The 60,948-nt window shown below is 40.9% G+C and overlaps 3 protein-coding genes across 3 annotated transcripts in view; 2 read left to right on the top strand and 1 right to left on the bottom strand.

The window, feature by feature from the left end:
* The first annotated feature begins 1,780 nt into the window (after nt 1-1,780).
* On the top strand, nt 1,781-4,459 carry egr2b (early growth response 2b). Its single transcript, XM_003454061.5, has 2 exons — nt 1,781-2,177; nt 2,517-4,459. The coding sequence occupies exons 1-2, from the start codon at nt 2,012-2,014 to the stop codon at nt 3,689-3,691; spliced, it is 1,341 nt and encodes a 446-aa protein (XP_003454109.1). The 5' UTR covers nt 1,781-2,011; the 3' UTR covers nt 3,692-4,459.
* A 10,267-nt stretch (nt 4,460-14,726) lies between these two features.
* On the bottom strand, nt 14,727-18,886 carry adoa (2-aminoethanethiol (cysteamine) dioxygenase a). The gene is made up of 2 exons (XM_003454039.5): nt 18,207-18,886; nt 14,727-16,133 (listed from the first exon to the last, which is right to left on the bottom strand). Exons 1-2 carry the CDS (start codon nt 18,531-18,533, stop codon nt 15,678-15,680), a joined length of 783 nt encoding a protein of 260 aa, XP_003454087.1. The 5' UTR covers nt 18,534-18,886; the 3' UTR covers nt 14,727-15,677.
* Nucleotides 18,887-48,489: 29,603 nt separating this feature from the next.
* Nucleotides 48,490-60,948, top strand: part of bms1 (BMS1 ribosome biogenesis factor) — a 15,095-nt gene continuing 2,636 nt past the window's right edge. Inside the window, exons 1-20 of the mRNA XM_005471232.3 lie at nt 48,490-48,629; nt 49,711-49,935; nt 50,027-50,217; nt 50,700-50,779; nt 51,882-52,070; nt 52,357-52,499; nt 54,512-54,633; nt 54,727-54,920; nt 55,032-55,174; nt 55,428-55,927; nt 56,038-56,139; nt 57,419-57,573; nt 57,661-57,742; nt 57,912-57,991; nt 58,161-58,343; nt 58,422-58,610; nt 59,321-59,501; nt 60,123-60,181; nt 60,313-60,435; nt 60,744-60,891. Of these exons, the coding sequence (XP_005471289.1) occupies nt 49,763-49,935; nt 50,027-50,217; nt 50,700-50,779; nt 51,882-52,070; nt 52,357-52,499; nt 54,512-54,633; nt 54,727-54,920; nt 55,032-55,174; nt 55,428-55,927; nt 56,038-56,139; nt 57,419-57,573; nt 57,661-57,742; nt 57,912-57,991; nt 58,161-58,343; nt 58,422-58,610; nt 59,321-59,501; nt 60,123-60,181; nt 60,313-60,435; nt 60,744-60,891 (3,037 nt within the window). The 5' untranslated portion in view covers nt 48,490-48,629; nt 49,711-49,762. The remainder of the gene's footprint in view (nt 48,630-49,710; nt 49,936-50,026; nt 50,218-50,699; nt 50,780-51,881; nt 52,071-52,356; nt 52,500-54,511; nt 54,634-54,726; nt 54,921-55,031; nt 55,175-55,427; nt 55,928-56,037; nt 56,140-57,418; nt 57,574-57,660; nt 57,743-57,911; nt 57,992-58,160; nt 58,344-58,421; nt 58,611-59,320; nt 59,502-60,122; nt 60,182-60,312; nt 60,436-60,743; nt 60,892-60,948) is intronic.

Genomic DNA, 60,948 nt, shown 5'->3' with positions numbered 1-60,948 from the left:
TCCAGTTACTTTGCCCATGGCTTTGTGGCACTCTGCACATGTGTGTGCGCATGGACAATATATTCATTTGTAACTCCCAGTGTAATTGGTTGCTGCTACTACTGTAGTAGCAGCAACAGTGTTGATGACGGTGGCATTAGTATGTCAAGTAAGTCGGGTGAGATAATTAATTATCACTGACTCCATCAGTTTATACTTTTAAAATATAGCCCTACTGCACCAGTGGGCCAGCTCCTGTGTGTGTGTGTGTGTGTGTGTGTGTGAATAAAGCATAAAGGCCTTGCAGTGCCCTCTAACTCTGACACTCTGACACTTTTATTCTTATTTAGAAAAGAGAGATTCTTTTTCTCCCTCATTAGCTTGTCTGTACCGGTTCCCTGGTTAAATTCCCTCTCCTAACATACATGAGATTTGTTGTTTTGACTACCTGTTGGAATGATATCATAGTGGTTTTAATCATTATCGTGACTGTACATCACTGTTTATCCAATATTAGCAGTGTGATATGGATCAATGATCTGGTAAGCTAGTCATCAGCCACATTGTTGGTTTTCACTGTTAGTTCCAGCAGGGTCAGTTCAAGGTTTCTTTGAGATGATCACAGAATATTTTCAAACGTCTCACAGCCTGAGGTCACTGCCAGGCCTATATTTGGATCACACCAAGACAGTAGTGACTGTGCAATGTAGCTGTACAATGCAACACACAATGGAAAGTTTATTCCACTAAAGGTGCCCGATATTTTCTGCGTTCTGTCTGTCAACTTTCTCCACCCACGAAGGGACTTTACAAGATCAGAACAGGTCTGTGAATTCTGTGTGCGTGTGTGTGCGAGAGAGGGGAAGATCGAGAGAAGGCACACTTCCTAAAGAGGCCACAGGAGGGCATGCAGTTTTCACGAGTACTGATAAACACACTCAGTGTCGTCCCAGTTGTGTAAACTACATTTTGGCCCTATTGCTATTTTCACTGAAAAATGGCGCTATGCTGATAAAAATGCAAGAGTATGTATGTGTACTACTGTAAGCTCGTGGGTCCGTGTGTGTGTGGTTATTTCACAAAACCTATAACCGCTGCCTCTATAAATATTGACTTCCTTTCCTAAGTTCTATAAATATCTTGAAATTACTATAGTTAACTCCTCGGTGAACTAAATCGAGTCTTTCCTAGAGCATAGTCAAATGAGAGCGTCAGAAATTTCCGTGCCCATGCAGCCCGTCTACCAAAGAAGTAAATTCCACCCCTCTGTCCGTCTCATTTGTTTGCGGTTATGCCTCTCAGTGTCTTTCTCCCTCTTTCACTCTCATAATGCTCAGCTCGGTAAAACTCGTCACTTTCCGATGATCGTTTTCCGGAATCTAACCCAAATATGGAACATGGAGGGTGGGCCCGTTCGTGCCGGATTCAACCTTATATGGGTTACGCTGCTGAAACCGGAATTCCTCTTTTGATCGCAGAGCGCTATTAAACCGCATATGCGCGAGAATAAACGTATAAACGATGATAAAACAGGTGCATTAGTGAGGGCTGCATGCGCTTTGTATTGTGTGCTTTTGCTGTGAGGTTCTGCGCAGGTTTGTTGCAATTTTACAGCAGGTGGAAAAAGTCAGTCTTATCTATCCTGGAGCAACGGGCTCTCCATTGACAAGAGATTCCCTTTGAAAGCGTCATGGAGCCTCCCGGCCAATCAGCTTCTTCTTTCTTGTTCGACTACCCCGCCCACTTCCATATTTGGTTAATGACGTTTTGAAAAGGTTCCCCATATATACATACTAGTGTCAGGGCCCCCGTTCCCGTTACTTTACACCGTTTTAACTCGATCATCAGAGCATATGAAGCGCACCAGAACACGGAGCTCATCCTTTAACACACGCTGACTGACAGAGACATGCAGTGGTGACCCCCTGCGTGGCTGGGTTACATATCCCCTATTTGTGATAAGCTTTGAGGTAAAGAACAGAAAGAACAGGACAGAGGGCAAGGAGACGCGCTAACTTCTATCCTCTCTACAATGACGGCTAAAACTCTGGAGAAAGTGCCGGTGAATCTCGGAGGGTTCGCGCATGCCGAGAGCGTGTACTCCATGGATGACATTGCTACCAGTTTGCCGACCTCTGTGGCGATCTTCCCCAACAACGACTTGGGAGCGCATTACGACCAGATTAATGTGGCAGCAGGTAAGAAAACAGTGTGTGTGTGTGTGTGTGTGTGTGTGTGTGTGTGTGTGTGTGCGTGTGTGAAACATTTTATATATCCAACATTCAAAAACAAAACAATAAAAAATGTTGTTGTTTTTTTTTTTTTTCAACATTTCGCAAATGACTGCAGGAAAGAATAACACGGACACATTTCTTTTAAATTTTGGAGTGCTATACTTAAAAAGTTTGGGATGATAGGAGCGCAGTCCGTGCGTAACGGAACACAGATGCACCTGCTTTCTGTCACTTAAAGCCCACTTTCCGGTCTAGTGTGAAGAGGTTAATGAATCATGCTTTCTGATTTGTTTCCCCCCGCAGATGGCTTGATGGGCGCAGACATGAGTGCAGAAAAACGCTCGCTAGACCTCTCTTCATATTCCAGCAGCTTCTCGCAGCCTGCAGCCCATCGCAACCAGACCTTCACCTACATGGGAAAGTTCTCCATCGACTCTCAATATCCAGGTAACTGGAACCCCGAGGGAGTCATCAACATCGTCTCGGGGATCTTCAACGTGGCCCAGCCACCTCCTCCTCCTCCTCCTCCCTGCTCTTCAGCGTCCTCCTCCCCGGCTTCTTCAGGATCTCCCAATCACTTCTCCAGTGGTAATTTGAGTTGTACCATGGCGGCTCAGAGCCAGGCAGAGCTAGAGCACCACCACCACTTGTACTCACCCCCGCCTCCTTACTCCACCTCCGGCTGTGGGGAGGTATACCAGGACCCCTCTGCATTTTTGTCCACCTCTACCTGCCCCATTGCCTCTTACCCTCCACCCTCCTACTCATCACCCAAGCAGCCCGGAAGCTCAGACGCACCAGGGCTTTTCCCTATCATCCCCGACTACTCGGGCTTCTTCCAGCCGGCTTGCCAGCGGGACATGCACACGGCAGGCATCCAGGATCGAAAACCGTTTGGCTCTTGTCCTCTTGATACCTTCCGTGTCCCCCCACCTCTGACCCCCCTGAACACTATCAGGAACTTTACTCTGGGGGCTCCGGGTAGTGGTGCCTCCGAGGGAGGGGCGCCGCGGCTCCCCTCTGCGTACAGCCCACAGAACCTGCCTCTGCGGCCAATCCTGCGACCCAGAAAGTACCCGAACAGACCCAGCAAGACGCCAATCCACGAGCGGCCGTACCCCTGTCCGGCGGAGGGCTGCGACCGGCGCTTCTCGCGATCGGATGAACTGACCAGACACATCCGCATCCACACTGGACACAAGCCCTTCCAGTGTCGGATCTGCATGCGTAACTTCAGCCGCAGCGACCACCTCACCACTCACATCCGTACGCACACGGGAGAGAAGCCGTTTGCCTGCGACTTCTGCGGCCGCAAGTTTGCTCGGAGCGACGAGAGAAAGAGACATACTAAAATTCACCTGAGACAGAAAGAGAGGAAGTCCTCCACTGTCTCCTCTTCCTCCTCTTCCTCATCCAGCAGCTCCGGACTGGAGCGGTTATCAGGCGGCATCAGCGCAGCCAACGGGATCTGTTCGTAGGTTTCCGTGGAAAGCTTTGCTGTCACCGAGGCAGTGTGACACACACTAAAACCTAAAAAAGAGAAGGGTACCATCAGAACAGTTCTTCAGCTATTGTGAACTAAAGACCGCGGTCCAATCACCAGGATGGGAATAAACAAGAACTTTTGTGCAGTGGTGCGCAGATACGCACATTCTCCCATTCCTGCCGCAGAACTGAGTGAAAGACTGACACGAATGCACTTTGACTGCACAGTCTATTGAAAATACAAATAAAAAAGCCAATACAATTCATACAAAATTAATAGATCATTTGTAATGTGAAGGGGACTTTATAAAATAAAATCTAGCCAACACTTAACTAAGAGCCCAGCTTTTGTGCGAGAATGTGAAATAACTGCAATAACGTTTCAAAGAAATTAAACAATTTTAAGTTATTAAATTGACAATGAATTCATCTTAACATGTTTGTGGAACTCTTAATTTTCCCTTTAGTGCCTTGCTGTGTGTCTTTTTGTACACATACTGATTCAAGGACGCTTCTATCGCAATGTATATTTGTCCTTTCATATGTAAAGTTGGAAGACATTCTATTTTTGTACGCATTTTGTCTGGTGTAACTCCATTTGTTCTGCAGTTGTGGTTAATGTTTAAACCATGTTGGAGTGTAAATGTTTGACTCATAGCGACTTGACCATTTTTGTTTGATTTGATTTTTTGTTGTTGTCGCTGTTGTTGTTGTGATGTGTGTTTTGAGACTTATTAAATGGATCAGAATGATAAACACAACCGGTAGAGTCCGATTGGTTCATTGCTCTAATCTACAGCATCCGAAAGCTGCGTTTGAGACCTACAGGGTCACTGCGCTGAAATTAGTGAACGGTATACTTTTTATTTGCATTCTAAAAAGATCTGTTGACGCTGGAAATTTCAACGGGTAAATCCCACGTTGCGTCACCAATGGCGTCTCTGACTCAGACTTTTGCCCACTCAGTTTTTATTTAGGTGTCACATCAGGTTACAAACAGGCTATCATATGCAAATGATTTGTTTTACGCTCGCCGACAGCAGCAGAAGAAGTCCGTGCTTTGACGCAGCGAAGGTGGAATAAAGCATTTACACAAACTTTAGAAGTTTAGGCAAAACATGCGAAGCGCACAGCTATTCAACATCTACATCTCACACCACTTTAAACGCGATGAAGTTTGTTACTTCAAAAATGAACTAGATCTAAGATGATAATATATGTTTATGAGAGGCAACAACAAAGACGAACGATACTTCACACAATTTATGAAATGAAATCATTTTACAAGTGCTGCAACAAAGACATTTTGATCCTAAAGTTTACTTCTCTGGGGTTATTTGTTAGTTGAATAGTTAAAGAACCATTTTTGGAATCACGGAGACATACCAATCAACTTCACGTCGATTGATCAGTGTGGAATTCCTATTCACAAGCCTTTTCAGATAAAATAGTAATAACCATAATAAAAGCTCTGGTATATAAAGTGTATTGTGTTTAATTTGCTCCTTCAAACTGTTAGTTTCACAAACTTTAATAAATGATTTTTTTAATGTCTCTACTATTTATCTTTAAATGTTTATTTTTCCGTGTGTGTGCGTGTTTTTTTTATTATTATTATCTGTTGTGAATCAGAAGCAAACGCCTCTCAGCAATGGGAAAACGGCGGTCACCTGTTTCCTTTCCATTTACCAAATGTCTGTATATGAATAAACACCCGGATGTGGTTCTTTTCACTTGTGGTGGAGCCGAATTATTTATGGCTGTTTTACTTGTGGCATTTTAGTGTCTATTACACATCAGAAATAGTATGTAGCGACGTAGAGAACTAAAAGCGTCATTGACTGAAAACAAAGCCGAATTTTGGTCGTATTAAGGAAAAACTGCTGTTTGCTGTGCCTTTGAGAAGTAGTGAGAGAAGACACAATTTTATTCTGGTTTCTCGTTCCTCTCAGATAGCATATAGACAAGATTTCTCTCAAAGTAAATGGATTTCCTTGGCAATAAAGAATCTTCTATTAATGAAAATACACGATTTCATGAAAACCGTGAAATCCTTCTAAAAAGTCATTGTGATGTTACACATGTTCAGATATTGGTTACAATTTTGCACTGTTTTCTCAAAACTACAATTTTAAGACTATATTCACGAAATAATTTTGTACACACTCCATAAAAATACTGTTTGCAAATTACAAAAATGCAACTACTCCTGCCTGTCTGCCTTGAAATTCCAGAAAAATATGAAGTAAAAGCAGAAAAACAGAGGGCAGCTGCACACTGTCCTTTGTACCTGTTTCTGTGTAAAGCTGAACGTAAGTTAACCTGAGAGTGGGTTGTCCTCTTTGTCCTGCTTCTATATTATTCTTTCTTTGTTTTCAGTTTGTGACGCTCGACTGGCAAAAAGTGATTTCGATATTTCTTACTGTTCTATATTTGTTTTTCTATTTCTTTTTTTCCTTTTTTGATAAATAGAGTGTAGTCAACAGGAATTGAGATAAAGACGAAATAAAGAAATGACCTGTTTTTGAAAGTGTCCCTGTGACTCTGACTTCTTGTACCTGAGTCCGTTCCGGCCGCTTAAACTATCCGGATAAAACTGTGATGTTATATTTGTTGCTGTTTCTGCTGCACTCTTCGTTAGATCTCTCTCGAAAAAGACACTTTTAATGACACTTTTTACGCAGATCAATAAAGGATATAAAGAGACTTTACTAAAACCTGATTGCAGCTTCTACTTTGACAGTAAACTTGTATGTGGCATATCAGATATCTGAAATATGTTTGACAGATTATAGACCAGCAAGTCATTTACAACACTTTGATACGGACACTCACTTTCTCGCATACAGACATACCGACGCACAGCCTTGCAAATAGTACATGCTTTAGCTGTCTGTCTGTAGGGGGCAGTGTCAGAAATATGTGGACCAACCGGTTTTCTATGGCGTTAATTTTGTGCCACTATTCTGAGCGCACGTAAAAAAAATTTGAGCGCACTTAAAAAAAGTTTGCAGGTGCAAGTGTCGCATTTTGAGGAGAAATTTATTTTGCTAAATTTTCAAAAGCTAAATTTGAGTGAACGAAACTCATTGCTGCATGCAAAAAATGTATTTCAGTGTTTGCTATTATCCACACACACACACACAATAGCAGCCCCTCTCGCTCACTTTTTGCATTTGCGCTTGCTCGCAATGTGTTGCTCGCGCTCTCAACATTTCTGCCCGTGCGCGCTCAACTCTTTCTGTACACCGTTATATTTGTGCCACAAAACCAGCCAATCACAGACTTGGATGCAAAAAAATCTGATTGGCTGTTTTCGTCTCCAATCAGCTCGAAATGACGAAATGCAATATCCCAGAATCCATTTCGTCCAAAACTCAAACGAGGCAGTGGTGGAGGAACACAGAGTGGCGGAGTTTGAAATATTACTCTGACTGGGTCACAAAATAAACTTTTAAGATATTTTCATGCGAGAATGTTGCTGTGTAAACTTCAAATGTCTGCTCGATTCATCAAGACATCACATATTTCCATAAGTGCTCTAATGTTTTCGGAGATGCCTGTTACCCACCAGCTGACCAGGTGGTCACTCGGGTTACACAGAATATATGAGGCTGAACTGACAAAAAAAAAAAAAATCGGCTGACTACACCACCAGGTATTATAGGAAAAACCATAAAGCCTTTGAACTGAAACAAACGCTGTTGTGACAGTGACGTACACTGTCTTGTTGGTATATATGTATGATTTGTATGACCTTCATGTTTCCCTCTCATCACATATCCAAACTGATATCATGACCAGCAGCTTTTACAGCTGTGGCTCCAGCAAACATCAGCTGATACTAGAAAGTAATATTAAATTAATTCTAACAACAGCTGATCAAGCTTAAACGTGCTGCTGTTGTTTAGCGCGACATCCGCTGGTTTCCTCTTTCTGGCGCAAAGTGGGCGATAAACAATCAAGAGAGACGATCAGCTGATCATTGATCAGTTTCATAACTGAAGTAGCAACAGGAGAGGGAGGGGGGAGAGAATGAGAGAAGAACAGGCAGCTGCAGCGTAAAGACAGAATAACTCCAGCTTTGTGTCTTTTTCATTCTAGCTGAAGTCCGGGACAAATCGCGTTCCTTCTCCCCTCAATACAGATGTATTGTAATTGGTCCAGCCCAGAGTTGATCATCACCAATTGGCTAATCCACCTTTCATTGTTTATACCGTTACAAAAACAAACTTAAAAATGAAAAATCACCATCGGCCCACCGGGCAATGCCCAGTATGCCCAATGGCCAGTACAGCTATGCGGTCAGCTGGTGGGTAACAGGCATCTCCGAAAACATTAGAGCACTTATGGAAATATGTGATGTCTTGATGAATCGAGCAGACATTTGAAGTTTACACAGCAACATTCTCGCATGAAAATATCTTAAAAGTTTATTTTGTGACCCAGAAAGAGTAATATTTCAAACTCCGCCACTCTGTGTTCCTCCACCACTGCCTCGTTTGAGTTTTGGACGAAATGGATTCTGGGATATTGCATTTCGTCATTTCGAGCTGATTGGAGACGAAAACAGCCAATCAGATTTTTTTGCATCCAAGTCTGTGATTGGCTGGTTTTGTGGCACACATATAACGGTGTACAGAAAGAGTTGAGCGCGCACGGGCAGAAATGTTGAGAGCGCAAGCAACACATTGCGAGCAAGCGCAAATGCAAAAAGTGAGCGAGAGGGGCTGCTTTTGTGTGTGTGTGTGTGTGTGTGTGTGTGGATAATAGCAAACACTGAAATACATTTTTTTCACGCAGCAATGAGTTTCGTTTACTCAAATTTAGCTTTTGTTCGCTCGAAATAAATTTCTCCTCAAAATGCAACACTTGCACCTGCAAACTTTTTTTTACGTGCGCTCAGAATAGTGGCACAAAAATAACGCCATAGTTTTCGGGCTACTGTTTGTGCTATTCTTGGACCTTACTGCGTTTTTGATCGTTTGTTTTTCATCCTTTTCTCTTTTGTGGTGGATGTTTCTGTTCAACCAGTCAACATTTAACTGTTGTTTATTTATCTGTTGCATGTCTGCATGCAAACACATCTGCACGGGTTGCATACCCACAATCCTTTGCTATATGTTGCCAAATGCATGAATGAAAGCTAACAGTACTATGATTATTTTTGAGATTCACTCTTAGAGGAGAAACCCAGAAGCCTCGAGCTAAAAACCGAAGTCTGCAAAAGCTGAGCGAGCCAAAAGTAATATTTCAAGTCTTGATTTCTTCTACTTAGAAATGTAAGGAAAAGAATAATTATGGGTTTATTTATATTAAATTCAGTTTGCTGTGTTACGCCTAGATTATGAAATAATGTTAGCCAACATGAAATGCAGATATGCTTCTACATGGGTCAGTATAGTGTGACCAGTAGCTCCCAGTGACTTTTACAAATTCTTTAGCACGGTAATGGTTACATAACTTTAAGCCTTTTATGATCTTTTCCTGTCACATTTCTTGTTTCATGTTCATATCGTTTCAGCATGTTTTCTTATGCTGCAGGAATAGTCCTGTTTGCAAGGGAGCAGATTACCAGCAAAGCTATGTATTCACATTTTATTTTAAAAATAGTAAACTTGTCTTTTAAAGCTTCCTATGGTATTTCCCAATGTACTTTGCTGCTTTTTGTTTGCTGTTCTTATAATTGCAAAAAAAAAAATGGTTTGGTATGATTTTGTTTTTTAATGTATTGTTTTGTTCTGTTTTTGATTGTAGAGTAACTTTTATTGCTTTCTTGAGTACAAAAGTTCAGCTGTGTCAAACTCTGGTTTAGGTCAGGTCAGAGAGGTTACATTGGTAGTTGTGGTGACTCAGTGAGACAATACAGTGTCGTAAATACTTGATACCTGCAATTGGTAAAATCATAAGTAAGTACTACGGCTCATGTTAAAAATATTCTGGTTTTCTATTTGAATATGTAAATTAAAATGTGGCCTATGACTTGTACTTAGGAGGTAATAGGAGAGTGATGAAATGCCTATATTGGTCGCCCAAGTCCTATCTGAAACTTTTAGTTATTAGTTGTATCTAACCTTGTATATATATGTAATGGGTATATAGATCAGAAACAGAAAAAATATGGAGCATCATCTCTTGTTCTGGTCCTTGTGATTGTCTGTGCAACCTGTAGTGTCTCTGTTTCATTTTGTGAAACTGACTCCAGAGAGGTGTCATAAGTTACAACATCTGGTAAAGAAATAAGCCGTGGAGTCATTTTGGTTTAGTTTCCAAATCACTTTTTAACTTTAGAAGCTGCGGTGACGTCTGCTCTTTTTTAAATGCAGGCTCAGAAGGCAGAGCTTGTCACCATCTAATCAAAATGCAGAGCTCTTCATGTTGAAGTATCCTTGAGCAAATAAAGGTGATAGTGACATTTAAGGTCCAGTTTATCATTTCGACACCAACTTGATCATAAGTCAACAATGGATCAGCTGTTAGGGTCATTTCACAACAGCATCTGAACTGAAATGAATTTAAATAGCTGCTATTATGAATAGTTAAAAGAAAATCATCACGTTCTGTGTATTAAATGTCTTAATAGTGCAGCAGGAACAGATAGCAAGATTATTAATTGATATTAGTTCAGACAAAGGCTGATTTCTATTAAAAGGGGGGTGGGCATCTCTCGTGACTGATTGGGCGAGAGGGGAGGAAGGTGGGATAAAGACGCACTGCAGAAGAAATGATTAAATGCAGAGTGGTGTATAAACACACATTAAATGAAAAAACTGAGTGAAGAAGAAACACTCCGTGCATCACGGGAAGCCCAGCAGTTTAGGTCTTTTGCACCATAAATAAGGGAGGCAATCCATGTCACCTGATCCAGCCCTAACTATCAAAAAGGAAAGTTTTAACCCTAATCTTAAAAGTAGAGAGTGTGTCTGTCTGAAAGCTCCTTCCACAGAAGAGGGGCCTGAAAACTGAAGGCCCTGCCTCCCATTCTACTTTTAACTATCGTAAGAACCCCAAGGAAACCAGCAGTCAGAGGGCAAAGTGCTCTATTGGGGTGATAAAGTACTACAAGATTTCAAGATAAGATGGCGCCTGATTATTCAAGACCTTGTATGTGAGTAGGAGGATTTTAAATTTGATTTCGGATTGAATGAGTGAAGCCAGCCTTTTTGATAAAGCACATAGTCATGGCTGGATCAGGTGACCCTGAATGGTCCCTTAATTAAGCTGCAGTGGGTGTAGGCTGCTGGGAGCTCCCCATGATGCATTGGCTGCTTCTTCTTCACTTACCATGTGATTACACGCCACTCTAATCATGAATTATTACTAATCTCTCTTGTACAGTGTGTTTTTTGTCCAGTCTTTCTCCTGTCACCAGGTCGCAGAGGATGGTTGCCTTTCCATGACTTTGCCTCTGTCGGCGGTTTCTTCTTGTTAAAAGTGGGAAGGAAGATTTTTGCTCAAAGGGAGCTGTTTGATTTTGGATTTTCTCTGATGTACTCGTGTCTCAGTCTGTCCATCTTGGTCCCTCTCTGTGAAAATCATCAACTCTGCCACCGTCTCCACACCATACATCATAGCAGGTCTCACTGCTATCTTGTAAATCTTCCCTTTCCCTCTTGCTGCTTTCTTTTGTTACAAATTACCCCTGAAACTAATCTCCACCCACACCACCCTGCCTGCACTCTCCTCTTCAGCTCTCCTGTTCACTGCCCATTGCTTTGGATGGTTGAGCCCAAGTATTTCAGCTCATCTACCTTCACTATCTCTGCTCCATGTCTGCTCACCTTTCCACCTCCTCTTTCTGGGCATGAACTGCTGCTCACTGATCATCGCTCTGCTTCTTAATCTAGCATAAAAAAAGAATCTGTTAATGTAACTTTTAACTGTGACCCTCTGCAGTCAACAGTTCAGCAAACCACTGTACTCAATGTCACTGTATCAGCACATGCAGTAGCTTCCAAACTGGTATTTTACTCTGTGAAATATTTATAAATAACTGATCAAATGAATAAATGAAGTGTAATCTCTATCGACATATGTTTTCATATATTATTCTCTCTTTCCCCTTTTCTTTGTCATTTTGTTGTGTTATTTTCTTCCTTTTCTTTGTTCCTTGTTTGCTCCTGGTGTCTGATTTCATTCATGAAATTCTGTGTTCATATTACTTGTATTAACGGGAGTAACTTAAACCATTCTAATGGCTCTCTTTAGTTTGCTGTTTACCACTCAGTGCTTTCTATTGCATCAGGAACATTACCTCAGAATCACAACCAATTAAAAATATTAATAAAAACATTAAATAAAATATCTATGTAATATTTTTAATAAAAAAATGTTTTAAAAAGTAGATCAAGCACAAAATGTCAATAATTGTCCGCCTCTGTTTACAGGTGCCTAATGGTGCAGCAGATTATGTAAAATTCATTCAAGAAATTTTTACAGGGAACTCTTTACAGGCAGCTACTATTTTATTTATTTTATTTTATTGCTGCCAAAATGGTTTCAGCTTTTTCAGGGCGTATGGCTGATAAGTTGCTGGCCTATCAGAGCCTCTGATAGTGTCTCCAAAAATCACAGCTATGAGTTCAACCATGAAGAAAATGAGATGGAGAAACCCTCAGTAACCATTTTCCCCTGGCAGTTAGTAATCCCCTTTGACATTAAACAAAGTGTTTGTGAGATGTGGAAAAAGCAGCAGGAAGGTAACAAGTGAGACACAGTGTGAATTTTTCACCCACTATTATGACATATATAAATATGATAAAAAATATATATGAATATACAAAAATGTATAAAACCATTATTCTTTTTTATTTTTGTGAAGTGTGCTCCTGTATTTCCATATAAAAGGCTTTGCTTTAAAAACTGCTTATAAAAGTATAATTAATTCAGATTAAACTGAAACACATCATTTGATTCTTCTTCAACAGTGTTCAAAACTTCAACCTAATCCAAGTGTGATGTGAACAACAGTTCGATCTCTTTCCTTATTTGGGTTTTAGATTCAGTCATAACAACATTAGTCATACTTGTTGGCTTCTTTCTGAACACTTCCTTCAATCAACTTTAACCAAAAAAGGAAACAACTGCTCAATAAACAATTTATAAGTCAGAGATGCCAATACAAACTATTCTTTTTCTCTTTTAATCTCTAAAGGCTTCTAAAGTCTGCTCATTGGAGATGCTATATCTGTTTTCTGAAGATATAACTTGACAGTGGCTAGGTGACACTGTTAACTGTTGCCTCACAGTATTTAAAAATGCTGAGATTGCTGTAAAGGTTGTAGAAAGATTAGATGTTAGAGGATTACTTGTAAGGATGAGTAAGGATGTAGGGTGAGTTTTACTGACTTTCTTCGAGTTGTTAAATCCTCTGTTGAATGTGTGTGTGTTTCACTTTCAGTTACTATCAATAAACCAGTTCATCTTTTTATTTATAACATGGATATATCTCCGATCACAGGGGACTTGTGTTAAGATCTAGTGTTACAGTAACCTCTTCTTTAGAAGCTCGTGTCTCCCTTTTATTCCCAGAACCTATTTTTGTTTGTTGTTATATTTTAATATTTATGTTAATAGTAATTAAGGACTTTTTAGTTTACACAGTGTGGACTCAGTGTTTGATTTAAGCACAAGGACACAGAGAAATGGTCTACTGCTTTGTGATCAGTTTACGTCAGTGAAGCTACCGACTATCCCAAAAAATGTGATTGTTTATTAGATACAAAGTAACCTTTAGCCATCACTAGATTGTACCAGGCCCTCCTTTTGGGAACCTAGACACTACATTACTGAGCTCCAGGAGAACGACGAGGAGGAGTACAAGACACTGATCCAAGATTTTGTTGAACGCTGTGAATCCAACTGCTTGCATTTTAACACCAACAAAACCAGAGAGTTAGTGATGGACTTCAGGGGCTGCATAGAGAAGAGGGACACTTTACATCTGGACAGAATGGTGAGGAAGGCAACATAACGCTGAAGAGCCTAACAACAGACCAACGGGCACTAAGCAGTGAGGAGCAGCATCAGTAACAGCCTGCTGTCGGTTTCCTGTTCCACCGACAGAATAAGGAGATCATTCCTCCCACAGGGCACGTGACTTGTTAACTCCAGTGGGTGGGTGGAGAGACTTTAACATTGTCAGCATTTCTCACTGTTCCACAGTGTAATGCACACTGTACACTGTTCACCATGCACCTTCATCAACAGGTTGTCTGCAGTGGACTTTTATCATTTTAACTTTATATTAAAATATAGAAACATTTTATTTATTGGTGTGTATTATTATTATATGTCTATAATATTTGTGGATATTGCTGGAATCTGTGTAGTGCTCTCCGTGTACGGTTGGCTGTCATGAAGAACAAAAAGGGAAACAAAAATAGTGTTTTATCTCCCACTGTTCCCAACGCGCGTCATCTCATTGTTCATTTTTTTCTGTTTTCTCTTATTGTAGGTCTTTAACTTTAACTCAACTAATATTTAAGCACCATTAGGCAATTGTTGTTGTGATTTGGTGCTACATAATCGGAGTATCATGGGAATCATCTTGACAGAGAACAAAAAGGCATCCAAAGAAAAAAATATCCTTTAAAAAGTCTGGAGAAGTATTCCTGAAGACTACTCAAAGAAATGACTGGAAAGCTTTGCTAGAAGAGTTCAGGCCATGATGAAGAATAAAGGTGATTATTTTTGCCTTATACACTGTATTTCTATTTATTTTCCATATGCTTCTACTTTTCCTAGCAAAATACGAAAAATCAGGAGTGGCTTGCGAATATTGCAAAATACTGTGCGAGTTTCTGCAGGCATTCTGGAAAAATACAGTATGTTGATTGGGTCAAAACAGGGTCAAAACAGCCCATCAACAGCAGACAGCATTTTCACTCAGGATCAGCACTGCAGACTACACTCTGACTTTCAGTGGTGCAGGTCACTGACAGGGCCAGGCAGGTTTCTGCACCAACCCTCCTCCCAAAATATACGAACTTTTGTCAGATTTTAAACTCTTATTAATGATAAAAGACATTTTTTTATTTGTGAGCATCTTCATCTGTTTTATTGCTCCACATACATTCATCATCAAAGTAACAGCATCATGGTCATACTGACACAAATGTGTGTGGAGTCAAATGTAGGCCGAAGGAAATTGAAGACATAAGCTCAGGTGACATACATAAGATACACGTCAAAGACTGAAAATGGTTAAAATATTAAAGTTATCCAACACATCTCCCAATTTCAGCACTTTTTAAAGATTCTCTGATTTAAGTGAGCCTTTTTAAAGTGCCACATACTGAAGCATCGAACTTCATTCAGTGAAACAACAGTTTAGTCCAACCTACCACAACATACGTAGCAATCTTTGAAAAACGGCGTTTTTCTTTCCTCTAATAACCGACCAAACCTGTCTAGGAAGCATGTCATGAATAAGTGAAAAGAATAAAAAGAAAGCGTAAATATAATGTGTGCAGTGAGTGGGTACATGGCCTTCTTCATAAGTGTACATTCATTATTCACATATAAGGCAGGCAGGAGTGGTGCTGCAGGCTGTGGCAATGTGGAGGCTCTCTGCAGCAGAGACTAACAACAAGGAGCACAGCAGAGATCCTAATGATACCCCACCATTCACAAAGTTTTGCTGATAACATTCATAAGTCTAAACGGCAACATAATGGTCTGAAGGAAAACACCATATTAGGAATGAGAATTCCCCGGGAAAACACTTCTCCCAATACCACAGGGATATTTGTGGAAGGCTGTTCAGTTGTCCTTATTCCAAGAGGGCTCTAAGTCAGTTTAAGTCTCTGTATGTCTCTGCACTACTATATTGTCCTTAACCAAGAGCAAGGCAGTCAGTCCAGGTAACTTCCAGGTGATTATGACCAAATTTTTGGTTTTCGTTCTGGAAGATGGCAGAACAAACAAATTAAGTCTGTAATACTTTGTAGTGTATTTCCTTTCGAGCACAGGCTTCTATTACACAGAGACTGCAGGGCCTGGGTATGATTCCCCACCACACCAGAAATCCTCCGGCTGAGGGATTTCTAAGAGCCACACCTCCTCTTCCTTCCCCTTCTCTCCCTGCTGTTCCTGGTGACCTTTTGCATCGGTTTCATCTTCTAATGCACTTTGCAGGACTTTGTAATAGTGGCAGTCTCGCCCATCATCTGAATTGTACGGAGGAGCCAGGATATCCAGGAAGGCGGCGGGCCCATCGACTGCGTAGATCTGGTGAAGGTTATCCCGCACAGGAGTGAGGAGACATGGCCCGCTGTTCTCCGAGTACTCAACCACTGAGCGGAGCACGGCACGCCACACGGAGGTCATCTGCAGTGGGGGTACCGGGGGGTCAAATACAGGTGGGACTGTGGTTACAGCCAGGTTTTGCTCCAGCTTGTCAAAGCAGCGGACGTTCACCTTTCCATAGAGAACCTGGACCACAGAGACAGGAAAAAGGTAGCAAGAATGGAAACAGGTTTCTTGCTGACAAAGAGATATGCAAATAGCTTTAGCCAGAAGTTAAGAACATTCAGCTCCTGGATAGCCTTCCTAAAGCCCCGACCTGAACCCTACCGACAATGTGGGGACTATACTTAAAAGCCAGGTCCATGGTGGGAATCCAACCAGTTTAAAATAACTATTCTATATAACTATTATAACTGTTTTGCCACAAGGGTGAACAGAAGCTCATATTTTACAGGTGAGACAGCTAATTGTAATTAATTACATGTATTAGGTCATTTTTACATGTATTCAATTATTTTGATCACTTTGGCTGGAATGGATTATATTGTGCAGCCGTGTTTTTGTATGCATAGAGTCCTTACTGCTTCTACGGGTAACGGGTACAAGGTCAGTAGCAGCCAAGTGCTTCTGCGTGTGCACACCTCTATACATGCAGACATTTTGGCAGTATATTAGTCTGGAGCATTCAGATGTGCATTAATAACACAATCTTCCTAGGAGTGGATGTCCCACTAAATTTACTCCAAGATCAGACGATGCAATGCTCAGAGAAAGTGCAAAAATCCCAAGAGAAACATCTCGGCTTCTACGGGCCTGGGTGAGTATGTTAAATATTACAGTTCATGACAGTACAATTAGAAATAGACTGAACAAGTATTGAGTCATTCTAAGAGTTGCCAGGAGAAAGTCCCGTCTCGCTATTAAGAAAATGTCAGCACATCTAAACAAACCACAGGATGTCTGGAACAATATCCTTTGGACAGATAAGACCAAAATGGAGATGTTTAGCTGTAAGATACACCACCACATTGGAGACAACCAAAGACACCACATCAGCACCTCATACCAACTGTGGTGGAGGGGTGATCACTGGTTTTGCAGGCACAGGAGCTGAACAACTTGCAATTGGCCTTTTTGGTTATAAGCTTTTATAACAAACACTCTCACACTTCTAGTAGAAGACAACCACAAACCCAACCTAAAAACAATCTGTTCATATTGATTATTTAACAAGCAGCAGCTACTTTGGCTGCTCCATTATTCACAAAGAGGGTAACTCCATATATTTGATTTGGTAGATTTGTACAGCAGATGCCAATTTTTGTCTCCTACCAAATACCTCAGAATGTTAAAGTAATACATGTTTATTTTTCTTCTTCCACATGATGTATGTCTGCATATAGTAGATACACAGTATGTGTAAAATAACTTTTATCAAGCTTTAGCTATCGGACTGATCGTTCTTGCTCTCCTTTGGTAAACATAGGACATGGTTGCACCCAGGTCCTCTGCAAAATCAGACATGTTGTGTTTTGTTTTCACTGAACTGTGCATTGTAGCCAGACATCACTACTTTGGCCTAGTCTGTCCAAAGGACAGACATGACTTATCTGTAGTGCCATGTTCTCTGCCAATCGTACAAAACTGACATGAACTGTAGCATTTAACATATTAAATGAGGCCGGTACAATCTCAGATGGAGCTCTTGGGTTTTTCCCACCTTCTCTGAGCTTTGCATGGTCTGACTACGAGGTAAACTTGCTGGAAGATTTCTGCACCGTGTTAGTGCACACCTGAATGCTCCAGACCAGCAGAAGAGCAAACCTTCTGCTTGTACAGAGGTGATCACACTCACCAAATCTGAAGTTTGACCTGGAAGAGCTTTGGCTCCAGATGTATTTCTTTCTGTCAGTAATATACTTCTATTTCTATGTTCCTTGTTACAAATGCTGTGTGACCACACCCACCAGTAACATTTCTTTATAGTAGGCCCACAACTAACTGTATCAGAAAGGCTCCAAAGGGTGTAATGCAACATCCATGTTGGGGAAAAGACATAAATGAATCCATCCATCCAAAACTGATTTTACAAGTATTTCAAGGTGTGGGCTAACCACAGTTATTTAGCCTGCTGACCCTACGTGAGTTCGAGTGCAAAGTTAAAGGTATGTTACGCACACTTCCAGCTAGTTAAGGCTGGTTAGCTGCAACTAGTTAGCTTAAATGAAGTTAGCAGGCTGAAGACAGAGGTGTAAAAACCTTGAGCATCCCGTTCATCCCCGGGTGATCGTGCAGCGGTATGGACGCGCCGCTCCTCAGTAGGAACACCCCCATACTGAACACCTCCGTCTCGCAAATGTGCATGTAGGTGACGGGGGGGCTCTGGAGCCCCGCTGCCCCGGAGCTCGATTTGGTTTTCCGAGGAGCAATTTTCACGTCGGAAGCCCTGACGGCAGTTACTAAGGAGATTAGTTCATTAAGTTTGTCCTCAACGACTTTATTGGCAGACGACTCCAAGCCTCTGAATGTCGTACAGGCTTGTTTTGCTATTTTCTGGATGAGAGGAGTTTTGTTGTCTCGCGGCATTCTGTCCCCAAAATTAAAAAAGCGAAGAACTTAACGTTTATCGGCGTCTCTCTGCCAGGATTTCCACCACCTTTGTTGAAATGCCACATAAATCCTACAGTGTCAGCAGATGTACTGTAGGCTCGGTGAGTCCGCGTTCCCGACAGACAAAAGTGCGACTTTTACCAAACAAACAAACAAACGCACGCAATTCATAGTGAAAATGTCTGATTGGAACCCCAGATTAGAGCCTCCCTCCAGTCATTCTCCGCGGTGTCGCCTCCTCATCCTCGCTCAAAGAGCCTGCGCATGAAGCAACAAGCAGCGTGGGATGTGAAGTTTAACCTGAAAACTTCATCGTGGTCTTCTTCGCGTTAACGCGAGCAATGAATCACTGCGCCATCGGATCTTGTTTAATGCTCACCTTTGTGCAACTGTGGAAGACAAGCGACTGTACAAATTAGCCAGAAACAATAAAGAACAGCTCTGTCTGTCAGTGACACTACATTTCCCAGAGGTCCCGAGGACGCAACCGAGTTTGCAGAGGGGAAGGCCAGACAGGCCACTGAACTCTCTGTGGCCCTCCCCCGCATCACATCCTCCATCTCCGTTTCTTTCCTTGTGCTAAGGCTTTCTTTCCTCTTTAACTTCACACCCACCCACGCCCACACACACACACACACACACACGCCCACGCCACGACCATAAGGATTAAGGATTTTAGACAACAGATGTGTGACGCTTTGCCGTTTTTTGACAAAAAGCACTAACAGTGAAATGCACCTGTAGACGCTTCAAGCAGACAGGATTAGGGTTTCTGCATTTCTGACGCAATATTTTGAGCTGTTTGTGATTCCGTATTATATCCTGTGTTTGTTGTCTGTTTATATTTTGGATCTTCTTATTGGTTTTATAATATTCAGTTTTGGTCCTCTTTGTCGTCCCCCTCTGTCTCCAATGTCAAGTCTCAGTTCCTCATGTGGTCCCTTGGGAAAGTTAATTGTCCCCCGCTTTAGAGAGATAGGTCACTGCAAGTCAGTAGAAAGAGAACTATGAATGAATTGTTTGATCAGGATAAAAATCATGTGACTCATATGTTCAGTTCTTCATAGTCACCAGATCTTAACAGAGGGACTGGAAGACAGTGCTCTGGGCCACCAATCAAAACACCAAGTGAGGGAGTATTTTGAAAGAATGCTGTTTATTGTTAAAATATTCCAGGATCCATGTGGTGAGGTGATGCTCCACACTTGTGTAATGCAGCTTGTCCTTTAGGATTGTGAGCACAACTCCATGCAAAGTAGCAAAATTTACATTATTTACTTATTTATTTATTTTGGGGTTTTTTTGTTTTGCTTTTTTGTTTGTTTTTATGGTGGTGGTGGTGGGGGGGGGTCATATTCAGTGTAAATGTACTTATTATATTTTGCACACTAAGCACATTAGTCAAGACAGGGTAATGTGTGTAAAATAGGCTGGATAAAGTCAATGTAAATTTGAATGGTAAATAATATTTTATATAAAAGGGCAGAAAAGAAAGGCATAGACGGGACAGGATGTCAGTTCTAATACAAAATACAAAAACATAATGATATAAAAATGCAAAAAAAAGTATTCTGCTGATCAATACATCCACTTTCTTAAAGACAAAAACAAATGAATAGGTTGGTTTTGTTGCTTCAAACAAAACCCTCCAGGAACCTTTTGCTTCAAGAAAGAAAACAACAAACCATGGGGCTGTGCAGCCAGCATCATAAACACTTTTACTTCATTTATCGTGTGTACAGTTAAACAGTTGGCACAACTACTCAATTCAATTCGCCTCAAGGCGCTTTACATTGTAAGGTAGACCATACAACTATGTGTGGATTTAGGGCTTTCTGTTTTGTGCATGCATGTGTGTGTGTGTGTGTGTGTGTGTGTGTGTGTGTGTGTGTGTGTGTGTGCGCGTGTGTATTTCTGTGAACTTTTCCTGATGTGTGATGCGTTCTGTGTGACAAGTGAGGGAGGCACAAATAAAGCAATGTCCCCTTGAGAAATAATGAAGTCAGCTCACTGCAGGCACACACACACACACACACACACACACACACACACACACACACACACACACACACACACGCACACTTTGTGTGTTTGTAGAGTTGGCCATTTTGTTGTTGTGGTTTTTCTCTCTAGTATCAGAGGATTACTACAGGAAATAATAAAAGCATAAATTATGACTTAAACTGGAGCGAAGCATTAAAAAAAAGAAAAACCTAGAGAAGCCCAAATCGGAGCTTTGCTGGTAATGTTTTAAAGTCACAGCTAGTGTTAACTAACTAAGTCACAGACGCTTCATGTGTACGATGTGACCCACATGACGGCCTCAACCAGTCAAGAAAAACTTCCTTACCCACGGCACCATTACAGGACTGTTACAGTGCCATGATTAGGCTGCCTTGCTGCTCACAACAACCTGTTGTGAGGCTTTACTCTATTTTTCTTGCAGATGTTTATCATTTCTTCATGTTTTTTATATTGTCTGCTTTCATCATCACCTTTCCTTTTGTGCCATTCTGTATCAGCTGGTTTGTTAGCTAAAGTGTTCAGTGGAATCTGTCAAACTGAAATCTGCTCCAAAAATAGAAGCTTGGATGACAACAAAATGACGTTTCAAATTCTCTTCATAATATTTAGCAGTAAAGGTACGTCTAAGACATGTAGGCTGTTAGGTTTGGTAATCTCAGTCTCTTGTGTCTGTTCTTTGTAGGTGATGTGGTCCTGTCACCTCCAGTTTGCACTGGGAGATTTGCTGATGAGTATGAAGTGGCTGGTATGTGAATCAGCATCTCCACGTTCAAATGAATGGTTTTCAGATAGAAAAGCATAGACTGTTCACTGGATTATGGAGATGAATTGCTGCTTGAAGTCGGAGACCTTTAGTCTCTTGTTCGGAAATGAGGAAAGAATAAAACCGGAGGTTGGCGGACAGATCGGTCAACCTTAATATTGATACTTTCAATAAATGAACAAATATTGCAGCTAGTACTCATCTTACCGTCCAGAATATAAGCTGCATAAAACAATATTGTCTGAGTTATGTGTTGACCGAGGACAAAGCAGCAAAGACCCGTGTTTGTTTGAGATCTTATTTGCATTTGGTGCTGGTACTCACACATAAAGCCAACATTATTCCCTGGCTGTTTAAAATGTGCATGACTGACATTGCAGAGAAGTCAAGTAAGCTTCATCATGCCGTTGCCAGAGTCGCAGCCAAGGACCTGAATGAAGCGAGTGATTCTCTCGCTCTCTGCTTTTTGCATTGCAAAAAATGCATGTTTGAGGATGCATATATAATGTTTATATGTGGACGCTGACATACGTAAGGGTGAAAATCAACAATATACTAAATACACTGAATAAGGTCTTGCAAACACAGCACACACACACGCACTCACACACACACACACACACACACACATTCCTCTGTCCTCTGGAATCAGCATATTGGGACAATGAGACAATGATAACAGCTGCTTATGGATCACTTAGTGGCCTTTGTATTCAGTCAATACACAGCCTGTTCTCTGTCATCAGAGTTGTCATTATTTTGCGATGTGTTCCACTGTGAAGCACACGAGGAGTCTTTCATTTGTTGGCCCCTGTGGCCTCAGTGAATCAGGCCATCATTGAGAAAGAAGTGAACTCTGTTGTTCATAATAAAATGCTAACAACTGGGGCCAAACATGAAAATTCATTAGCTTGCTGGAAAAAATGTCTGCATATCTTACAGAAAAAGACAATGCAATGCTAATGTTTGTTCTTTCCAGCAAAAAGACGTCTCTTTAGACCAAGCTTTTCTGGGGAATTTGTTCATCCATCAGTGAACTGTGAGAGGCAAGAGATGAACATGTTTATTTGATATACTAAACGATGCACAATTGTATTATTCAGGCTTTGGAATTTGGGTTTTATTTGGGCTCAAACCTTTTCACCTTAAGCCTAAAATTGTTCCCTCATACTCTGTTTTCTTCACTGGTCTTTGGAGAGCAGCAAAATATACACTGTCATTTATAGACATAAGTATAGAGTTGTTATTGTTTTTTATTTTTTCCCCATTCTGAATGAATTTCAAACTGAGAGCAGAAATTACAAATACAATTACTACAGCAAGCATAGTTCATGACTTTTAAACAGTCATCTAAAGGGACACATACTTGTTGAATCATGTGCACCAATCAGTCAATAAAATGCTTCATACCTGTTCATGTTTTTAGGTATAAATAGATGCATGCGCCATGAGCAAACAAATGAAAACAAGCAAATCAAACACTTTTGTTTTTATTAAGCGGTTAACATGGAGGAAAAATTTCTGCTGACGTGTTGGTAAGAAATATGAAAAGGTCCTGTTAGAAATAAATACTCAACCTAAACATGTGCTGTGAGTGCACATTGACCGTATGGTAAAACACAAGCTTAAAATGGACTCAGATACAACTGTAAATTGGTATATTGACTGAAATGCAAAGTGTTTAAAGACTGGGGATGGAAATTCAATTCAGTACCACTACTATACTTTACTGGTCCTGTGCTAACTTTAAGGTGGACTGAGACGGTATGCAGGATATTCCACCGTGTGGTGCACTCCAAGAAAATCATACAGTGTTGACTTGCTTGATTTAGGTCCACTTAGATGAAAGAGTCCATGCAAATGATCCTTTGATGAAACATTTCTATCCATAGGACAAGAGGGCTCATTGAACGGTCTAATGAGGATCAAAATGATGGAAATCATGGCTGTGGCCTTTAAAGTCACCACATCTCAACACCTGTGGGAGATTTTAGGCCAGTGTGTTAGCTAGTGCTCTAAGCATCATCATCAAAACAGCAAATGATGGAATATTCTTCATTTATGTTTGTGTTTCATCGCTCCAGAAGAGTTCCAGAGACCTGGAGAAGCAGTGGAGAGTGGAGGCCGAGCTATGGCTTCACAAGACACTGATGATTTTACTTGTAATGTGTTACCCCTGTGTGCATTTATGTCACTACATTTGAAAATTAGAAAAACAGTGAATGGTTGTTGTTGTATTTTTAACATGACAGGTTTGATAATCTCTTCAACAGTCAAACTGTTGTTTGACTGTTTCACAGCAGCAGGTTAATAAAAGTTTTTAATGCTTTTACTGTCTCATCTATCAACCTCTGTCTTTCTCTCACACTCAGTATTCTTTATGTCTCTGATGCTTTGGCTGTAGACCTCGACCAAACAGCAGAGATTTACCTTTCCATGAGTAATGATATGAAAAGGTACTCGCTGAGAGAGACATACACAAAACACACAAGCAGGATAAATGCTTCTGTATCTGTTGTAAATTATTTAGTAATTATTAGTTCAACATTAGGTGAGGGCAGAGGGGAGTCAGGCAGTCACTCTGGCAGGAGCTGTAGTCTATAGTCAGGTAAGCTCATAGTGCGGGCAGCCCACACTAAGCAGAGCTTAGCAGGGCTGAAGCATACTGACTAACATTTTACCAATAAGTGGATCAACCCTTCTAATCCACACATGCAAAGAAATCAAACCACAGATGTTCATAAATTCTGTCTAATAATGAGAAATGACACAGGGAAAATGTATTGAACACACTGACATTTATTTAATACTTTATACAAAAGTGTATGTTGGTGATGACGGTTTCATGACACCTTCTGTATGGAGAAACCAGTCCCATCATTGCTCAGGTGTGACTTTGACCCCTTCACCACACAAACAGTCTATTAATCCTGAAAGCTCCGTGGATCCTTCCCACAGATTCAGCTCAGGTGATTGGCTGGGACGTTCTAGCAGCTTTACTTGATTTCTCTGAAACCAACAGTTTCCATTGGCTGTGTTTGGGATCATTGTCTTGCTGAAACATCCATCCTTGTTTCATCTTCATCATCCTGGTAGATGGCAGCAGATTCTAATCAAGACTGTCTCAGTACATTTTTCCATCCCAGTGCCGTACGCTGAATAAACAGCCCCCCACCATGATGCTCCCACCTCCAAATTTCATTGTTGTGTTGTGTTGGTGAGGCCTTTTGACATCTAAACATGGTGTGTTGTGGCATTCAAAGAGTTCAGTTTTGATCTCATCTGACCAAACTTTCCCAGTATTTCAGCAAACTTTGATGCCCTGGAGTCTTGCATGGTGAGTGTGCACACAGGTCATGGTGACTGAGTGTACTTCTTATTGTTTTCTTTGGAACAATTGTACCTGCTCGGCTCTTGGACAACTCTTCTGATAGTTCTTCTCACTCCTTATCTGAAATCTTGTGGGGAGCTGTGGCTGGTTTAGGGTGAAATGATGTTCTTTCCAATTCTGGAAAGAACATCATAGCACCAAGAGCGCTCACTGGAACCGTCAGAAATTTACTTTAGAAATTCTTCTGTAACCAATGCCATCGGTATGTTCTGGAGCAATACGGCTGTGAAAGTCTTGCAAGAGCTCATTGGTTTTACCCATCATGAGATGTTTTGTGTGACACAATTTTATAGGCCATCACTTTGGACTGAACCAGCTGATATTAATTTGCATTACATGGCAGGGTTGCTTTCTAATTACTGATAGATTTCAGCCAGTGTCATGACTTTGCATGCCTTTTTGCACCTCCCTTTCTTCATGTGTTGAATTATTTCTCCTTGTGTCATTTCTCATTATAACACATGATTTAATTTATGGGCATCTATGGTTTGATTTCTTTGCACGTGTGGATTAGAAGGGAATATATTTACTTGAAAAATTGGTGATGGATTCAATACTTATTTAACCTGCTGTACTTGTATTTAATGTGGTATAGTTAAATAATTACAGATCAGTGAATAAAGATGCATATTTTAATGCAACAAGGGAGTGTAAGTTACCATATATGTATATTACATTGTATAATCAAAACATATATATTATAAGTTTTATAGGTGTAGGAATTAACAAGCATACGCAGGATATTTTCATGTGAATATGATCGCTTTCTTTGCTTCATGTTCACTTCCGATTTCATGCTCAACATTTTTTACTTATATGTCAAAATAAAGATTTGATTCAGAATCATTTTATTCAGGTTTTCCTCAGGTTTTGAATGAGTTCCCTCTCTCACGCTGAGATTTCTGACAATTTAATAAACAGGTTCTATGAGTTCATCCTGTCCTGTATGGTGTTTCCTTATCATAAATAATGTGCCAGGAAACATAGCTGTGCAGGCTCACAGTTGATAAGAGAGTCAGTGATACAGTGGTACGTCCATTATTTCAGCTTTTACATTGAAATGAGAATCCAGTTGTTTTTGGAGCACTGGATTACTGTTCATTGGATGTTAACTTCTTCTCTGACTTTTGAATACTTTTTTGGCTTTTCTCTCTTCTGAGGGGAAAACTAAAGGTCAAGCTATAATCTACTGCATCTCTATCAGTCAGCATTCAGAAGAGCACCGATAAAGTGTAAAACAATGGGGTGGAACCAGCCCATTTATCACTGCCTGGCTGCTTTGATAGAAACTATTACCTTTGTGTATACTGTGGAACTCCAGTGGATTCCTCTGTAATGTGAGGTATTTGTATGTGATGGTGTGTATTCCTCAAAAAAAACAGTACACCTTCCTGCTTTATGCCATTATTTCCTTACTGCTTCCATGGGAATTAAGAGGGTAAGTAGCAGACAGGTGTTGCTAATGAAATGCACTAAATTAACTGATCATTTGCAAGGATAACCACCTTCATAAAATGTGGTTTTAGTGGGGCTTTTAGCAGTTTGTTGGTCTGGAGCATTAAGGTGTGCATAAACACAGTGTCACAACTTTCTTAGCTAATTTACTCCAAGATCAGACCATTAAATACTGAGAAAAGTGCACAAAACCCAAGAACAACATCTCGGATTCTACGGCTCATTTAATATGTTAGAGGTGACCATTTCTTCTTATCTTGAAGCCACGGGACCTGGGTCGGTGAGTCAACCATCACCTGAAGTCAATGAGTCAAATGTGAGGGCATCTGTCCAACAGCTAATTCTAAAATTGTGTCAAAACAATAATTCCAAGTACGTCAGCAATTCCACAACAGAATGGCTGAAAAAGAAAAGAATCAAAGTGTTACAATGACCCAGTCCAGGCTTCAGCCTGATTGAAATGTTGTGGGAGGACCTTAAGAGAGATGTGTATAAATGCTGCCTGAAATCTTCAATGAACTGAAGCAACACTATAAAGAAGAGTGGGCCAAAATTTCTTAATTAATAAAGTCATACAGAAAACAGTTATGCCAAGTTATTGCTGTTAAAGGTTGTTCTACGAGCTATTGAATCATCGTTTTTCACAGGTCTGCATAGAATCCTGCAAAAACTCTGCTTTTCATATGACTGTACAGAGAAGACAGGTGAGGACTGAACACAGCAGGAAACAGCAAGGGAGGAACAGACAGTTACAGAGGAAGGAAATGGCAGGACGGATAGCAGGAAACTAACCTATAAGGTAAGGAAGTAACCAAAGACAGATAATACAAGGCATGAAGGGTAATGCTTGTTTTATGCTTAAGCAGGGGGAGACAGTCTGTGGTGAAGGCAGTGTACGAAGGATGTAGTACAAGCAGTTTTTGGGCCACTCTTGCTTGCAATGCTGTTTGAACGTGCTAGTCGCGCACTCCACTGACATGACCATTCCACTGGTTGTCCACATCCAGTAACTTAGGACTGCATGGGAGCATGTTTATGGTGGGTGAAAACAACTCTCTGCTCATCATCCGAATGGAAACCTGTATGCAAAGTGACACAGTTGCAGGTCCATAAATGGCCTGTATTTATATAGCGCTTTTGTGGTCCCTAAGGACCCCAAAGCGCTTTACATATCCAGTCATTCACACACTGGTGATGGCAGCTACATTGTAGCCACAGCCACCCTGGGGCGCACAGACAGAGGCGAGGCTGCCGGACACTGGGGCCACCGGGCCCTCTGACCACCACCAGTAGGCAACGGGTGAAGTGTCGTGACACAACGACCGAGACTGTCCGAGCCGGGGTTCGAACCGGCAACCTTCCGATTACAAGGCGAACTCCCAACTCTTGAGCCACGATCGCCCCATAAATGATGCCTGACTATAAACAGAGAAGCCAGGGACAAGGATGCACAGGATATACATGGTTAACCTATCTGTGACCAAATAACTTATCTCTGGCAGGGCTAATCTCTTGTCTTATTTCCAACAGGACTGAATTGTATTTACTGTTATATTTATACATTCTCTATAGATTTTAATCTATAGATTTTAACCTTTTTAAATCCTCATCTGACTAAATCTCTGATTGATCATTTTTGTGGAAAAGCCACAAAATGCCCCTTTTTACATGAGGGCACACCGAGCCTAGAAGAAGAAACTCCATTTAAATAGAGAAGTTGATAACCATCATCATATCTGTTATCTGGCTTTGTTGAGCCAGCTAAGACAACAAAAGCCTGGCTGTGTTTAACTTCATTTGTAGTATATCCCTGTAGCCCTTAAACAAATTAGAGTGCAATGTTTATTCAAATAGAGTCTAAGTTGGTCTGATCATGACTTGTCACTACTTCTGACTGTGTGGGGGATGGCTGACTGCAGATAATGTAGTGACAGCAGGGCTGCCTTTTGCTATGTTAACGTTGTGTTTGTCAGATTCAACTGCCAGAGGCTTCACTCTCACAGACACACCCTCTACCTCCGTCTTTTCCATTCCATTCATGGCGCCAAATCACGACAACCGTCAGCTTGAAACCTTGATTTGTGGTGATTAGTGTTCTATAAATATAACTGAATTGAATTAAACTTTACAGTGTATTTTGTACAGCCTTTCATTAATTCTGCATATGACAACGCGTGAAGATTTACCTGATGCTAAGTACGTTATGTTTTTGACCTTTGGCCATTATCTGAGATATATTCTTCTGTTATTGCAGATCACACAGATCTCATTTTGGATGACAATTTCCTTTGTTTACGTGAAGGCATTTTAACATGCACCATTGCACTGTGAAAACTGCTGCCATACACATCCAAACCCTGATTGAAATACTTCATTACTGTCATTATTATCAGTGTTTAAACCAGCCACGCTGAAACACAATGTGAAGCTTTATTTTCAGAAAATGCAGGTTTAGTCTGGATTGAGCTCAATGTGGAACTTCCCCCAGATGTTTGTGGAGCGCTAAAAGGAGAGAGTAAGTGTGTCTCAGGAACAGGAAGGCCCCACCTCCTCTACCCCCACCCCCAACCAGGCCCTTTGTTCCCTGATGATGTATGAGACAGCATCTCCCTTGGAGTACCACAGCAATATGACAGCAGAGCACTAACTCTGTCTCATAATGGAGACTGATGGGATGGCTCCAGTGCTCTTCACTTTGTCTACTACTAAGATTGAGCTGGTGCTGCACTCCAGGGCACAATGGGGCCCTTGGACACTTTGACAGGGACTGTCGTAAGAGAAGAGTCAACCTGACAGCAGTTCGCGTATGTTGGTGATGCTGGGCCTGCCACAGCCTGACAAGTGGATGGATGGATGGATGGCATATCAGGGGATGAAGACCTGCACAGGTCTTTGTGGGCTGGATACCAGTAGAGGAGAGGTGAGGGGATCCCTGGTCCTCTAGTTCCTGTTGAACATTCCTGAGATGACTGAGTTTGCAAAAATCTTCTTGGCACATTCACAATGTCTGCAGGCCAGGGTTATTTGATTTCTGGTATCAAACTACAGCAAAGCAGGATTGCACTGGATAATAATTGCAAACAATGAGTAACAAATATATGTCAGTGTAGCTCAGCTGATTGTTGTTTGGATAAAATGTCACAAATATTGGATGGAATGCCAGGAATTTTAGTTCAGCCATTGGTGACTCATCCAGATTGAACTGTAATAACTCTTAGTAACTTTTCAATTAATACCATCTATGGCCAAATATCTTCAAGAAGCAAAATATGACATGCTCCTCAAATCATCTCCTAGTTAGCAAGTGTTAACTAGCTAACTTTAAACTAGTACATCTTTACTAATTCAAGCACAACCCTCCCCCCCCCACATTTTTTATCAATTTAATCAACTTCTACAGAAACTAATAGTGTGCATGAATCAGACAGGCAGCATTAAAACCTAACATTTATGCCATTAGTATATCCTAAAATATGTGAGGATTTGCTTAGGTGTTGTGATTCGGCAGAACCGCGTTTTGGTTTTCTGTTTGAGTTTCTTGTTCTTGACTCAGGTCTTCACCTGAAGGCAGAGTCTCTTGTCGCGGGTCAGCTCCCCCTCACCGGTTGGTAATGGATTCATCAGGCTTCGAGTATAAGAAAGACACATGGTGCCAGACCGTTCCCATTGATGTGGTGATTCTTCAGCTCCTTCAGTTTGTAATCCTTTCAAAGTCTTATTTGATCCCACCCTTTTTATCAATGCTCTTCATAGCTGCTCATCTGAGAGGCCCGTTTGGAATTTGCTGGCTCACAAACTTACCTGCTCTCTGGTAAGAACTCAAGCGTTTTTCTTTCTTCTTCTCACCACCACATGGTTCTCTGCAACCTACACTTAGCCTGCCCCCTCTTTCCTGAGGAAACCCACCTTGCTGAAGCAAGATCAGAATCTTCCACATTGTTCAATAGGGTCCTAAAACTTTTTGGAACACTTCAAATGTTATTATCTGACAATGTGGACAACGCAGGAAATTAGTTCTTCTGCTTTTTTTTTAATGAAGTTCTAGTATTTTAGTAGCATGGCATTAAGTGCAAAGTGCAGCTTGCTAATCAAATTTGCAATCCTCAACTAATATTTTAGCACTTCAGTCTCTCTTTCAAATATGTCTCAAAAACTCCAACATGATAGCAGCCAAACTGCAGAACTGAATCTTTAATATGCCGAGTCAGCAACAAATGAGTAACTACATCTGCCTTTCAGTTCAAATATCAAACCCAAAGCCACTCAAATATAATATAAAAACATCAGACCACTTTTGTTCCTAGTCACCCAACATCGTTTAGCTTGGTAATAAAATCAACAGAATGTTGGTTGTTACATTGTAAAATGGTCATTTTTGAGTGTGTATTATATCCCCTTGCTTCCTTCTATTGTTCTCTGCGTGCATTTCAAGTCAGGTGAATGGGATAAAAAAAAAAACAGGAACATTCAGTTTGTTGTTTGTAGGATTTACAAAAACTGCAAGTTTGATGTGATGGTCAAAACTTTTATCTTGAACAAGACCAAGAAAAAAAACAAACCCTGGCCAAATTATAACAATGATCAAGTTTTAGAGGGATGATGAAGTAGAAGAAAATAGAGTGATGCATGGATGATGAAAAGACCAAAGAACATGAGAAGAAAAACAAGCAACAGGACTGATACAGGTGGAGTGGCAGGGAGAGAAAGCACAGTATGTTTGTTCAAGAGGTTGTTTGGATGCCCTTCTTTGCCAGGCTCTCTTGCTCTGTGTGCGTGTCTTTGTGTAGTGGTGTAGTGGGGACATTATTCACATATTATATTGCATTATCCATTCAATAATTGAGCCTCCATCTCTAAAAGATCATAAAAATTATTTCCTGTCTGAGTCATGATCTGTACACATCCAGTATAAACACACATACACACACACACACACACATGTTTGTGATGAATCATTTCCTCTGACCACAATAATAGTGTCATTAAAGCGTGAATCTATACATAGAGGGCCAGCTACAATGGCAGACAGAATTTAGGGGCTATGTCAATGGTAGTTTAATCTTTAGAACCTGACAATTAGATAAATCATTAAGAACAGAAAATAAAAGGTTACAACTGGAAGACATTTGAGAAATGTTGTATTTTGTTCTGTTTTTAAAAAATCAGGCCAAGGCAGCTCTGCTTCCTACTAACAGAGACCGTGATCTATACTCATCACTTAGAAACCTGAGAATGACAATGTAAACATCCATTTTCTTTCACTTGTCCAATTAAAGGTTGTGGGGTGGAAGGAGTGGGGCCTATCCCAGCTGCCATCAGGTGAGAGATCTATCTAGGTCTGTCTAGGTCTAAAACTCTAGACAGGCTGACAGTTTATTACAGGGCCAACACAGATACAACCATACATCCTCACACCTACAATCAATTTAGAACCAGAAGTTAACCTAAAATCACTAACTGCATGTCTTTGGACTGTTTCTTTGCACTGTGGGAGGAAGCCAGAGTACCCGGAGATAACCCATGCAGATATGCATGCAGAGCATTCAAACTCTATACAGAAAAACAATGAATTCAGGACCTTCTTGCTGTAATGCAAGATCACTAACCACTTGCTGTGCAGCTCCTGAAATATAACCAGTATTTATAAAATAAAAGTCTAGACATGGTTAGCAAAGCTTAGCATAAATATTCAAATATTCAGTAAAGTCAGAAATGAATAGTTTAAGGCCTCGAGGGCCGGTGTCCTGCAGGTTTTAGACATCCCCCTGTGTCAACACACCCGAATCAAATGATTAGTTCATTCCTAGGCCTCTGGAGAACTTCAAGACATGTTGGGGAGGTAATATAGCGATTTGAATCAAAGACACACCTAAAACCTGCAGGACACCAGGCCTTGAGCCCTAGAGTTGCCTACCCCTGGCCTAATCATACCATAAACGATCTTGGGTTGATTTGTACATTCCAACTTGATTGGAGTCAACCAGTGGTAAATTCAGTTCATTCGCAGTGATTTGGAAAGGCACATACACAGGTTTCATAGCAGACATGTCACATCACAAACAAAGCCATGAGGTTCAAGAAATTGTCTGAACACCTCTGAGACAGCATCGTAGCATGGCACAGATCGGGGGAAGGGAACAGAAACATTTGTGCAGGTCCCAGTAACAGTGGCCTCCATCACCTGCAAATGGGAAAAGTTTGGAATGACGAGGACTCTGTCTATAGGCGGCCACTCCAGTCTGAGTGATTGGGGTAGTCAAGGAGGTGACTGAGAACATGATGGTCACTCTGACAAAGCTACAGCATTGCTCTGTGGAGAGAGGAGAACCTTCCAGAAGGAAAACTGTTTCTGCAGCACTCCATCAGTCAGGCCTATATGGTACACTGGCCAGATGAAAGCAACTCCTCAGTAAAAGGAACACGACAGCAATGTTCCCTCTAAGCTGCGCACGTGCGCAATTGCGCACTGCTGGCACGGTCTCTGCGCACAGAAAATCGGTGTTGCGCACAAAAAAATCTAACCTGAATTGAAATTAAAATTAAAACTTTAACAATTCTGTTTTGCAGTGTTAGTCAGTGAGTGACTGGCTGCTCCTGTATGGGATTAGAACGATGCCACCTTATCCAGCCAATGATGCGATTCACATTCGTATATACGCAGCCAATAAACGTCGTTGACAGGCTATGACAGCGTCCTTATGTGCCGACACCGGTGTTTTAGCTAGCAAAGCGGCGTGGCTGATGTGCAGTGAAGCCACGTTAATGACAACGTGTCCAACCATTGGAAATGTGAGCAGGACAGACGGAACAATTGACGGAAAAAGTGTGGACTTTATACCAGTTTTTAAATTGTGTTGATCGGCCACGTAAAACCACAGTTATGATAAAAATATCTGCAATGTTTAGTTTTCTTCCTGAATACTGTCGTTGTTTATATTTACTGCGGGAAGAAACGGTAAAAACGGCGTTTTATAAGGAAAACGCTCGAAAGCCTGTGAGCAAAAACAAACTCCACCCCCCTCTCCCTTTCCTATTCGTCCAAAAAAGTACCGTGTCGACCAATCAAAAAATGATATGGCAACGTGGCATCTAGTTGTTAAGAAACGGGGGGAAGTTTGAGGAGTGACGGCGGTGTTCTGAGATGTGAGAGATTTGAGACGTTTAGCACAAATCTTGTGTAGTTAGTGTGTAGTTAGTGTGTAGTTAGTGTGTAGTGTAGTCAATAGTTTTGTGTGTGTCAGAACAATGAGGCGGCTGCTGAATGTTACAGGTGTTACAGCAGTGATACATCTGCTGTTGTCAGGCCTGCAGGTATCAGGCTGTTGTTCTCCTTTATCTCATAGTGGACAGAAATTATTTTTTGGAGTGGCACAAATAATTTGTGTGGCATCAGATTTGATGCAGAACAGCTGATTGTTCTGTAAATAGTTTGAAATGTTTATTTAAAAACGCCTTGGCTGCATTAAAAAAAATAAATAGCTGCAAAAAACTTTGTTGTTTGCCAAACTGAGTTACTTTTTTGAAGAAGTAACTATATAATTAATTGCCCAACATTGGTCATTATATGCTATATTTTGCAGACAGAGAGCTACAGACTCTCTCCCAGACCACAGACTCATAATACAAGTCAGAGCTTTTTTAAAAAGAAAGAAAGAAAGTTGTGTTTTCAAAATTGGAGTTGAAGTTATTTGTATTTCCAATAGTGTTAACATCCTACACAGGTCATGAACAGGATTTTTTACATTTTCATTGTAAGTGGGCTAAAACAGTTAATTAAAAGTAGTCTAACATAAATGTAAATGCTGTAATTTGATTATTTTAATAAACCATGTAACTTGGATGGATTAGATGCTGGCGTGACCACAGTGCACACGTCTGATGTCGCTCACAGTGGTCCAAGGGACGCTCAGGGAGTTTGTGTGTTCGCTCAGACACATGAAAAATTAGAGGGAACATTGCACGACAGCCTGCCTGGAGTTTGCCAAAAGGCATCTAAAGGATTCTCAGATGCCTTAGAGAAACAAATTCTCTGGTCTGATGAATTCTTTGGTCTGAATGCCAAGCATCACATCTGGAGGAGACCAGGTGCTGCTTATCACCTGGCCAGTAACATCCATACAGTGAAGCGTAGTGGTGCCAGCATCATACTGCGTGTATTTCTTTTGGCAGCTCGGAGACTCAGTTTGGAACTCGGAGACTAGTTAGGGTCAAGGGAAAGATTAATGCAGCAAGATATAGAAATATCCTCCCTGCTCCAGAGGACTTTGGACCTCAGACTGGGGTGAAGGCTCATCTTCAAGCAGAAAAATGACCGTAAGCACACAGCCAAGATAAAAAGAAAAGGAGTGGTTTCAGGACCATTCTGTGATTCTTCTTGAGTGGCCCAGCCAGAGCCCAGACTTGAACCCAACTAAGCATCTCTGGACAGATCTGAAAAGGGCTGCGCTCTCTTATCCTCATCCAACCTGATGGAGATGGCAGTTCTGCAAAGGTGAGTGGGAGAAACTGTCCCAAAATAAGTGTGCTAAGCTTGTGGCATTATAGTCAAAAAGACTTGCTTTTTGTGAACACCTATCTATATGTTATATGATTCTTTTTTATTTTTAACAAAATTTGGAAGACTTTCAAACAAACCTTTTTCACTTTGTCATTGTGAGGTAATATGTGCAGAATTTTAAGGCGAGACATCATTGTAATCCATTTACAATGATGATTATACAGTTTCACAGTGAAGTGCTGTCCACTGATTTCTGGATAATTTGGCTAAAACTGACTATACTACTGAATACACCTCAGAATTCATCCTGCAACATGGCCTCTGCAGAGGATCACACACAAGCAGACACACACACACACACACACACACCTACACACACACACACACACACACACACACACACATCCCATACATAATTGTAACTCTCACCCTGTCTCCTTGATGTACAATGGCACCAAGTGCAATTTTTTTCCTATGTAGCAAAGTATTGTATAGTACTTATTCTATTGCATATAGTATTGTTTCTATTTTGTATCTAAATTTGTTATTCTGTTTATCTTATTCTATTCTGTTGTTTTTCTCTTTTTTCTCTGAATTTTTTACTGCTCTTGTACTTTCTGCCGTGACCAAAAAATTCCCCACGTGTGGGACTAATAAAGGTTTAACTTGCATCGTGCATCCTGCTGCTTCCATCAGTATTAAACTTGGGACCGGGTTCCAAAGGCAACCATACATGCCCATTACATACACATTGCTTCCACCATGTGATTTCTTTCATTGTAAATCATCTGTATTTATATACATGGAGGCATTGCTTGATTGTAGACTAGGACAATGATATGCCTACCTATCTGAGAGTGCGCTTTGTTCTTGATTTATATGGATGTTTTGAAAGGGTCATTCTTAACCAAAGAAAGGTTTGTCAAGGCTAATGGATGAGTGGACTCGGACGCGGACTCGGAAGATCAGTCCAGTACGTTTATTTACAGTCATTAAATAATTTACAACAATCACAAACGCGTCAATGGTGCTCCGGGGAGGGGTCCAAAATGTGTTCAGCGCTCTCACACTCAGGGTTGGGTTCACCACACCAAGGGAGGAATGTTCAGGAACCTGTGCAGATGGAAGGCAGAGGGTCAGAATCCACAACAGCAGAGGCAGTGCAAAAGCACACAGAGTAGTTGGAGTGAGGGTTTCAACTAATCGTTTCAGTTTAATAGCCCAGCGAAGACTGATCCTGATGGTGGCTTCACGAACAGGTGGGTACGCAGAGCAGGTGTGCTCAGTCAAGGGCAGGGACCAGCGATGAGTTCCACCCATGAACACAGAAGCACACAAACAAACACAGACAGATGAGGCAGACATAAACAATGAAACCCAGGGCAGAAGTCAAGGAGGACTGATAGACCCAGGCACCATTATAGTTGTCTCCTGTGTTCTTCCAGGCCTTTTGTTGTTGCCAATGCATTTCTTCTTTTTAAGAGTGTACAAGATAGTTTATTTAGACTCCTAAAGTTTCTGATATTTCTCTCATAGGTTTATTTTGTTTTTTAGCCTTTCACTGACATCTTTTTGGCTCTCATGTTGAGAGATCCAAATAAAGGATATCTAATTTCATTATTATCTAAATACTTTGTACTCAGCAGTGTTAACTGTGATGAAAACCACAGGTCAAAATGTGTCATTTAAGCAATAAAACTGATCTTGTCAGCCTTCAGAACTTATGGTCGAACAGAGGAAGTGTTTGCCGTCTGCTCTGCTCCAGGGCCCGTCTGTCTGCCTGCAGTGAGCTCTGTTGTCAGATGGAGGCAGTAAAATGGACTGATTCTTATATAGCGCTTTTCTACTCTCCCTGAGTACTGAAAGCACTGTATACAACATGCTTCATTCACCCAAGCACAAACATGCACACTCCGATGAATGCATCAGAGAGCAATTTGGGGTTAGTATCTTGCCCAAGGATGCTTGACTTGCAGACTGGGGAAGCCAAGGATCAAACCACCAACCTTCCAATCAGTAGCTGATCTGCTCTACCACCTGAGCCACAGCCACCACAGCATATGTGCTATAACCAGTCTATGGGCCACTATTGCTCGTGTTGTTGTTGGGCCGTAGCCAGCTGTGGAGAAGAGCAAAGTTATAGCATACAAAGAGCTGAAGTACAGCCGTGTTAAAAACGAGAAAAGTCCACTGTAGCCACTGTCTGTGGTTTCATTTTTTTATTTTTTGATCTTCCCGTTTCCCAGTTCTCCCGTTTCCTGTGAACTCCCATATGGCTTCCTGCTCCGTTCCAGCCCACTTGTCAAACAGTCAACATTTAGCAGCTGCATCTGCTTTTAATATGTCAAATCAATCACTATTGCACATTGTTGAACTGGGCAAAGAGCAAATTCCTGCACCACATTGTTAGCATTGCCAGCATTACCGGATTTGTGATGATTAATACAATGGACAAATCTTAGCTTTAAGTCAGAGGGGCTGCTAAACATTAGTTATTTTGGCCATAAATGGAGTGATTGATATCTCATGATTTGTTATTGCCATAAGCAGAAGCAGTGGTGTGTCATGAGGGGAATCCACACATCCACAACAAGGAAGTGAGACTGACTGATCAAAGCCAGCTCATAGGTCAGAGATGATTGCAAGGTCTTACTCTCCGTTTGTGTGTATGTGGATCGATGTGTGCAAGTCAAGTATTTACAAGTCATGCTGCTAAAAATAGTCTGGTAGTGTAAGATCCATGACATGTGTGAATTTGTCAAATATGTGGTCGAGCACACCGAGAGCACAGGAAAAGGTGATGTCTGGCCAAACAGTGACTGGTGTGTCATAATTGCCCCTCAATAAAAGCAAGGTTGAGACAATTAGCAGCGGTCCCAAAGGTGACACTACAGAGAGGCCGACTGGTTCATAAAAAATCAGTCTTATTCTAGTTATGCTTTGGTTCAGCTGTGTTTACTCCTGAAGAGGACCCACACAGGCACAGGAGGAACATGCAAACTCCACACAAGAAGAATCAGACAATCAAAAACGTCTTGCTCAGGCAGCACCGCTGCACCAGTGTCCTACCAACAGCCTCGTGGGTGTGCCTGCCTCCTAACCCATATTGTGTTAGTCCATTCAAACAATGTGCATTTACACAAAGGCACTACTGAACTTGAATTCCCTGGATCCTTAATGTTATTCTTATATAAATGTTGAGATTTAAATCAAAATTTCGTAAAGTATTGATGTGATATTCAGAAGCATGGTTTAGCTGCCTTTGAGAAAGGGAACGTCTCAGACCCGTTCAATTGGTGCAACAGCTTGTTTTGTAACGTGGCTCACCCACGCAGACTGTTGCATGTGTGTGTGTTTATTGTTCAAAACAGCAACAGTTGCAGCCAGTGATGTGGAAATATTGGCTATGGATCTGTTATGGTCTCATTCACCTCGTCATCCGTCTCTTCTCTGTTTTCTCTCAGTCTCTTATAACATCAGGCCATCTCTACTAAATGACGGATCATACCACTACAAACACCACCTTACTGAAAGTAGACCCATTCATCAGTTCACTTTATTAGTGTGTGTGTGTTTGTGTGTGTTTGTGTGTGTGCATTGCTCATGTCCTAATGCTGTGAAGACAAAACTGTTTGTTTGGAGTCATTTTGTTGGAACCGCTCTAACTTATGGGGAAAGATGTAAGAAGTGATGTAAATCATCAAATAGTCATGTTCAGGTTTCTTTTAAGTTGAAGATATATACAGATAGATGCTTAGAAGTTGTGCCAGTCACTGAAGTTCATTGGAATAACCATTATTCAGTGTTATACAAGAGGAACTGGCCTTATTCTCATCACTGTAACCAGGCTGACGAAGATCCAGAGCTCTGTCGAGCCGGACATTCTTTTGACCTTTAACTATTATTAATTTAATGAATTTCTTCAGAAATAAAATGTTAACCATTAGTGAAAAACTTATTCATAACCATCCCATAGAAATACCATTACCACTCTGACAAGACTGCTCAAAGTTTAGTCTTTGAGCAGACTAAGTAACGCTTCAGTCTTTGATATGATTAGTTTAGTTCCTTAACCTCCTAAATGGTAAATGGCCTGTATTTGTATAGCGCTTTTACTAGTCCCTAAGGACCCCAAAGTGCTTTACACAACCAGTCATCCACTGGTGATGGCAGCTACATTGTAGCCACAGCCACCCTGGGGCGCACTGACAGAGGCGAGGCTGCCGGACACTGGCGCCACCGGGCCCTCTGACCACCACCAGTAGGCAACGGGTGAAGTGTCTTGCCCAAGGGCACAACGACCGAGACTGTCCAAGCCGGGGCTCGAACTGGCAACCTTCCGATTACAAGGCGAACTCCCAACTCTTGAGCCACGATCGCCCCAAGACCCAAACAAACTTTTTCTTTGCCATTTGGGTTGATTGGGACCTGAGGAATGTATAAACAAAGAATTACAGGATTTTTTTTTTTACCTAATTTTTGTTTCTGAGACAAATGAGATCCACGTATGAGGACATTGGTTTTAAATTTTGATAGAACAGTGGCAGTATAATGTCCTTGTAAGTGGATATCAGGCCCTTGTAGAGAAAAATTAAGTATTTTCGTCTAGGCATCCCAAAATGTGATGTCCACATATGTGGACGCCAGGTCCTAGAAGGTTAAAAGAGTAGTTGTAAAACAGCTGATTGATCATAGGCAGAGGAACAGTTTATATGAAGAGTTTCAGAGCTCATCTGTTCATCACTTCATTTGGACTGCATCTTCTGATACATCATAGACAACAAAGTTCACCTGAAATTCTCATCCAAGTCTTTATCTTCTTCTGGGAAAGTGTCATGTAATGTGGACAAATCAGGGAAAGGCACCTAGTGCATATTAAAACATAGCTCACCTACTCATTTTCAAAATATCAGTTTCAGGATGTCTAGACTAAAGCAAAGGCTCTGAAACAGAGTTTTGTTTGTTTGTTCTTAGTCATTTCCTCGTCTCTGTTTGAATTTTGTTAACATTTTTGAAAATTCTAAAAAACCATGGAGAAGAATACACTGCAGGCATAAATACAAAGAAAAACATTCTGAGGATAATAATTTTCTGTATTATTAACAATACATTTAAAAAAAGAAATGCAGTAATTTATTCAGTAATGCCGTCATTACAAAGTCTTCTGAATTAAATATAGAAGAAGATGATAATCTGATTACAAGTTTTACATGGGAACATTATATCTCAAATATGGAATAGAATAGAATAGAATAGAAATAGGCTTTATTGTCCCTCATTGGGAAATCCTGTGTTCCAGCAGCAAAGTGACAGGCAGATGGAGCAAACACCAAAGTAAATAATATAAAATAAAAAACAGGATATAACAGACTGTACAGGGCAATATGACAAAATATGATCAAAGGCAGACAAAAAATCCAGTGTGGAACAGAAGTGTGCAAATAAGATGGGATTGATAATTTTTTTTAAAAATGAAGAGACAAAATAGATTTTGGATTCCAATGTCCTGTCACAGCAAACTGCACGCAATGCTTAGGAATGTGAATTCTAGCTGTTTCTCTTCATATGTTACTGCTACAAATTTTTCTATTATATCTATATAGGGGCCGAGAATCCAGTCGCTCAGTCCACACGGTGCATGCAGGTAGAGTTGCTTTACTGTTGCTAAACATGCACTTATGTACCACTCAATACAAAGGGACATCATAATATATACAATAAATGTTCCAAACAAATCTCAGTGCATATGAGCCATTGGAGTTATTTCTGGTAAATAATGCACTGATACTTGAACTGAACAGCTTCTGTGTAAAATATCACACAATCTAAATCAAAGTGTTTCAGTAAAACTAACACAATGACTCTAAAGATGCTTAAAGCCAGTGATGAGAGGGGACTTGCAGAGTTGGTGCTAATTCTCTGCAGGATGCTGCAAACACAGGCACATTGCACATTATGATCATAATGATTTTTAGTAGTAGTTGTAATATCTTAGAATAAGATCTACTCATGAGGCAAATAATACATACATTGAGCATACATGAACACAAAGTGTAATATTTGACAAACATAATCCATAAAATGCACTTTTTAAATTATGATTTCATTAGCCTGTGTGAAAAAGGAATTGCCACCTATTAACCCATGCAACCCGTGGCAGCAAGAACTGCAGTCAGGCATTTGCAATAACTGTTTCCCACTCTTCTTTTCAGAATTGCTTTAATTCAGCCACAGCGGAGAGTTTTCAAGCTTGGATGGCCTGTTTGACGACCAGACTTCAGTTATGCCGCTCCGATAGTGGAGCAGGTAATGTCAGATTTACACCAGATTAGTGTAACTGGTGATACAAGCGCCAAATTTGGCATAATTATGGACGTTTGTATACTTATTAATTATGCATGATTAGCCACATGAAAATATTGCCATTTTTCAAAATAGCAGCCATTATAAATCATGAAACAACAGTTTCGGCATTTAATTGGAATGTAAGTTTTTTATTTTCATCATCTTGGTGTTAATTTGTATGTTATGAAGCATGCTGATATATAATTGTTGCTATTCACAATAACCTACAAGTGATTTATTTTGTACTTTCACCATATTTTTATGCTTGTAGTTCTAGTCACCCCTGCAAAGGAGGTTCTGTTTTTGGTAGCGTTTGTGAGCATGTCATGCTGTATGTAAGCACGATAGCTCAAAGTTTTAAATGAGTTCTGATAAAACTTTACTTGACCTCGCTGTACACCCCTACTGTGACGAGGTGCGGGTGTGCTGGCAGGCAGGGAGTGGATCTGTAATGCAGGACTCAGCAAACAGAGATTAAACTGAAGATCACACGATTATTGCTGATGAAAAACAAAAGCAAAACTACACTTGAGAATGGAAGAATAGGCAGACTAACTACAAACTGACAACAACATGCTAAGCTAAGCAACAGACAAACACAACATCCACAATGAACGAGAACATTACATCAAACAGGAGAGTGATTACTGGAGTGGAAACACATGGGAACACAGCTGAACAAAAGCATAACTAACGAGACAGGAACCCCAGACCTGAACATCACTTACACAAGGAAGGAGACTATGGGCGTGTCCAAATTTGTAGACCGCATTTGTAGACCGATTACGTCACAGCGACGCGACGAAGGCTGTCCAAATTCGTAGACTCCTCCGAATGCAGCCGACAAATGCCAGAATCCCAGAATTCATAGCGCAGCCCAGCCAATTCCAGTTTTCAACAATGGCGGCCGCTACTAAGTTTTTAATATTACTTTTATTAATCTTTCTGGGTCACAAAATAAACTTTTAACATATTTTCAGGCGAGAATGTAGCTGGTTTATCAAGATATCACATATTTGCAAAAGTGCTCTGACGTTTTCGGAGACCTCTGTTACCCACCAGCTCAATAGCTAGCCGGGAGCTCAAGGGTCACTAGAGCTCCTGGCACATCATTTTCAGATCACCGCGGTCTTTCGCTACTCAGGTTAAATATAAGTAATATATAAGTCACTTAGATAACCTAAAAGTGTTATTGTTTGGCTTTTTTCAGTGTTTTATTTGTTCCTGAGTAAATCGGTTTGGCTGAGATTAAAGTTATTCGATTAGATTAGATTAAATAAAACTTTATTAACCCGTCGGGAGGATTCCTCCGGGGTTTTCACACAGCTGAATAAACGTCAAACAGAAAACTGATTAAACAGAAGTGTGAGATGGTCGAGAATTTACACCAGTGTCCTGTTATATTTTAGATAGCAAGGAGCAGACGGCTGCACCTTAAACTCCACCGAGACCGCGGTGACGTAAATCTGACGTAAACGGCTGTCCCATTTCACAGCCGTTTACTTCCAGCCTACCCGACCTTCTGAGGACCCGGTCCACATAGACCGCGAAGGCCGGGTCCTCAGGAGGATGCAGCCCATGAATTTGGACACGACCTATCAAAGCAAAACAGGAAGTAACACTAACACACAAACAGACTTGGACTAAGACACGTGAACTTGACACTGGGACAGGGGATAAGGGGACATAATGTGACTAGGGCCATATTTTCATAAAATGTCTTATCCTTAATGGTGCTCAAAAAAATACGGCTATATGGGGAATCTATATCACATTATATCATGCATATCACAACCTCTAATCTCATTTTCAAATTTCACATCTGCTTTTCTTTCAAGTTGACCCCAAAATGTGTCTTTTAGTGCAACATAAACATGTTAAAATATGTTTAAAGAGAACAAAGAAAAGAAAATGAATATATACAAAATACAATACTATTTCCTGTACAGTAAAAACTGCCCTGAGAGTGAGTTGCCTTGGTAAAGGTTTGCACTCTCAGAGTACTTCTTGTTTATTGCATGTGGTTACCTGTTTATATAACTGCTGTAGTGCACGGGGCGTATGAGCTGGTAGAGCTGGTGCCTTTGTTTCAGCATGTCCTATCACCAGTAGCTGCATGCAAGTGTGGATGCAACCATGAGTGCAGGGCAGAATGCTACTGACATTGAGTTGCTTGCACTGCACTGTGCAGATGCACTTGTAATTTGCAGTGAACTCTGACTTGCTTCCGCTGGTGCATTTCCTCCATTTTGTTTCATGACTTTCATTTTCAAATTTTCTATTAATAAAATTTTTTTTGTTTCTTGCAACAATCTGCTGATCAGTTAAATAGCAAATGTCAACACATAACAAAGCTCACTGAATATGATTTTCAAAATAATATAATGAATCTGCATATATATCCTACAGTTAGGTTCTTAATAACAGGAGATCAACAATGGATAATTCTCTGAGAATATGTGCTCTTTTTATGTTGTTTTGGTGGACATCTAAAAAAATGGCCAACATCTTGAATTTTCAAATGGCTAATCAAGTACATTTTGAAAGTGTAAGTGGGTAAAATAAGTACTAAACAGGCAGGTCAAGTAAATATATTTTTAAAGGTGTTCTTGACATGAAATTCTCACCAGATGTTGACAGCAACCCATCCAATCCACAAATCCATTGTGGATTGGATGGGTTGGAGCACTGCGGTGTCAAAGGCACCCCATTGGACTGGTTTAGGTCATCCCTCTCCAATAGGACTTATTCTGTGAGCCTCTGAGATTTTATCTCTTTTTCAGCTCCCTTTACTTGCGGTGTTCCACAGGGATCCGTATTAGGTCCAGTTCTGCTCTCCATCTATATGTTACCTCTAGGCTTAATTTTCAGGAAATATAACATCTGTTTTCATTCATATGCCGATGACACTCAGATATATCTCTGGCTAAAGAGTAACACCTCCGCTTCGCTTCGCCTGACACCAAAAAAATCTCAAAGCCAAAAAAGCATGATTTTCAGTTACTGAAGGTAAACCTGAAGCCTGGAAGACTCACAAACAAGCAGCAACTGAAGGCAAATCCAATGAAGGCCTAACAGAGCACCTTAAAGGAGAAAATACTGAATTTAGTCAACTCCATTTCAGGTAGTTATTTACTGCAAAGGATTTTAATCCAAGCATTAAAATAATTCTTAGATTTAAATTGTTTGTCCTATTTTTTTTTTTTAACTCCTGAAAATGGAGGAGTATTTATAAAAATGCCTCTAATTCATATTACAATATTTTTTAAAACCCCTTGAAGTAAAACTGAAGTCTGCACTTCAACTACATTTTTTATTTACAAACCATTATGGTGGTGTTCAGTGGTAAAATAACAAAACTTGTGTCATTGTTCAAATACTTGTCATGCTACTTTTTTTTTTTTTACAATAACTGAGCTGACAAAACAAAGAAATACAGCATCTGAATGTGTTGCTCTTACATGTAGTGAAGACAGAAAATTTTGAATTGTGATTAAAAAAAATACAACTATAAGAAATGCTCGTGATCCATCTATTGTGGACGGCTCCAGGCCATATCCACATCATTTTGTCAGGTTAGGTTGAGGGTTACATGCCAGATGAAATAATTTTGATGCTGCTAAATTAGGATCAAGGTGAAAATGGATCATCCAAATGACAACAAGCACTTGATGGTAAAGAGAGGAAGTTCAAAGGCCGCTCCGGGTTTATTGGACTCTTCACATCATGTTGCTAATGATAATAATCCTGACAGCAAAGGACAATGATGATGACGACAGTGTTTGTAACAGTAAAATTTGACATTAAAGGACTGGATTCAGGTCAGCCTCATTGAACACTAGAAAAACGGTAGCTTCCTGTACCTACTTCACTAGTACAACAGTTTAATTTGTTCCTGTGTCTTGTCTATTAGGCTGGCAATATTTCAGCCCTCTCTGATTGTTGCAGTCACAGTGTGCCATAGAGCTTAGGAAAATAATCTGTCTGTTGGCACCATCAAGTGGTGTGAGATCTTTGCTACTGCTCAGGTAACAGAAAACTCATGTTCTGTGTGTAACACAAATGCTGCTATTTTTAAGCACACTAGTTGTTCAGCAATACAACACTAAGTTTACCTGGCAGCTGCTGTGAGTGCTGCTGGTGCTCTGTCTACTTATGCTCAAGAAGAGAGAAACTGTACTATTGATAAATTTCATCAAATATGATGAGTAACATTTAGAAAGAATCTATAAGAACATATAGTTAAATAGCAGATTTGTGATTGACACTTTAACACTGCCGTTCAGTTCAAGCACATTTTCATAATCCTAGGATCCTCTTTACCTCCTGATCTTACATACAGCAAAGGCTTCTCATGCCCCTCTCTTTTTTTGACCAGTTACTTCCCTTCTATACTTGCCCTGATCACCTGCACCTTATTTCAAAATCTGAGGAAAATGAAGAGTATTTTGACTTATCTTATCTTCCTACTGGTGTTTTTGTAATGATGTTATTTGCTTATTTTACATTTGTTTTCCTCCCATCATTGTCCTTTATCTTTTAAGGAGCACTACATATGGGTGGAACAGTGGTTAGCACAGTTGCCTCCTGGTACTCCAGCTTCCACCCACAGTCCAAAGACATGCCATTAGGGTGGTTAGGTAATTGATAATTCGAACTTGCTCATGGGTGTGACTGTGCGTGTGACTGGTTGTCTGTGTTAGCCCTGTGACAGACTGGTGATCTTGTCTAAGATGGCGGGGATAGCCTTCAGCCCCCTGTCACCCTGAATTGGATAAGCAGAAGAGAATGAATGGATGGATATAATATAATAATATATACACAAAAAATGAAACTACACACACAATTCCAAAAACATGAAGCGCATCCAGAAAGCATTCACACCATTCATTTGTTTCACCATGTTATAACCATAATCCAGAATCATTTAAATTCGTGTTCCCCTCAAAACTCTACACACAACACCTCATAATGACAAAGTGAAAAAACTTTGCTTGAAATTCTTGCAAACGTATTAAGCATAAAAAACAGAAACGTTATATGTTAAGTCTTTTTGAGTCGGAATCTGATTTCTCCCATTCTTCGTTGCAGAACCTGTCAAGCTTCATCAGGTTGGATGAGGAGTGTCGGTACGCAGCCGTTTTCACATGTTCATTTGGGTTCAGCTCTGGGGTCCAACCAGGGCACTCGAGGACATTCACAACATTGACCCAAACCCATTCCTTTGTTAAACTGGCCGTGTGCTTAGAGTCATTGTCATGGAAGACGAACCTTCGACCCTTTCAGAGATCCAGAACACTCTGGAGCAGGTGGCTGTAGCTCAGGAGGTAGAGCAGCTCATCTGCTGATCCCCCCCATCCATCAGAGTATGAATGTGTATGAATGCTAGTTAGAAAGCGCTGAAAAAGCATGTGCTCCAGGAGAGTAGAAAAGCGCTATATAAGAATCAGTCCATTTACCATCATCGAGGATATCTCTGTACATCGCTACATTCATCTTTTCCTTGACCCTGACTGATCTCCCAGTGCCTGCTGCTAAAAAACAGTTCAGATTCTGTTCAGTTCAGAAAAGTTTGTATCTCGTGGTCTGAGAGGGGGGCTATCATGTCCCTTTCACTGGGTAGTGGCTTCTCTCCCTCCACTCCGCTATACAGGTCTGATTGGTGGAGTGCTGCAGAAATGGTTGTCCATCTGGAGGGTTCTGCTTCCTCCACAGAGCAATGCTGGAGTTCTGTTGGACTATCCATCAGGTACCTGGTCTTCTCCCTTTCTAAGGCCTTTCTACTCCAGTTGCTTAGAATGTCTGAGTGGCCAGTTGTAAGAGCCGTGGTGGTTTCAAACTTCTTCCATTTATGGATAATGGAGACCACTGTGTGCACTGGGACCTTCAGTGCTGCAAAAATATTTCTGTACAGGACCTTATATAGACAGGGAGGTGCGTTTCCAATCAGTCATCGACTGAATTTAGTAAACATCTGATATTTTTCATTAATGTAGGATATCTTTTAACACACAAGTCATAATCTTATATTTACTCATACGCTTAAATTCAGAATGTTTTATGTCCTAATTTCATGTATAATTATATTATAATGATTCAAGTGTGTGAGGATATCTGGCAAAATAATGTCCTTGCCAGAGACAGAAGATAGTTACAGATGTGTAGCCTTATCAGGTAATAGATGAAAATATCCTTACCTGTGCTAATTCAGGCCAAATATAAGGTATGTTATGACATTTGGACCACATCCAGCACAGACTCCACTTGGCTTATGACGTACACCATTTGCCAGTGTCTTAACTAACCTGTAATTGTCTAAAGTAGGCCCAGTTAAGCCCAAATGTGTCTTCTAAATGTGTTGATGCAGGCTGACATGACTGTTGACATTAAAACTGTAAATTGTCCACAAGGTCCTGAAATCCTTTTGGCTACGTTCACACTGCAGGTCTTAATGCTCAATTCGGATTTTTTGATCAAATTTTTTTTGTCTGCTTGTTCACACTACAAATAAAATGTGACAGCAAACGCGCTCTAGTGTGAACGCTCAAAGCGGCCCGCATGCGCAAAAGAAGACGTCACACACAACGCGCTCTGTTTAGACCCAGAGCAAACAATATTATTTGACTGATGGCCCTTAATATAAAGACTTCGGACTTTACGTTTCCCAACTTTTGCTTTAAGTTATTTTGTTTTACATAATAATGTAAAGAACCTAATAATGATCCTTATTGCTGTTTTAGAGGAGCGGTGCTTCAAAGGATAGCTGCAGATTTCTGTCAGAATCTGCAGATTATACAGTACAAATAAAATGTTCACGTTGTCTTCCCAACAGTTTCACTAACATCTACACTGGATGGCCAGGAAGCGTTCCCGATGTCTTCTCGGGCGCTGATAATTGGCGTCTGTCTTGTGTCAGTGACGTAAAAGACGGATTTAATGCGACATGACCGTTCAAACAGCAGTCGCTTTCTAAAACATCGGATATGTATCGGATTCAGTGCCACATACGAAAGTGACCCAGATCGGATTTGAAAATATCGGATTTGTGCCGTTCACACTGTCAGACCATGATCGGATATGGGTCGCATAGGGTCAAAAAAATCGGATTTGATGCGCTTTCGCCTGCAGTGTGTCTCGTGGTTTAACGTGATGTGAATAATTAGTAATTTGGACATTACTTGTGTTAGTGTAATTATATTGAATAATTTAGTTATGTTAATGAACACATTCCAGTCGTGACTAAGACAGTTGCTAAATTTGGCTAAATATAAACCCCAGAGGTGGTACTCACTGCAGAGCTGTTCGTGTCCTGGAAGAGCTTAATGCTTAATGCTAATATTACCCTTACCAAAATAACTTTGGCTTTAAATCTTCATCGGTATACTTAGTACGTTTCTTCAGCTTCATTTCGCCAGCAGAGGGCGCCAATGTACTGAGAAGTGTAGCCTGCTCACCGTGCGGAACCTTTCCTGTGTGTTTTTGTTTGCACTCGTTTGGCTCGAACGGGACTCTCTCATATACTTCCGGGCCGGAGGTCACAGTTCACACGTGAAACCGGAGTTAACGTGGAGTGGATTACAACTGGTTTAATTTAAGGTAGTACGACTTGTGCTTTGTATTTCTCCCGAACATTTCATATAAACATGCAGGTTTATGAAAGACGCTGGTCGCAGCGGGCAGTGTTTGCTCCTACAGGCTGACAGACAGATGTTTTCAACAAAGGCAAATTCCGCTCACAGAGCAAACCTGTCGCCCTGTGAAGTATCTGAGTCAATAAAGAAGTATCCCAATAGATAAAGGCAGGGGTTGTCTTTGTAGTGTCGTGTTTTGAGGGGATATTTTCCATATCTAAGACAAACTGGGTCCTTCTCATGTTTTCATATCTGATATTGTGGTTCTGTTAATATTAGAGCCAAAATGTGTATTAGTGTCCTCTCGAGTTTTCCCAACATGGATTTTGAAACAGCACGAGGATTTATAAATATCTTTGTGTATCTAGATAAAGTGTGTGGTAGGGGTCTGAGATGAACTGTGGAGGAAGATGAAGAGCTGAGGAAGCCAGCTCTAGGTGTCTGGGAGCTTTGTGTGTGTGTGTGTGTGTGTGTGTGTGTGTGTGTGTGTTGATACTTGGAGTACAGTCAGCTATTCCTGCGTGTATTAAGTCTGTTTAATTTGTGAAAATATGCTTAAGTAAAAAGTGTAAACAATGACAAGAGGTGAAATTTAATTAAATTGACTGAAAATCTGTGGTTCAGTAGAGGAAAAAAATACATGTTTATTTGAATTTTATATCATTTTATACCTTCTTTTCCACTAAAATTCATCCCAGAAACAAATATTTCCTTTAAAAGTTAATGCATGATGCATAATGAAGGTGATAAATATCAAGTCTTTTGATATGAAATTTGGCTGAAAGCTTTAGTTATGTGGGGATGCTCGAATAAAAACAAAGGGTCAACTAATATATTATAGATTCCTTATATTGTGGGAGAAAATTATGCCATGTCATAACTGTCCTAAGTATCATGAAAAAGCAAAAGAGTTGTACATACATGTCATATAACTGAAAAATCAAATCAAAATGTTGCCAATTTTCATATTAATTCATTTTTATTTGTCAAGTTGATGACGCCTGTCCATACCTATAAATTGAGTGGAATCTGTTCTCTGTCCACAGATTCCAGTCAAACTGCATGTGAGTATAGGAGGCAGTGTGTTTAGTAGACAGGATGGATGGGAAAGTTAAGAAGCAGAAGCCACATCAGCAGAAGCACAGTGGCCCAAAGGCAGAGAAGAAGAAGCTAAAGAAACAAAATGGCTCAACAGAGGAGGATGAACGCAAACGCAACCCCAAAGCATTTGCAGTTCAGTCTGCTGTCCGCATGGCCAAAACCTTCCACAGGTCAGTGTTGATTATGCATTACATAATAAGATGAGTCAAGTTCATGTCTTCAGACTGTGTTGGTGTTTATTTTTGTTTGTTCCTCAAAAAGGGCCCAGGACATAAAAACCAAAAAACACCACGTGCCTGTTGTAGACCGGACTCCCCTGGAGCCGCCTCCAATTGTGATTGTCGTTGTTGGCCCCCCTAAGGTCGGGAAAAGCACCCTGATCCGCTGCCTGATCAAAAACTTCACCCGGCAGAAGCTCACAGACATATGTGGACCTGTAACTATCGTTTCTGGTGAGCTCGAACACTAAGCTCTGTGGATTAGTGTGACACTTGGTCACTACAGACACACACAGACACACACTGATACAGGAAAAATAATGGCAACAATGTCTCGGTGTGCTGAAGCACAGAGTTCCTTTCACTGGAACTAGGAGGCCGAGCCCAACTCCCGAAACACAGTCCCCCCTCCACCAAACTTTACACCTGACACGCAGTCAGATAAGTACTGAACACACCTCCACTGCTAGAGTCCAGCGATGGTGTGCTGTGCAGCACTGCATCCACTGAAAGTGTAATCAAGGCTTTAGCACAACCTTCATTAAAACTTCAGCAAAAGGACTTAAAAGAGGTTTGTGCCTTGGTGAAACAATAAATACGCAGCCATAAAAATATTTAAATACACAGTAATAAATCTTTTTGTATGTATCCATAATGTTACTTTATTTATTTGCATGTGTGCGTTTATGTTAATTGGTTATTTTATGTCGCTCCAGGCAAGAAGCGTCGGCTGACTTTCATGGAGTGTAACAATGACATAAACTCAATGATCGACCTTGCAAAGGTGGCTGACCTGGTAAGTGTTTCTAAAGAGTAAACTGATACGTTAAATCTGCCTTTATTGGGTGAGAAAAACATGCATGTCATAACTCTGGAACAAATGGGGGGTCGGCCGTGGCTGAAGAGGTCGATCAGCTCATTTATTAATCGGGAAACTGGTGTTTCACTCCTGTGACGTTTAAATCTGCACACCAAAGATAATGAATCCAGTATTAGTTTCAATAGTGACTAATATGAAAAACCATGTGGCTCAATAAATAAATACAATATCACTGAACAAAAGGTAACCTCTGCAAAACGAAGAGCTCAATAAATTAAATTCTAAATATGATTCAATAAACAGCTTAAATCTAAAACAGATGGACATGCTGTGATGTGAGATGTTCTGTCCTTGTGTTAGCAGTGCTGTCATAGATGGTAAGGAGAGTGCTGAGCTACAGCTGTGGTCAGACGTTTACATATACTCATGAGCATTAATGTTGTCGTCATTCTGGGCTTTTAAATATTTCTTGAAGTGTTCTTTTTCCGGGGTGTGGAAATGACTGGAATAATTGTACAGCATACATTTCATTTTAGATTGTTTCTGATCTACACGGGCTCATATACAGCTATCAGTGGTATTGGTACATTGCACCAAGTGGATAGAATAATGAAGGCAAACAACATCCCGATTCTTTAACTTCACAGCAAATCAAAAACTAGACGCGCATCAGAACTAGTTTTGAAATGGAAAGCATGCTAACACAGAGCTTCTGGAATATCCTTCTCAAAGCTCCAACCTCTACCCTAAGGAGGATTTGTGGGCTCTGGTTAAAAGCTAGGTCCATGCTAGGAAAAAGGTTTTGGTTGAGGTATAGTTACGGGACATTTAACCAAATATTAGTGGGGTCTATGCATGTTTTTGGCCCTTTGTGGGTTGGAGACAATGCAACATAAATTCAAACTTGTGCACCAAATTTATAAAATAACAGTTCAAAGAAGTTATTAAAAGCCCAAAATGAGCTGGACATTCATGCCCATGATGAGTGCACATAGACTTCTGACTGGAACTGTTTGTGTCCGGTAAAATTGTAAAATGAATAAAACAATACAAATGCATTGCTTCCTTTTGTCTCCAGGTTTTGATGCTGATTGATGCCAGCTTTGGCTTTGAGATGGAGACATTTGAGTTTCTCAATATCTGTCAAGTACACGGTTTCCCTCGTATCATGGGTGTGCTGACTCATCTGGATGCATTCAAGAACAACAAGACTCTGAGAAAGACAAAGAAAAACCTCAAACATCGCTTCTGGACTGAGGTGTACCAGGTAAACTGGTATATTGTATATTTGTACATTTTATATATATATTTTTTCCCTCTGTTAATACTGTCCATATGTATATAGTGCTGCAGAACTGTGCCCCCCCCCCAGCATGTTTGCACTGAGTAGGAGATGCTCTGTATCTCATTGTACAACCGTATAGTGACAATAAAGGCATTCTATTCTATTCTATTCTAAACCCACATCTGTACTCCTGGAAAAAAGTTGCAAATTGACGTAAAACCTTGTATGTCTGTGATAACATTGTGACCTGTTATACCTCAACCACCAGGGGGCCAAGCTCTTTTATCTGTCTGGCATGGTGTATGGTGAGTATCAGAACCAGGAGGTGAAGAACCTCGGCCGCTTTATCTCCGTTATGAAGTTTCGTCCTCTGGTGTGGCAGACATCCCACCCCTACGTCCTGGCTGATCGGTGAGTGCTAACGACGGCTACGTGCTGTGGGAGGTTAATGGAGAAATATGAAAACAAACATTTTAGAGACAGACGGCTTCAGTCTTGACTGTTCAGTTGTCTGTAGCTTTCTTAATGCTCAGCCTAAAGTTGTGTTTGTGCCAGTAAAAATACAACATGATTGCATTAAGATGGAGGTGTACATTTTCATTTACAAGGTGCTGAAGTATCATTCAGTCTAATGTTAACGACAAGCTTTCTGCAGAGGAGGTGATCTGGTGAGACACCTCCCACATATTATCAGAGAACAGGGGTTACAAGAGTAACGTTTTCTCAGTGTTTTACTCTGCAGATACGCACACTCCCAGTTTGCCAGATAAGCTAATCTGAAATACTGACTGTTAATGTAGGTGGGCAGCTGGAATATGTCTGACGTGTTTCACTGATGCAAGAGTAAACAACAGCATCATCTTCATCTTTCATCAACTTAGAAATTCCAATGGTAGCTGAGAAACTGCCTGTAATACCAGGGATGAATCCCACAGAGAGCTGTTAGCCTCCTTTGACAAAATAACAGACTAGAAGGTGTCGACTCACACGGCGTGCTGAAATGGGTCCTTTCCGTGCTTAGAGAGCACTGAACTGCATTTCGCATTTAAAAAGGTGCACACAGAGCCTGGCTACTGCTCTGCTGGAGGATGCAGTGGGGCTTCCTGCTCTCTCACAAGAAGTAAAGCAGTCACTGACCGTCCTCTCAGGCAGACAGTTCACCAAACCTGGCCCTGTGCCCCGAGCAGTGTGCAGCTGTGGTTCACGAGGTAGAACAGTTTGTAGGCTAATCGGTCACCGGATTAACCAATGCTTATAGTCCACCAGTACCTACTCAGGTCATTTTCAGTTACGATCAAGCGCCACCTAATGTGGATGGTATTGTTAAAACAAAGCAGCAAAGAGTCCCATGATGTCATTTGTATGCGACATGCATGCCACAACAAAGGATGGCGTTGAGGCGATGATATACCAGCTGCTCAGTGCGTAGCTTTTTGTTGGACCACAGTGTTTTTTAATCCTGTCTGGTCACCTTTGCAGTCAGAGTTATGATCTGAATGCTGCTGTGCTAAACACAGTTTGCTTTTCCCTGATGTGCTCTGTGGGCTCCTTTTGTTCATGTGCTTCTTTTATCTGTTTATTTAATATTTTTTATTAGTGTTGCTTCAGGTATTACATTATATGTAATATAGTAAACTATGACAATGTGTAAGCTGACAGGCAGGAGGGGACAAAAGGGGGGCGTGTAATAAGAAATGCACAATGTATCGTCAACTGCTGCACCTGTGAGGAAAAAAACAAAGGGAAGGAAACAAAGGAAGGAAAGGCAGCAGCCTCTGTTCAGAAAAAAACAAAACTAGTTTATTTAAATAATAAAAACCCCACAATGGTGGGGAGGGAAACAAAGAGAAACTGGCTTCTTTTTTCCACTATAACTGTGTTTACAGAACGTTCCTATGTTCATCTGTCTGACACACTCGACCAAACCACAGATACAAAATTAAACAAAAAGTAAGTTAAAAATCAAAATGTTTCTTCCAGCAAACATAAAAAAATCTCCTACATAAAGTTAAGTCTTTTGTGCGACGCCTCAAATAAATAAATAATCCAAGAAGTAGCTACACTAATACTGAAACAAACAAGAGAAGAAGGTAAAATATTCCCTCCAAACAAAACTTATAAATTCTAAATGCGTAAATCCACAATACACACAAACCTAAACCTCACACCCCCCAAGACCCTCACAGCTTTGAAAACAGACGGTTCGAAGCGAGCGTGTCATGGTTCAGAAGGTTATTAAGAAGGTTACTATGTTAGTTTTTCAAAGATGACATTTAGTGTGTTTAGATGTTTAAACAGATGTTTCTTTAAGGAACTGTTTTGGGGGTTTTGTGAACTCAGTCTTTGCTCTTGTCTTACTCTAGATGTTATCAGGGACTGTAACATCTAGTCCTTTTAACTGAATCTTGTCTTACTCTCCTCAGTATTGAGGACTTGACAGACCCCGAGAGGCTCAGAACAGACCCCAAGTGTGATCGGACTGTGTCCTTGTATGGCTACCTCAGAGGGACACATTTGAAAAACAAAGGCCAGGTCCATATACCAGGTACAAAGACAGACAGCTTTACAGCAGACTGACAGTATGAAACAAAGTCATGAAAACACTGCAGTGATGTGCTGTGTGTCGTCCCGTCTGTAGGTGTAGGAGACTTTCAGATGTCAGATGTCAACTTCCTGCCAGACCCGTGTCCACTGCCTGGTACTCAGAAAAAGAGGGCCTTGAACGAGAAGGAGCGTCTGCTCTACGCGCCCATGGCCGGGGTCGGAGGGGTCGTGTACGACAAAGACGCCGTTTACATCGACCTCCCAGCCAACCACGTCAAACAGCTGCAGGTATTCCTGAGATGGCAGTGTGTAGTTTGCATCTAAACGGTGTGAAGTGCATTTGTAAAATGTTGGCCCAGCCTTTCAAGGGTTGAAGTAATGGTTTGGATCCTGTTACAGGAGGAAGTGCGGCCTACCACAGAGCTGGTCCAGTCCCTCATAGAAACACATGTCACTCTAGACGCCAAGATGGCTGCCAGTAAGGTCTCTCTCTTCAGTGGCTCTGCTGGCCTGGACCCCACAGACATCAGCGAGCAGAGTGGGTAAGACATCACAAAGCTCTCCATCTTTCACAACGACGGCTGTGAGTGTAGTTGGAGCTACAGCAGTAGTAAAAGCTACGCGAAGCCACCATAATGTTACCCTTTGGTTTTATGACTGCATGTCCTGCTGGCTCAAAATGTTTCTTTGGAGTCAAACATGATGCAGTGTGGGCCAGAGCTATCAGCTAGCACAAAGCAACAGACGCATGTTTGAAAAACTGTATTACAGATACTTGTCCTGTTTGTGTGTTAGAGTGCAGGAGGGACTTCGAGAGATACATGTCTGGGATCCACACACACAAACACAGAGGAGGAAGGTGGTCTTCACTGGGGACGAGGAGGAGGAGAATGATGTTAGTGGGTCCAGCAGTGATGAGGATGATGATGGCAGTGACAGTGACCAGGAGAACCAGGAAGAGGATGATGATTTGTCCACATTTCTCAAAGAGGCGAGAGCTAAATCTGAAAAAGCCACCAGAGGCAGCACTCCCCCAGTAAAGAAACCGAAGCTGGAGGAGATGAAAGGAGAGAAGGAGGTGGTCACAGAGGCACCGGCGTTTGCAGACAGCGAGGACGAGCTGGAGAAGAGCGAGGCGGACAGCGAAGGAGAAGGCGAGGCCGAGAGAGCCGGAGACTCTGGGCACTGTTCTAAAGAGTCGGAGGAAGACAGTGAGGAGGAGGAGGAGGATGGAGATGATGAGTCGATGGAAGAGGAGATTGGTGCTGATGACAGTGATGAAGAAGAGGAGCAGGGTAAGTACCGCACGACTCATTCAGGTTTATTTAGATTTAGTTTATGTTCAATTTTATGCTAAAAAACAAACTATTTTCCTTCCTGATTCCTCGTTGTGATCTGTCTGTAGGGACGTTAAAGTGGAAGGAGGGCCTGCAACAGAAAGCATCAGCAGCATTTCTACGGCATCAGGAAGCTGCCCCCAACCTGAGAAAGCTGGTTTATGGTTCAGGTATTCTGATCGTCTTGTTTCATCAATAACTTTGTTTGTTTGTTTGTTTGTTCTATACCTGTCATACACAAACTGACACTTCACTGGACAATTACAGTTCAGTTTGTTCCCCAAAGATATTTCAACCGGAGCCTGAAGCTGCCTGAGTTTTATTTGAGGTTTTACAGAGACTGTTTATTGCTGTGAGTAGGATCTTTGAGAAATGCAGAAAAGAACAAAGCACACATTAATTCATGTAGGACAGTAACTACATTCACTTGCAGATGGATCAGGATGTGGTAGCAGTAATGTGTTCGTTTACACGTGCTGTAGTTAAGTCATTATACTTGTGTGTAATGGAAAAAGCCCTACTGTGGACGTCTCCTGCACTGAGCTGTTTCTGTTTCTGTGTTGTTTCTATCAGTAGATCACTCACTTCCTAACCCAGTCTGCCTGTTTCTGGTAGATTGCATTCTTCATTATTCCTCATCTGTGTCTCGTGTCATATTTGTTTATTGTTAGTCACCAGCAAAACTTTCCACTAACATTTTCAGAGGGTTTGTTTGTTTGTTTGTTTGTTTGTTTGTTGACGTAATTGCCCTGCTTGGCAAATCTGGGCCGTAGTCTATTGAAGGATTCAAGATGATCTTAAGTATAACATTATTTTATTCTACTGACATGTTCTTGAATACCTTTGGCATCAACATGGCATACTTTAAATTACTAACGTCTAATATGAGTTAGATAAACACCTCAGCTCTGTGCTTTATGTATAAAGGACATCAGCACTCAGCACACTGTACCTGGCGTGTTTAAGCATATCAGTGAAACATTTGTTACCATAGTGATGTAAAGAAATCATTTTAAATACATGTGCTGATGTAATTAAAGTGGTACAAGAGTGAATGAGGCCAGTTTAAATCCAAAGCTTCCTGATTACTGATACTGATGCTTAAACTCAGACTGTAGCTTTTAATATGGTTATTAGTCAGAGTTCCTAATCAACAGTTTTGGATACTGAGTTTTGGAGACCGATTAAGCTGATGACACTTGTCTAGCTTTCTCATTAAATTATTTTTAATGAAAATTAATATCTAATCATTTGATGTCAGGTTCAAACACAGTTCCCTGAATACAGTGTTGGCATTAATTACTGTTGGCATTGGCCTTGTGAAGCATGGTGATATTGACAGTAGGTCATCAGTCCTCCATAACTACTCAGAAGTGAGTGATATGTTTACATCACATACGTCAGGATGTAAGTTTTTCTTGTCAAGCTCTGGTGATCCTTGTTTTGCAGTGGTGGAGGCAGAAGATTCTGAGGAGGAGGAAGAGGAGGAGCTTGGCGGACTGTTTCGAGTTAATCGCCCTCAGAAAAGCAAAAGAGTTCAGGCCAACGCTTTAGACTGCTCCCATTTCAACCCCGACATTTCCCACAACTGGGATTTAGAAGAGGTCCAGTATTTTCTAACAGAACTCGGACTCGAGAACAGCTGATGTTGTGCAGAATATTAGAATAAGTCGGTCTGTTTTCTTTTTCAGATGTTGAACTCGATCAGGGATTGTTTTGTGACGGGCCAATGGGAGGAAGGCCAGGATGCTGCAACGCTGCTCAAAGAAGACGGTAAGAGTCCAGAGGGAGGAGCGTTTTGTTCGCTGTATTCAGAGTTGGTCAAAAACACCTCAGTTCAATTATGAGCAGTAGTAATGTGACAGTGACTGATTACAACGACTTTCAGCTAAGAATATATTTGTCACCATGCATCATAAGTACTCTGTTTTCTTATATGTAGAGGAGCTCTACGGTGACTTTGAAGATCTGGAAACGGGAAAAGTTCACAAAGGCGTGACTGGGGAGCAAGATCAGGCCGAGGTACGTGACTCAGAATACAGCTTGGTGTCAATGTGATGGATGGGAATGAAAAATAATCAGCAACAGTTACTTACTGAGTGGAGGGGGGGCGGGGGTGCACATATCTACAAACCCATCCCCAAAATGTAACAACGGTTATTTGCCACGTGCACTTTTTTTTTACCATTAGAAAAGTGAAAGTGATGAAGCTGACGATGAAGACCAACAGGTGAAGATGGATGATGAGGAGGTGCAGAAGAACAAGCGCCTTGAAAAGAAACGCAGACTGAAGGAGCGCTTCGATACAGAGTACGATGATGGTGACGCCACGTACTTTGACGATCTGAAGGAGGAGATGCAGAAGCAGGCTGAGGTAGACTGTCCATCAATCTGACGTTCATATTTAAGAATCCATTTGTTTATGTCTCATCTTCATCCACTGTTTGTTCAGCTGAACAGAGCTGAGTTTGAAGACATGGACGATGAGTCGAGGGTGCAGTATGAAGGCTTCCGGCCAGGAATGTACGTCCGATTAGAAATTTCCTCCTTACCCTGTGAGTTTGTAACGAACTTTGACCCACATTACCCCATCATCATCGGAGGCCTGGGAACCAGTGAAGGCAATGTAGGATACCTGCAGGTATGTGCTACATTTGCACTTTATAAAGTTTCTGTGCACTTAATAAAATAATGATAGAATGATTAAAAATCCATAAATTTTATGCTCACATCAGTTTTGACACGTTGACATCTTAAAATATTTTCTTGAGCACAAAACAACTGAAAACATGTAAACAAAGCAGACCCTAAACTCTAAGTTTGACATATATATTTTATACTTTCATGGATTGTATGTCGTTTTGGTGTGTTTGTCTAATAACTCAGAGGTCAGAATTTGTAACACTCTAAATGTTCGATGTTTACATCCAGGATGGAGATAAATGGGTGTCTTAAAAATTGTTCCAACAAAAAAGAAAACAAAAAGAAATCTGAGCAGTCGCACAAGTGATTGGGTTGGTGGATCGGTATCCTGGGTGATCCCGTCCTTTCCTTTCCACTCAGATTCTTCACTTGTGAAAAGGGAAGAACTCTTTTATCAGGAAGAGACCTCAGATAAAATAAGAGGAAAAACAGGGAACATAAAGAGAACAAAAGTTCTTGCTGTGTAATGTATAAAATAAAAATGTGGGGAGTAAAAAAAAAATACTCAAGTACACATACCTGAAAATTCTACTTAAGTGCACTAATGAAGTATTTGTACTTTGTTACTTCCCACATCTGAAAATAACATTATAAAGATACAGTGTTCCAATAATAGTTAAATAAAATGTTGTACTCTGTGCATTTCAGATGCGACTGAAAAAACACCGCTGGTATGAGCGTATCCTGAAGACACGGGACCCCCTGATCCTGTCCTTGGGTTGGCGTCGCTTCCAGACCATCCCTCTCTATCATATTGAGGATCACAATGGACGCCACCGCCTGCTTAAATACACACCGCAACACATGCACTGTGGAGCCTCAATCTGGGGTGAGCTGCATTCAGAGCATGACTGTGATTTACACGCAGATTTCACTCATATATGAGTAGATATGAGCATATCTAAACTACACTGTGCACTGTGAATGGCTTCACATAATAACTTCATTCAGGTTTCCAATGACAGTAAGACTTTAGAAAGTATAAGCACATACCTAACACCAATTCCAAAAAAGTTTGGATGCTCCGTACAGTTTAAATTCAAACAACATCCAGTGATTTGCAAACATGTTTACCTCGTGTCTCTACAGTGCTAAACGTCTGCTAAACATGGCCTGATATTTGTCTTAAAGTGGTTCATTTTCTCAGGTTGAACATGTGATATGTTGAGAATAAAATGTGGGTTTATGACTTTTGCACATCATTGCGGTTTTTGAACCTGGGGTTGTGCCCATCTCCCTGTGGTAGCTTACAATAACTAACACTGAACAAGAACAACACTGAACGTTTGTGTTGTAGTATAGCTCTGTGATCTTTTAATGTGAGTTACACAGGTGCATCTTAGTATGTGTCAAAGTTTACGTCTCTGCGACGTTTACATTGACGTAATAAATGACAGACTCTCAGATTGTAATTAAAACCTTTATTCTGTCTCCCTTTGTTTCTCTGAAGGTCCCATCACTCCACAGGGCACCGGCTTTCTGGCTGTTCAGTCAGTATCAGGAGTTAAAGTGAGTGTTTACCTGGAGACAGAGGATTGTTAGTGTACTTTTGTAAGGTGGCATCATGTCTGGTCATGTAATTCTTTTAATGTAAATTACTCTCATTGCATCTCAAAGTCCTGTTTTGTTTTTCTGTGTAGGCTAATTTCCGCATTGCAGCCACAGGAGTCGTCCTGGACCTGGATAAATCAGTCACTATTGTGAAGAAGCTCAAACTAATTGGTTACCCTTATAAGATCTTCCAAAACACCTGCTTCATTAAGGTACACTACATCTGAAGCTCACTTTATGTCAGCATGTAAATAAACCAAAGAATATGAAGAGTTATGTAATAATTAACTAAAAACACTTAGAGAAACATCATTTACTGGGTCACCAAAGAGTCGATAAGGAAAGTCATACTTTTCCAAACAGTGAGTGGAAGCTCTTCACCCTTTACTCCGTGTGTAGCTGTAGAAGGAAGCATGTTCATGTTTGTGTTGTTCATTTAAAAGGCAGGAGATGAGGTGATTGTGTAATGGTAATGCTGCTTGTGTAGCGTGTGCTGATGGTTTCCTCCCTCTCTTCACAGGGCATGTTTAACACGGTGCTGGAGGTGGCTAAATTTGAAGGTGCTTCTATACGAACAGTGTCGGGGATCAGAGGTCAGATAAAGAAGGCGCTGTCGACTCCTCCAGGAGCTTTCAGAGCCACGTTTGAGGACCGCCTGCTTATGAGTGGTGAATGACTGTTTTTGCTGACTTTACTGTTAGTTTATAAATACAATGTGTTTCTGC

This window comes from Oreochromis niloticus, linkage group LG8 (assembly GCF_001858045.2).
Source record: "Oreochromis niloticus isolate F11D_XX linkage group LG8, O_niloticus_UMD_NMBU, whole genome shotgun sequence".
Classification (NCBI taxonomy): Eukaryota; Metazoa; Chordata; class Actinopteri; order Cichliformes; family Cichlidae; genus Oreochromis; species Oreochromis niloticus.
The sequence above is the reverse complement of the archived record's forward strand: the minus strand, read 5'-3'. Positions and strand labels throughout refer to the sequence as shown.

Excerpts from the sequence above, each read along its gene's own strand:
- egr2b (XM_003454061.5), top strand. The coding sequence starts at position 2,012 with ATGACGGCTAAAACTCTGGAGAAAGTGCCGGTGAATCTCGGAGGGTTC. Across the intron at positions 2,178-2,516 it reads CCAGATTAATGTGGCAGCAG|ATGGCTTGATGGGCGCAGAC; the intron begins GTAAGAAAACAG and ends TTCCCCCCGCAG.
- adoa (XM_003454039.5), bottom strand. The coding sequence starts at position 18,533 with ATGCCGCGAGACAACAAAACTCCTCTCATCCAGAAAATAGCAAAACAA. Across the intron at positions 16,134-18,206 it reads GGATGAACGGGATGCTCAAG|GTTCTCTATGGAAAGGTGAA; the intron begins GTTTTTACACCT and ends TCTGTGGTCCAG.